The sequence below is a fragment of the Schistocerca gregaria genome, chromosome 6, assembly GCF_023897955.1.
Source record: "Schistocerca gregaria isolate iqSchGreg1 chromosome 6, iqSchGreg1.2, whole genome shotgun sequence".
In the NCBI taxonomy this organism is placed as follows: domain Eukaryota; kingdom Metazoa; phylum Arthropoda; class Insecta; order Orthoptera; family Acrididae; genus Schistocerca; species Schistocerca gregaria.
In genome coordinates, this window is record NC_064925.1 from 585822008 (window position 1) to 585894096 (window position 72089).

Below are 72089 nucleotides of genomic sequence, written 5' to 3' on the forward strand. Positions count from 1 at the left end.
TAAACGGTTGTACTTATCGTCTGCAAAACTATGTCGCGTGCTGCGGTATGCGGAGAAACTAAAAGCACCGTAGTAGAACACAGATGTAGCTTCTACGTTGACGTAATTGCCAGGAAGAAGTAGTACAATTCAAGTTTTAGGTACTGATTATTGACTTTTTAGCTGGCTTTGGTGCCTTGGACATGGGCTAGGACCTTAAGATTCTGCATGAAAGGAGGACTAGCAGCCGAGTTGCAAGGGAGAATGTGAAAAGTGTTCATATGTAGTAAAAACCTGAGAAATCCGTCCGTTTTCGTCACTTGTTATCGAATCGACTTAAAGCCAGATCGTCTTATTGCCCGCTGTGCTCTCGGAAACGGTTGTACTTATCGTCTGCAAAGCTATGTCGCGTGTTGCCGTAGGCGGAAACAGGAAAAGCACCGTAGTAGAACACAGATGAAGCTTCTAAGTTGATGTAATAGCCAGTAAGAAGTAGTCCAATTCAAGTTTTAGGTATCGATTATTGACTTTTTAGCTGGCTTTGGTGCCTTGGACATGAGCTAGGACCTTATGATTCTGCATGAAAAGAGGACTAGCTGCCGAGTTGCAAGGGAGAATGTGAAAAGTGTTAATATGTAGTAAAAACCTGAGAAATCGGTCCGTTTTCGTCATTTGTTATCGAATCGACTTAAAGCCAGATCGTCACATTGGCCGCATCTCTCTGAAACACTTGTACTTATCGTCTGCAAAGCTATGTCGCGTGCTGCGGTATGCGGAAACACTAAAATCACCATAGTAGAACACAGATGAACCTTCTAAGTTGCTGTAATAGCCAGTAAGAAGTAATACCATTCAAGTTTTAGGCATGGATTATTAACTTTTTAGCTGGCTTTGGTGCCTTGGACATGAGCTAGGACTTTAAGATTCTGCATGAAAGGAGGACTAGCAGCCCAGTTGCACGGGAGAATGTGAAAAGTGTTCATATGTATTAAAAACCTGAGACATCCGTCCATTTTCGTCATTTGTTATCGAATCGACTTAAAGCCAGATCGTCACATTGGCCGCTCTTCTCTCCGAAACGGTTGTACTTATCGTCTGCAAAGCTATGTCACGTGCTGCGGTATGCGGAGACACTAAAAGCACCATACTAGAACACAGATGAAGCTTCTAAGTTGATGTAATAGCCAGTAAGAAGTAGTACAATTAAAGTTTTAGGTATCGGTTATTGACTTTTTACCCTTCTTTGGTGCCTTGGACACGAGCTAGGAACTTAAGATTCTGCATGAAAGGAGGACTAGCAGCCTAGTTGCAAGGGAGAATGTGAAAAGTGTTCATATGTAGTAAAAACCTGAGAAATCGGTCCGTTTTCGTCATTTGTTGTCGAATCGACTTAAAGCCAGATCGTCACATTGGCCGCTCTTCTCTCTGAAACGGTTGTACTTATCGTCTACAAAGCTATGTCGCGTGCTGCGATATGCTAAGACACTAAAAGCACCATAGTAGAACACAAATGATGCTTCTAAGTTGATGTAATAGCCAGTAAGAAGTAGTCCAATTCAAGATTTAGGTATCGATTATTGACTTTTTAGCTGGCTTTGGTGCCTTGGACATGAGCTGGGACCTTATGATTCTGCATGAAACGAGGACTAGCGGCCGCGTTGCACGGGAGTATGTGAAAAGTGTTCATATGTAGTAAAAACCTGAGAAATCCGTCCATTTTCGTCATTTGTTATCGAATCGACTTAAAGCCAGATCGTCACATTGGCCGCTCTTCTCTCTGAAACGGTTGTACTTATCGTCTGCAAAACTATGTCGCGTGCTGCGGTATGCGGACACACTAAAAGCACCATAGTAGAACCCAGATGAAGCTTCTAATTTGATGTAATAGCCAGTAAGAAGTAGTACAATTAAAGTTTTAGGTATCAGTTAATGACTTTTTACCCTTCTTTGGTGCCTTGGACACGTTCTAGGAAATTAAGATTTTGCATGAAGGAGGACTATCAGCCGAGTTGCACGGGAGAATGTGAAAAGTGTTCATATGTAGTAAAAACCTGAGACATCCGTCCGTTTTCGTCATTTGTTATCGAATCGACTTAAAGCCAGATCGTCAAATTGGCCGCTCTTCTCTCTGAAACGCTTGTACTTATCGTCTGCAATGCTATGTCGCGTGCTGCGGTATGCGGAGGCACTAAAAGGACCATAGTAGAACACAGATGAAGCTTCTAAGTTGATGTAATGGCCAGTAAGAAGTAGTACAATTCAAGTTTTAGGTATTGATTATTGACTTTTTAGCTGGCTTTGGTGCCTTGGACATGAGCTAGGACCTTATGATTCTGCATGAAAGGAGGACTAGCAATCGCGTTGCACGGGAGTATGTGAAAAGTGTTCATATGTAGTAAAAACCCGAGAAATCCGTCCGTTTTCGTCATTTGTTATCGAATTGTCTTAAAGAAAGATCGTCACATTAGCCGCTCTTCACTCTGAAACGGTTGTTCTTATCGATTGCAAAGCTATGTCGTGTGCTGCGGTATGCGGAGACACTAAAAGCACCATAGTAGAACACAGATCAAGCTTCTAAGTTGATGTAATAGCCAGTAAGAAGTAGTACAATTCAAGTTTTAGGTATCGATTATTGACGTTTAGCTAGCTTTGGTGCCTTGGACATGAGCTAGGACCTTATTATTCTGCATGAAAGGAGGATTAGCAGCCGAGTTGCATGGGAGAATGTGAAAAGTGTTCATATGTAGTAAAAACCTGAGAAATCCGTCCGTTTTCGTCATTTGTTATCGAATCGACTTAAAGCCAGATCGTCACATTGGCCGCTCTTCTCTCTGAAACACATGTACTTATCGTCTGCAAAGCTATGTCGCGTGCTGCGGTATGCGGAGACACTAAAAGCACCATAGTAGATCACAGATGAACCTTCTAAGTTGATGTAATAGCCAGTAAGAAGTAGTACAATTCAAGTTTTAGGTATCGATTATTGACTTTTTAGCTGGCTTTGGTGCCTTCGACATGAGCTAGGACCTTAAGATTCTGCATGAAGGGAGGACTAGCAGCCGAGTTGCACGGGAGAATGTAAAAAGTGTTCATATGAAGTAAAAACCTGAGAAATCCGTCCGTTTTCGTCATTTGTTATCGAATCGACTTAAAGCCAGATCGTCACATTGGCCGCTCTGCTCTCGGAAACGGTTGTACTTATCGTCTGCAAAGCTATGTCGCGTGCTGCGGTATGCGGAGGCTCTAAAAGCACCATAGTAGAACACAGATGAAACTTCTAAGTTGCTGTAATAGCCAGTAAGAAGTAATACCATTCAAGTTTTAGGTATCGATTATTGACTTTTTAGCTGGCTTTGGTGCCTTGCACATGAGCTAGGACTTTAAGATTCTGCATAAAAGGAGGACTAGCAGCCGAGTTGCACGGGAGAATGTGAAAAGTGTTCATATGTATTAAAAACCTGAGACATCCGTCCGTTTTCGTCATTTGTTATCGAATCGACTTAAAGCCAGATCGTCACATTGGCCGCTCTTCTCTCCGAAACGGTTGTACTTATCGTCTGCAAAGCTATGTCGCTTGTTGCCGTAGGCGGAAACAGAAAAGCACCATAGTAGAACACAGATGAAGCTTCTAAGTTGATGTAATAGCCAGTAAGAAGTAGTACAATTCTAGTTTTAGGTATCGATTATTGACTTTTTAGCTGGCTTTGGTGCCTTGGACATGAGCTAGTACCTTAAGATTCTGCATGAAAGGAGGACTAGCAGCCGAGTTGCACGGGAGAATGTGAAAAGTGTTCATATGTAGTAAAAACCTTAGAAATCCATCCGTTTTCGTCATTTGTTATCGAATCGACTTAAAGCCAGATCGTCACATTGGCCGCTCTTCTCTCAAAAACGGTTGTACTTATCGTCTGCAAAGCTATGTCGCGTGCTGCGGTATGTGGAGACACTAAAAGCACCATAGTAGAACACAGATGAAGCATCTAAGTTGATGTAATAGGAAGTAAGAAGTAATCCAATTCAAGTTTTAGGTATCGATTATTGACTTTTTAGCTGGCTTTGGTGCCTTGGACATGAGCTAGGACTTTACGATTCTGCATGAAAGGAGGACTAGCAGCCGAGTTGCACGGGAGAATGTGAAAAGTGTTCATATGTAATAAAAACCTGAGAAATCCGTCCGTTTTCGTCATTTGTTATCGAATCGACTTAAAGTCAGATCGTCACATTGGCCGCTCTTCTCTCTGAAACGGTTGTACTTATCGTCTACAAAGCTATGTCACGTGCTGCGGTATGTGGAGACACTAAAAGCACCATATGAGATCACAGATGAAGCTTCTAAAATGACGTAATAGCCAGTAAGAAGCAGTACAATTCATGTTTTAGGTATCGATTATTGACTTTTTTGCTGGCTTTGGTACCTTGGACATGAGCTAGGACCTTAAGATTTTGCATGAAAGGAGGACTAGCAGCAGAGTTGCACGGGAGAATGTGAAAAGTCTTCATATGTAGTAAAAACCTTAGAAATTCGTCCGTTTTCGTCATTTGTTATCGAATCGACTTAAAGCAAGATCGTCACATTGGCCGCTCTTCTCTCTGAAAAAGTTGTACTTATCGTCTGCAAAGCTATGTCGCGTGCTGCGGTATGCGGACACAATAAAAGCACAATAGTAGAACACAGATGAAGCTTCTAAGTTGATGTAATAGCCAGTAAGAAGTAGTACAATTCAAGTTTTAGGTATCGGTTAATAACTTTTACCCTCATTGGTGCCTTGGACACGAGCTAGGAAATTAAGATTTTGCATGAAGGAGGACTATCAGCCGAGTTGCACGGGAGAATGTGAAAAGTGTTCATATGTAGTAAAAACCTGAGAACTCCGTCCGTTTTCGTCATTTGTTATCGAATCGACTTAAAGCCAGATCGTCACATTGGCCGCTCTTTTCTCTGAAACGGTTGTACTTATCGTCTGTAAAACTATGTCGCGTGCTGCGGTATGCGGAGAAACTAAAAGCACCGTAGTAGAACACAGATGAAGCTTCTAAGTTGATGTAATAGCCAGGAAGAAGTAGTACAATTCAAGTTTTAGGTATCGATTATTGACTTTTTAGCTGGCTTAGGTGCCTTGGACATGAGCTAGGACCTTAAGATTCTGCATGAAAGGAGGACTAGCAGCCGAGTTGCACGGGAGAATGTGAAAAGTGTTCATATGTAGTAAAAACCTTAGAAATCCGTCCGTTTTCGTCATTTGTTATCGAATCGACTTAAAGCCAGATCGTCACATTGGCCGCTCTTCTCTCTGAAACGGTTGTACTTATCGTCTGCAAACCTATGTCGCGTGCTGCGGTATGTGGAGACACTAAAAGCACCATAGTAGAACACAGATGAAGCTTCTAAGTTGATGTAATAGCCAGTACGAAGTAGTAGAATTCAAGTTTTAGGTATCGATTATTGACTTTTTAGCTGGCTTTGGTGCCTTGGACATGAGCTAGGACCTTAAGATTCTGCATGAAAGGAGGACTAGCAGCCGAGTTGCACGGGAGAATGTGAAAAGTGTTCATATGTAGTAAAAACCTGAGAATTCCGTCCGTTTTCGTCATTTGTTATCGAATCGACTTAAAGCCAGATCGTCACATTGGCCGCTCTTTTCTCTGAAACGGTTGTACTTATCGTCTACAAAGCTATGTCGCGTGCTGCGGTATGCGGAGACACTAAAATCACCATAGTAGAACACAGATGGAGCTTCTAAGTTGATGTAATAGCCAGTAAGAAGTAGTACAATTCAAGTTTTAGGTATCGATTATTGACTTTTAAGCTAGCTTTGGTGCCTTGGACATGAGCTAGGACCTTAAGATTCTGCATGAAAGGAGGACTAGCAGCCGAGTAGCACGGGAAAATGTGAAAAGTGTTCATATGTAGTAAAAACCTGAGAAATTCGTCCGTTTTCGTCATTTGTTATCGAATCGACTTAAAGCCAGATCGTCACATTGGCCGCTCTTCTCTCTGAAACGCTTGTACTTATCGTCTGCAAAGCTATGTCGCATGCTGCGGTATGCTGAGACACTACAAGCAGCATAGTAGAACACAGATGAAGCTTCTAAGTTGATGTAATAGCCAGTAAGAAGTAGTACAATTAAAGTTTTAGGTATCGATTATTGACTTTTTAGCTGGCTTTGATGCCTTGGACATGAGCTAGGACCTTAAGATTCTGCATGAAAGGAGGACTAGAAGCCGAGTTGCACGGGAGAATGTGAAAAGTGTTCATATGTAATAAAAACCTGAGAAATCAGTCCGTTTTCGTCATTTGTTATCGAATCGACTTAAAGTCAGATCGTCACATTGGCCGCTCTTCTCTCTGAAACGGTTGTACTTATCGTCTACAAAGCTATGTCACGTGCTGCGGTATGTGGAGACACTAAAAGCACCATAGTAGAACACAGATGAAGCTTCTAAGTTGATGTAATAGCCAGTAAGAAGTAGTACAATTCTAGTTTTAGGTATCGATTATTGACTTTTTAGCTGGCTTTGGTGCCTTGGACATGAGCTAGTACCTTAAGATTCTGCATGAAAGGAGGACTAGCAGCCGAGTTGCATGGGAGAATGTGAAAAGTGTTCATATGTAGTAAAAACCTTAGAAATCCATCAGTTTTCGTCATTTGTTATCGAATCGACTTAAAGCCAGATCGTCACATTGGCCGCTCTTCTCTCTGAAACGATTGTACTTATCGTCTGCAAAGCTATGTCGCGTGCTGCGGTATGTGGAGACACTAAAAGCACCATAGTAGAACACAGATGAAGCATCTAAGTTGATGTAATAGGAAGTAAGAAGTAATCCAATTCAAGTTTTAGGTATCGATTATTGACTTTTTAGCTGGCTTTGGTGCCTTGGACATGAGCTAGGACCTTAACATTCTGCATGAAAGGAGGACTAGCAGCCGAGTTGCAAGGGAGAATGTGAAAAGTGTTCATATGTAGTAAAAACCTGAGAAATCGGTCCGTTTTCGTCATTTGTTATCGAATCGACTTAAAGCCAGATCGTCACATTGGCCGCTCTTCTCTCTGAAACACTTGTACTTATCGTCTGCAAAGCTATGTCGCGTGCTGCGGTATGTGGAGACACTAAAAGAACCATAGTAGAACACAGATGAAGCATCTAAGTTGATGTAATAGGAAGTAAGAAGTAATCCAATTCAAGTTTTAGGTATCGATTATTGACTTATTAGCTGGCTTTGGTGCCTTGGACATGAGCTAGGACCTTAAGATTCTGCATGAAAGGAGGACTAGCAGCCGAGTTGCACGGGAGAATGTGAAAAGTGTTCATATGTAATAAAAACCTGAGAAATCCGTCCGTTTTCGTCATTTGTTATCGAATCGACTTAAAGTCAGATCGTCACATTGGCCGCTCTTCTCTCTGAAACGGTTGTACTTATCGTCTACAAAGCTATGTCACGTGCTGCGGTATGTGGAGACACTAAAAGCACCATATGAGATCACAGATGAAGCTTCTAAGTTGACGTAATAGCCAGTAAGAAGCAGTACAATTCATGTTTTAGGTATCGATTATTGACTTTTTAGCTGGCTTTGGTGCCTTGGACATGAGCTAGGACCTTAAGATTCTGCATGAAAGGAGGACTAGCAGCCGAGTTGCACGGGAGAATGTGAAAAGTGTTCATATGTAGTAAAAACCTGAGAAATCCGTCCGTTTTCGTCATTTGTTATCGAATCGACATAGAGCCAGATCTTCACATTGGCCACTCTTCTCTCTGAAACGGTTGTACTTATCGTCTGCAAAGCTATGTCGCGTGCTGCGGTCTGCGGAGACACTAAAAGCACCATAGTAGAACACAGATGAAGCTTCTAAGTTGATGTCATAGCCAGCAAGAAGTAGTAGAATTCAAGTTTTTGTATCGATTATTGACTTTTTTGCTGGCTTTGGTACCTTGGACATGAGCTAGGACCTTAAGGTTTTGCATGAAAGGAGGACTAGCAGCAGAGTTGCACGGGAGAATGTGAAAAGTCTTCATATGTAGTAAAAACCTGAGAAATCCGTCCGTTTTCGTCATTTGTTATCGAATCGACTTAAAGCAAGATCGTCACATTGGCCGCTCTTCTCTCTGAAAAAGTTGTACTTATCGTCTGCAAAGCTATGTCGCGTGCTGCGGTATGCGGACATAATAAAAGCACAATAGTAGAACACAGATGAAGCTTCTAAGTTGATGTAATAGCCAGTAAGAAGTAGTACAATTCAAGTTTTAGGTATCGGTTAATAACTTTTACCCTCATTGGTGCCTTGGACACGAGCTAGGAAATTAAGATTTTGCATGAAGGAGGACTATCAGCCGAGTTGCACGGGAGAATGTGAAAAGTGTTCATATGTGGTAAAAACCTGAGAACTCCGTCCGTTTTCGTCATTTGTTATCGAATCGACTTAAAGCCAGATCGTCACATTGGCCGCTCTTTTCTCTGAAACGGTTGTACTTATCGTCTGTAAAACTATGTCGCGTGCTGCGGTATACGGAGAAACTAAAAGCACCGTAGTAGAACACAGATGAAGCTTTTAAGTTGATGTAATAGCCAGGAAGAAGTAGTACAATTCAAGTTTTAGGTATCGATTATTGACTTTTTAGCTGGCTTAGGTGCCTTGGACATGAGCTAGGACCTTAAGATTCTGCATGAAAGGAGGACTAGCAGCCGAGTTGCACGGGAGAATGTGAAAAGTGTTCATATGTAGTAAAAACCTTAGAAATCCGTCCGTTTTCGTCATTTGTTATCGAATCGACTTAAAGCCAGATCGTCACATTGGCCGCTCTTCTCTCTGAAACGGTTGTACTTATCGTCTGCAAACCTATGTTGCGTGCTGCGGTATGTGGAGACACTAAAAGCACCATAGTAGAACACAGATGAAGCTTCTAAGTTGATGTAATAGCCAGTACGAAGTAGTAGAATTCAAGTTTTAGGTATCGATTATTGACTTTTTAGCTGGCTTTGGTGCCTTGGACATGAGCTAGGACCTTAAGATTCTTCATGAAAGGAGGACTAGCAGCCGAGTTGCACGGGAGAATGTGAAAAGTGTTCATATGTAGTAAAAACCTGAGAATTCCGTCCGTTTTAGTCATTTGTTATCGAATCGACTTAAAGCCAGATCGTCACATTGGCCGCTCTTTTCTCTGAAACGGTTGTACTTATCGTCTACAAAGCTATGTCGCGTGCTGCGGTATGCGGAGACACTAAAATCACCATAGTAGAACACAGATGGAGCTTCTAAGTTGATGTAATAGCCAGTAAGAAGTAGTACAATTCAAGTTTTAGGTATCGATTATTGACTTTTAAGCTAGCTTTGGTGCCTTGGACATGAGCTAGGACCTTAAGATTCTGCATGAAAGGAGGACTAGCAGCCGAGTTGCACGGGAGAATGTGAAAAGTGTTCATATGTAATAAAAACCTGAGAAATCAGTCCGTTTTCGTCATTTGTTATCGAATCGACTTAAAGTCAGATCGTCACATTGGCCGCTCTTCTCTCTGAAACGGTTGTACTTATCGTCTACAAAGCTATGTCACGTGCTGCGGTATGTGGAGACACTAAAAGCACCATAGTAGAACACAGATGAAGCTTCTAAGTTGATGTAATAGCCAGTAAGAAGTAGTACAATTCAAGTTTTAGGTATCGATTATTGACTTTTTAGCTGGCTTTGGTGCCTTGGACATGAGCTAGGACCTTAAGATTCTGCATGTAAGGAGGACTAGCAGCCGAGTTGCACGGGAGAATGTGAAAAGTGTTCATATGTAAAAAAATACCTGAGAAATCCGTCCGTTTTCGTCATTTGTTATCGAATCGACTTAAAGTCAGATCGTCACATTGGTCGCTGTTCTCTCTGAAACGGTTGTACTTATCGTCTGCAAAGGTATGTCGCATGCTGCGGTATGCTGAGACACTACAAGCAGCATAGTAGAACACAGATGAAGCTTCTAAGTTGATGTAATAGCCAGTAAGAAGTAGTACAAATCAAGTTATAGGTATCGATTATTGACTTTTTAGCTAGCTTTGGTGCCTTGGACATGAGCTAGGACCTTAAGATTCAGCATGAAAGGAGGACTAGCAGCCGAATAGCACGGGAGAATGTGAAAAGTGTTCATATGTAGTAAAAACCTGAGAAATTCGTCCGTTTTCGTCATTTGTTATCGAATCGACTTAAAGCCAGATCGTCACATCGGCCGCTCTGCTCTCGGAGACGGTTGTACTTATCGTCTGCAAAGCTATGTCGCGTGTTACCGTAGGCGGAAACAGGAAAAGCACCATAGTAGAACACAGATGAAGCTTCTAAGTTGATGTAATAGCCAGTAAGAAGTAGTCCAATTCAAGTTTTAGGTATCGATTATTGATTTTTTAGCTGGCTTTGGTGCCTTGGACATGAGCTAGGGCCTTAAGATTCTGCATGAAAGGAGGACTAGCAGCCGAGTTGCAGGGGAAAATGTGAAAAGTGTACATATGTAGTAAAAACCTGAGAAATCCGTCCGTTTTCGTCATTTGTTATCGAATCGACTTAAAGCCAGATCGTCACATTGGCCGCTCTGCTCTCGGAAACGGTTGTACTTATCGTCTGGAAAGCTATGTCGCGTGTTGCCGTAGGCGGAAACAGGAAAAGCACCATAGTAGAACACAGATGAAGCTTCTAAGTTGATGTAATAGCCAGTAAGAAGTAGTCCAATTCAAGTTTTAGGTATCGATTATTTACCTTTTAGCTGGCTTTGGTGCCTTGGACATGAGCTACGACCTTAAGATTCTGCATGAAAGGAGGACTAGCAGCCGAGTTGCACGGGAGAATGTGAAAAGTGTTCATATGTAGTAAAAACCTGAGAAATCCGTCCGTTTTCGTCATTTGTTATCGAATCGACTTAAAGCCAGATCGTCACATTGGCCGCTCTTCTCTCTGAAACGGTTGTACTTATCGTCTGCAAAGCTATGTCGCGTGCTGCGGAATGCGGAGACACTAAAAGCACCATAGTAGAACACAGATGAAGCTTCTAAGTTGATATAATAGCCAGTAAGAAGTAGTAGAATTCAAGTTTTTGGTATCCATTATTGACTTTTTAGCTGGCTTTGGTGCCTTGGACATGAGCTAGGACCTTAAGATTCAGCATGAAAGGAGGACTAGCAGCCGAGTTGCACGGGAGAATGTGAAAAGTGTTCATATGTAATAAAAACCTGAGAAATCCGTCCGTTTTCGTCATTTGTTATCGAATCGACTTAAAGCCAGATCGTCACATTGGCCGCTCTGCTCTAGGAAACGGTTGTACTTATCGTCTACTAAGCTATGTCGCGTGCTGCGGTATGCGGAGACACTAAAAGCACCATAGTAGAACACAGATGAAGCTTCTAAGTTAATGTAATAGCCAGGAAGAAGTAGTACAATTCAAGTTTTAGGTATCGATTATTGACTTTTTAGCTGGCTTTGGTGCCTTGGACATGAGCTAGGACCTTATGATTCTGCATGAAAGGAGGACTAGCAGCCGATTTGCACGGGAGAATGTGAAAAGTCTTCATATGTAGTAAAAACCTGAGAAATCCGTCCGTTTTCGTCATTTGTTATCGAATCGACTTAAAGCCAGATCATCACATTGGCCGCTCTTCTCTCTGAAACGGTTGTACTTATCGTCTGCAAAGCTATGTCGCGTACTGCGGTATGTGGAGACACTAAAAGCACCATAGTAGAACACAGATGAACCTTCTATGTTGATGTAATAGCCAGTAAGAAATAGTACAATTCAAGTTTTAGGTATCGATTATTGACTTTTTAGCTGGCTTTGGTGCCTTGGACATGAGCTAGGACCTTAAGATTCAGCATGAAAGGAGGACTAGCAGCCGAGTTGCACGGGAGAATGTGAAAAGTGTTCATATGTAATAAAAACCTGAGAAATCCGTCCGTTTTCGTCATTTGTTATCGAATCGACTTAAAGCCAGATCGTCACATTGGCCGCTCTGCTCTCGGAAACTGTTGTACTTATCGTCTACTAAGCTATGTCGCGTGCTGCGGTATGCGGAGACACTAAAATCACCATAGTAGAACACAGATTAAGCTTCTAAGTTAATGTAATAGCCAGTAAGAAGTAGTACAATTCAAGTCTTAGGTATCGATTATTGACTTTTTAGCTGGCTTTGGTGCCTTGGACATGAGCTAGGACCTTAAGATTCTGCATGAAAGGAGGACTAGCAGCCGAGTTGCACGGGAGAATGTGAAAAGTCTTCATATGTAGTAAAAACCTGAGAAATCCGTCCGTTTTCGTCATTTGTTATCGAATCGACTTAAAGCCAGATCATCACATTGGCCGCTCTTCTCTCTGAAACGGTTGTACTTATCGTCTGCAAAGCTATGTCGCGTACTGCGGTATGTGGAGACACTAAAAGCACCATAGTAGAACACAGATGAACCTTCTAAGTTGATGTAATAGCCAGTAAGAAATAGTACAATTCAAGTTTTAGATATCGATTATTGACTTTTTAGCTGGCTTTAGTGCCTTGGACATGAGCTAGGACCTTAAGATTCTGCATGAAAGGAGGACTAGCAGCCGAGATGCACGTGAGAATGTGAAAAGTGTTCATATGTAGTAAAAACCTGAGAAATCCGTCCGTTTTCGTCATTTGTTATCGAATCGACTTAAAGCCAGATCGTCACATTGGCCGCTCTGCTCTAGGAAACGGTTGTACTTATCGTCTACAAAGCAATGTCGCGTGCTGCGGTATGCGGAGACACTAAAATCACCATAGTAGAACACAGATGAAGCTTCTAAGTTGATGTAATAGCCAGTAAGAAGTAGTACAATTCAAGTTTTAGGTATCGATTATTGACTTTTAGCTAGCTTTGCTGCCTTGGACATGAGCTAGGACCTTAAGATTCTGCATGAAAGGAGGACTAGCAGCCGAGTAGCACGGGAGAATGTGAAAAGTGTTCATATGTAGTAAAAACCTGAGTAATTCGTCCGTTTTCGTCATTTGTTATCGAATCGACTTAAAGCCAGATCGTCACATTGGCCGCTCTTCTCTCTGAAACGCTTGTATTTATCGTCTGCAAAGCTATGTCGCGAGCTGCGGTATGCGGAGACACTAAAATCACCATAGTAGGAAACAGATGAAGCATCTAAGTTGATGTAATAGCCAGTAAGAAGTAATCCAATTCAAGTTTTCGGTATCGATTATTGACTTTTTAGCTGGCTTTGGTGCCTTGGACATGAGCTAGGACCTTATGATTCAGCATGAAAGGAGGACTAGCAGCCGAGTTGCACAGGAGAATGTGAAAAGTGTTCATATGTAATAAAAACCAGAGAAATCCGTCCGTTTTCGTCATTTGTTATCGAATCGACTTAAAGCCAGATCGTCACATTGGCCGCTCTGCTCTCGGAAACGGTTGTACTTATCGTCTGCAAAGCTATGTCGCGTGCTTCGGCATGCTGAGACACTAAAAGCACCATAGTAGACCACAGATCAAGCTTCTAAGTTAATGTAATAGCCAGTAAGAAGTAGTACAATTCAAGTTTTAGGTATCGATTATTGACTTTTTAGCTGGCTTTGGTGCCTTGGACATGAGCTAGGACCTTAAGATTCTGCATGAAAGGAGGACTAGCAGCCGAGTTGCACGGGAGAATGTGAAAAGTCTTCATATGTAGTAAAAACCTGAGAAATCCGTCCGTTTTCGTCATTTGTTATCGAATCGACTTAAAGCCAGATCATCACATTGGCCGCTCTTCTCTCTGAAACGGTTGTACTTATCGTCTGCAAAGCTATGTCGCGTACTGCGGTATGTGGAGACACTAAAACACCATAGTAGAACACAGATGAACCTTCTAAGTTGATGTAATAGCCAGTAAGAAATAGTACAATTCAAGTTTTAGATATCGATTATTGACTTTTTAGCTGGCTCTAGTGCCTTGGACATGAGCTAGGACCTTAAGATTCTGCATGAAAGGAGGACTAGCAGCCGAGTTGCACGTGAGAATGTGAAAAGTGTTCATATGTAGTAAAAACCTGAGAAATCCGTCCGTTTTCGACATTTGTTATCGAATCGACTTAAAGCCAGATAGTCACATTGGCCCCTCTTCTCTCCGAAACGCTTGTACTTATCGTCTGCAAAGCTATGTCGCGTGCTGCGGTATGCGGAGACACTAAAATCACCATAGTAGAACACAGACCAAGCTTCTATGTTGATGTAATAGCCAGTAAGAAGTAGTACAATTCAAGTTTTAGGTATCTATTATTGACTTTTTAGCTGGCTTTGGTGCCTTGGACATGAGCTAGGACCTTAAGATTCTGCATGAAAGGAGGACTAGCAGCCGAGTTGCAGGGGAGAATGTGAAAAGTGTTCATATGTAGTAAAAAGTTGAGAAATCCGTCCGTTTTCGTAATTTGTTATCGAATCGACTTAAAGCCAGATCGTCACATTGGCCGCTCTGCTCTCGGAAACGGTTGTACTTATCGTCTACTAAGCTATGTCGCGTGCTGCGGTTATCGGAGACACTAAAAGCACCATAGTAGAACACAAATGAAGCTTCTAAGTTAATGTAATAGCCAGTAAGAAGTAGTACAATTCAAGTTTTAGGTATCGATTATTGACTTTTTAGCTGTCTTTGGTGCCTTGGACATTAGTTAGGACCTTACGATTCTGCATGAAAGGAGGATTAGCAGCCGAGTTGCACGGGAGAATATGAAAAGTCTTCATATGTAGTAAAAACCTGAGAAATCCGTCCGTTTTCGTCATTTGTTATCGAATCGACTTAAAGCCAGATCATCACATAGGCCGCTCTTCTCTCTGAAACGGTTGTACTTATCGTCTGCAAAGCTATGTCGCGTACTGCGGTATGTGGAGACACTAAAAGCACCATAGTAGAACACAGATGAACCTTCTAAGTTGATGTAATAGCCAGTAAGAAATAGTACAATTCAAGTTTTAGGTATCGATTATTGACTTTTTAGCTGGCTTTGGTGCCTTGGACATGAGCTAGGACCTTAAGATTCTGCATGAAAGGAGGACTAGCAGCCGCGTTGCACGGGAGAATGTGAAAAGTGTTCATATGTAGTAAAAACCTGAGAAATCCGTCCGTTTTCGTCATTTGTTATCGAATCGACTTAAAGCCAGATCGTCACATTGGCCGCTCTGCTCTCGGAAACGGTTGTACTTATCGTCTGCAAAGCTATGTCGCGTGCTTCGGCAAGCTGAGACACTAAAAGCACCATAGTAGAACACAGATCAAGCTTCTAAGTTAATGTAATAGCCAGTAAGAAGTAGTACAATTCAAGTTTTAGGTATCGATTATTGACTTTTTAGCTGGCTTTGGTGCCTTGGACATGAGCTAGGACCTTACGATTCTGCATGAAAGGAGGACTAGCAGCCGAGTTGCATGGGAGAATGTGAAAAGTCTTCATATGTAGTAAAAACCTGAGAAATCCGTCCGTTTTCGTCATTTGTTATCGAATCGACTTAAAGCCAGATCATCACATTGGCCGCTCTTCTCTCTGAAACGGTTGTACTTATCGTCTGCAAAGCTATGTCGCGTACTGCGGTATGTGGAGACACTAAAAGCACCATAGTAGAACACAGATGAACCTTCTAAGTTGATGTAATAGCCAGTAAGAAATAGTACAATTCAAGTTTTAGATATCGATTATTGACTTTTTAGCTGGCTTTAGTGCCTTGGACATGAGCTAGGACCTTAAGATTCTGCATGAAAGGAGGACTAGCAGCCGAGTTGCACGTGAGAATGTGAAAAGTGTTCATATGTAGTAAAAACCTGAGAAATCCGTCCGTTTTCGTCATTTGTTATCGAATCGACTTAAAGCCAGATAGTCACATTGGCCCCTCTTCTCTCCGAAACGCTAGTACTTATCGTCTGCAAAGCTATGTCGCGTGCTGCGGTATGCGGAGACACTAAAATCACCATAGTAGAACACAGACCAAGCTTCTAAGTTGATGTAATAGCCAGTAAGAAGTAGTACAATTCAAGTTTTAGGTATCTATTATTGACTTTTTAGCTGGCTTTGGTGCCTTGGACATGAGCTAGGACCTTAAGATTCTGCATGAAAGGAGGACTAGCAGCCGAGTTGCAGGGGAGAATGTGAAAAGTGTTCATATGTAGTAAAAAGTTGAGAAATCCGTCCGTTTTCGTAATTTGTTATCGAATCGACTTAAAGCCAGATCGTCACATTGGCCGCTCTGCTCTCGGAAACGGTTGTACTAATGGTCTACTAAGCTATGTCGCGTGCTGCGGTATGCGGAGACACTAAAAGCACCATAGTAGAACACAAATGAAGCTTCTAAGTTAATGTAATAGCCAGTAAGAAGTAGTACAATTCAAGTTTTAGGTATCGATTATTGACTTTTTAGCTGTCTTTGGTGCCTTGGACATTAGTTAGGACCTTACGATTCTGCATGAAAGGAGGATTAGCAGCCGAGTTGCACGGGAGAATGTGAAAAGTCTTCATATGTAGTAAAAACATGAGAAATCCGTCCGTTTTAGTCATTTGTTATCGAATCGACTAAAAGCCAGATCAACACATTGGCCGCTCTTCTCTCTGAAACGGTTGTACTTATCGTCTGCAAAGCTATGTCGCGTACTGCGGTATGTGGAGACACTAAAAGCACCATAGTAGAACACAGATGAACCTTCTAAGTTGATGTAATAGCCAGTAAGAAATAGTACAATTCAAGTTTTAGGTATCGATTATTGACTTTTTAGCTGGCTTTGGTGCCTTGGACATGAGCTACGGCCTTAAGATTCTGCATGAAAGGAGGACTAGCAGCCGAGTTGCACGGGAGAATGTGAAAAGTGTTCATATGTAGTAAAAACCTGAGAAATCCGTCCGTTTTCGTCATTTGTTATCGAATCGACCTAAAGCCAGATCGTCACATTGGTCGCTCTTCTCTCTGAAAAGGTTGTACTTATCGTCTACAAAGCTACGTCGCGTGCTGCGGTATGCGGAGACACTAAAATCACCATAGTAGAACACAGATGAGGCTTTCTAAGCTGATGTAATAGCCAGTAAGAAGTAATACAATTCAAGTTTTAGGTATCAATTATTGACTTTTTAGCTAGCTTTGGCGCCTTGGACATGAGCTAGGGCCTTAAGATTCTGCATGAAAGGAGGACTAGCAGCCGAGTAGCACGGGAGAATGTGAAAAGTGCTCTTATGTAGTAAAAACCTGAGAAATTCGTCCGTTTTCGTCATTTGTTATCGAATCGACTTAAAGCCAGATCGTCACATTGGCCGCTCTTCTCTCTGAAACGCTTGTACTTATCGTCTGCAAAGCTATGTCGCGTGCTGCGGTATGCGGAGACACTAAAATCACCATAGTAGAACACAGATGAAGCTTCTAAGTTGACGTAATAGCCAGGAAGAAGTAGTACTATTCAAGTTTTAGGTATCGATTATTGACTTTTTAGCTGGCTTTGGTGCCTTGGACATGAGCTAGGACCTTAAGATTCTGCATTAAAGGAGGACTAGCAGCCGATTTGCAAGGGAGAATGTGAAAAGTGCTCATATGTAGTAAAAACCCGAGAAATCCGTCCGTTTTCGTCATTTGTTATCGAATCGAGTTAAAGCCAGGTCGTCACATTAGCCGCTCTTCTCTCTGAAACGGTTGTACTTATCGATTGCAAAGCTATGTCGCGTGTTGCGGTATGCGGAGACACTAAACGCACCATAGTAGAACATAGATGAAGCTTCTAAGTTGACGTAATAGCCAGGAAGAAGTAGTACAATTCAAGTTTTAGGTATCGATTATTGACATTTTAGCTGGCTTTGGTGCCTTGGACATGAGCTAGGACCTTAACATTTTGCATGAAAGGAGGACTAGCAGCCGATTGGCATGGGAGAATGTGAAAAGTGTTCATATGTAGTAAAAACCCGAGAAATCCGTCCGTTTTAGTCATTTGTTATCGAATCGACTTAAAGCCAGATCGTCACATTGGCCGCTCTTCTCTCTGAAACGGTTGTACTTGTCGTTTGCAAAGCTATGTCGCGTGCTGCGGTATGCTGAGACACTATTAGCACCATAGTAGCACACAGATGAAGCATCTAAGTTGATGTAATAGCCAGTAAGAAGTAATCCAATTCAAGTTTAGGGTATCGATTATTGACTTTTTAGCTGGCTTTGGTGCCTTGGACATGAGCTAGGACCTTAAGATTCTGCATAAAAGGAGGACTAGCAGCCGAGTTGCACGGGAGAATGTGAAAAGTGTTCATATGTAAAAAAATACCTGAGAAATCCGTCCGTTTTCGTCATTTGTTATCGAATCGACTTAAAGCCAGATCGTCACATTGGTTGCTCCTCTCTCTGAAACGGTTGTACTTATCGTCTGCAAAGCTATGTCGCATTCTGCGGTATGCTGAGACACTACAAGCAGCATAGTAGAACACAGATGAAGCTTCTAAGTTGATGTAATAGCCAGTAAGAAGTAGTACAAATCAAGTTTTAGGTATCGATTATTGACTTTTTAGCTGGCTTTGGTGCCTTGGACATGAGCTACGGCCTTAAGATTCTGCATGAAAGGAGGACTAGCAGCCGAGTTGCACGGGAGAATGTGAAAAGTGTTCATATGTAGTAAAAACCTGAGAAATCCGTCCGTTTTCGTCATTTGTTATCGAATCGACCTAAAGCCAGATCGTCACATTGGTCGCTCTTCTCTCTGAAAAGGTTGTACTTATCGTCTACAAAGCTACGTCGCGTGCTGCGGTATGCGGAGACACTAAAATCACCATAGTAGAACACAGATGAGGCTTCTAAGCTGATGTAATAGCCAGTAAGAAGTAATACAATTCAAGTTTTAGGTATCGATTATTGACTTTTTAGCTAGCTTTGGTGCCTTGGACATGAGCTAGGACCTTAAGATTCTGCATGAAAGGAGGACTAGCAGCCGAGTAGCACGGGAGAATGTGAAAAGTGCTCTTATGTAGTAAAAACCTGAGAAATTCGTCCGTTTTCGTCATTTGTTATCGAATCGACTTAAAGCCAGATCGTCACATTGGCCGCTCTTCTCTCTGAAACGCTTGTACTTATCGTCTGCAAAGCTATGTCGCGTGCTGCGGTATGCGGAGACACTAAAATCACCATAGTAGAACACAGATGAAGCTTCTAAGTTGACGTAATAGCCAGGAAGAAGTAGTACAATTCAAGTTTTAGGTATTGAATATTGAATTTTTAGCTGGCTTTGGTGCCTTGGACATGAGCTAGGACCTTAATATTCTGCATGAAAGGAGGACTAGCAGCCGAGTTGCATGGGAGAATGTGAAAAGTTTTCATATGTAGTAAGAACCTGAGAAATCCGTCCGTTTTCGTAATTTGTTATCGAATCGACTTAAAGCCAGATCGTCACATTGCCCGCTCTGCTCTCGGAAACGGTTATACTTATCGTCTGCAAAGCTATGTCGCGTGCTGCGGTATGCGGAGACACTAAAAGCACCATAGTAGAACACAGATGAAGCTTCTAAGTTGATGTAATAGCCAGTAACAAGTAGTACAATTAAAGTTTTAGGTGTCGGTTAATGACTTTTTACCCTTCTTTGGTGCCTTGGACACGAGCTAGGAAATTAAGATTTTGCATGAAGGAGGACTAGCAGCCGAGTTGCACGGGAGAATGTGAAAAGTGTTCATATGTAGTAAAAACCCGAGAAATCCATCCGTTTTCGTCATTTGTTATCGAATCGACTTAAAGCCAGATCGTCACATTGGCCGCTCTTCTCTCTGAAACGGTTGTACTTATCGTCTACAGAGCTATGTCGCGTGCTGCAATATGCGGAGACACTAAAAGCACCATAGTGGAACACAGATGATGCTTCTAAGTTGATGTAATAGCCAGTAAGAAGTAGTCCAATTCAAGATGTAGGTATCGATTATTGACTTTTTAGCTGGCTTTGGTGCCTTGGACATGAGCTAGGACTTTAAGATTCTGCATAAAAGGGGGACTAGCAGCCCAGTTGCACGGGAGAATGTGAAAAGTGTTCATATGTATTAAAAACCAGAGAAATCCGTCCGTTTTCGTCATTTGTTATCGAATCGACTTAAAGCCAGATCGTCACATTGGCCGCTCTTCTCTCTGATACGCTTGTACTTATCGTCTGCAAAGCTATGTCGCGTGCTGCGGTATGTGGAGACACTAAAAGCAGCATAGTAGAACACAGATGAAGCTTCTAAGTTGATGTAATAGCCAGTAAGAAGTAGTACAATTCAAGTTTTAGGTATCGATTATTGACTTTTTAGCTGGCTTTGTTGCCTTGGACATGAGCTAGGACCTTAACATTCTGCATGAAAGGAGGACTAGCAGCCGAGTTGCACGGGAGATTGTGAAAAGTGTTCATATGTAGTAAAAACCTTAGAAATCCGTCCATTTTCGTCATTTGTTATCGAATCGACTTAAAGCCAGATCGTCACATTGGCCGCTCTTCTCTCCGAAACGCTTGTACTTATCGTCTGCAAAGCTATGTCGCGTACTGCGGTATCCGGAGACACTGCACTCACCATAGTAGAACACAGTTCAAGCTTCTAAGTTGATGTAATAGCCAGTAAGAAGTAGTACAATTCAAGTTTTAGGTATCGATTATTGACTTTTTAGCTGGCTTTGGTGCCTTGGACATGAGCTAGGACCTTAAGATTCTGCATGAATTAGGACTAGCAGCCGAGTTGCAGGGGAGAATGTGAAAAATGTTCATATGTAGTAAAAACCAGAGAAATCCGTCCGTTTTCGTCATTTGTTATCGAATCGACTTAAAGCCAGATCGTCACATTGGCCGCTCTTCTCTCTGAAACGGTTGTACTTATCGTCTGCAAAGCTATGTCGCGTGTTGCCGTAGGCGGAAACAGGAAAAGCACCATAGTAGAACACAGATGAAGCTTCTAAGTTGATGTAATAGCCAGTAAGAAGTAGTCCAATTCAAGTTTTAGGTATCGATTATTGACTTTTTAGCTGGCTTTGGTGCCTTGGACATGAGCTAGGACCTTAAGATTCTGCATGAAACGAGGACTAGCAGCCAAGTTGCACGGGAGGATGTGAAAAGTGTTCATATGTAGTAAAAACCTTAGAAATCCTTCCGTTTTCGTCATTTGTTATCGAATCGACTTAAAGCCAGATCGTCACATTGGCCGCTCTTCTCTCTGAAACGCTTGTACTTATCGTCTGCAAAGCTATGTCGCGTGCTGCGGTATGTGGAGACACTAGAAGCACCATAGTAGAACACAGATGAAGCTTCTAAGTTGATGTAATAGCCAGTAAGAAGTAGTGGAATTCAAGTTTAAGTATCGATTATTGACTTTTTAGCTGGCTTTGGTGCCTTGGACATGAGCTAGGACCCTAAGATTCTGCATGAAAGGAGGACTAGCAGCCGAGTTGCACGGGAGAATGAGAAAAGTGTTCATATGTAGTAAAAACCTGAGAAATCCGTCCGTTTTCGTCATTTGTTATCGAATCGACTTAAAGCCAGATCGTCACATTGGCCGCTCTTCTCTCTGAAACGGTTGTACTTATCGTCTGCAAAGCTATGTCGCGTGCTGCGGTATGTGGAGACACTAAAATCACCATAGTAGAACACAGATGAAGCTTCTAAGTTGATGTAATAGCCAGTAAGAAGTAGTACAATTCAAGTTTTAGGTATCGATTATTGAATTTTTAGCTGGCTTTGTTGCCTTGGACATGAGCTAGGACCTTAAGATTCTGCATGAAAGGAGGACTAGCAGCCGAGTTGCAGGGAAGAATGTGAAAAATGTTCATATGTAGTAAAAACCAAAGAAATCCGTCCATTTTCGTCATTTGTTATCGAATCGACTTAAAGCCAGATCGTCACATTGGCCGTTCTGCTCTCGGAAACGCTTGTACTTATCGTCTGCAAAGCTATGTCGCGTGTTGCCGTAGGCGGAAACAGGAAAAGCATCATAGTAGAACACAGATGAAGCTTCTAAGTTTATGTAATAGCCAGTAAGAAGTAGTCCATTTCAAGTTTTAGGTATCGATTATTGACTTTTTAGCTGGCTTTGGTGCCTTGGACATGAGCTAGGACCTTACGATTCTGCATGAAATGAGGACTGGCAGCCGAGTTGCAGGGGAGAATGTGAAAAGTGTTCATATGTAGTAAAAACCTGAGAAATCCGTCCGTTTTCGTCATTTGTTATGGAATCGACTTAAAGCCAGATCGTCACATTGCCCGCTGTGCTCTCTGAAACGGTTGTACTTATCGTCTGCAAAGCTATGTCGCGTGCTGCGGTATGTGGAGACACTCAAAGCACCATAGTAGAACACAGATGAAGCTTCTAAGTTGATGTAATTGCCAGTAAGAAGTAGTACAATTCAAGTTTTAGGTATCGATTATTGACTTTTTAGCTGGCTTTGGTGCCTTGGACATGAGCTAGGACCTTAAATTTCTGAATGAAAGGAGGACTAGCAGCCGCGTTGCACGGGAGAATGTGAAAAGTGTTCATATGTAGTAAAAACCTTAGAAATCCTTCCGTTTTCGTCATTTGTTATCGAATCGACTTACAGCCAGATCGTCACATTGGCCGCTCTTCTCTCTGACACTCTTGTACTTATCGTCTGCAAAGCTATGTCGCGTGCTGCGGTATGCGGAGACACTACAATCACCATAGTAGAACACAGATGAAGCTTTTAAGTTGATGTAATAGCCAGTAAGAAGTAGTACAATTCAAGTTTTAGGTATCGATTATTGAGTTTGTAGCTGGCTTTGGTGCCTTGGACATTAGCTAGGACCTTAACATTCTGCATGAAAGGAGGACTAGCAGCCGAGTTGCAGGGGAGAATGTGAAAAGTGTTCATATGTAGTAAAAACCTGAGAAATCCGTCCGTTTTGGTCATTTGTTATCGAATCGACTTAAAGCCAGATCGTCACATTGGCCGCCCTTCTCTCTGAAACGGTTGTACTTATCGTCTGCAAAGCTATGTCTCGTGCTGCGGTATGCGGAGACACTAAAATCACCATAGTAGAACATAGATCAAGCTTCTAAGTTGATGTAATAGCCAGTAAGAAGTAGTACAATTCTAGTTTTAAGTATCGATTATTGACTTTTTAGCTGCCTTTGGTGCCTTGGACATGAGCTAGGACCTTAAGATTCTGCATGAATTAGGACTAGCAGCCGAGTTGCAGGGGAGAATGTGAAAAATGTTCATATGTAGTAAAAACCAGAGAAATCCGTCCGTTTTCGTCATTTGTTATCGAATCGACTTAAAGCCAGATCGTCACATTGGCCGTTCTGCTCTCGGAAACACTTGTACTTATCGTCTGCAAAGCTATGTCGCGTGTTGCCGTAGACAGAAACAGGAAAAGCATCATAGTAGAACACAGATGAAGCTTCTAAGTTGATGTAATAGCCAGTAAGAATTAGTCCATTTCAAGTTTTAGGTATCTATTATTGACTTTTTAGCTGGCTTTGGTGCCTTGGACATGAGCTAGAACCTTACGATTCTGCATGAAAGGAGGACTGGCAGCCGAGTTGCAGGGGAGAATGTGAAAAGCGTTCATATGTAGTAAAAACCTGAGAAATCCGTCCGATTTCGTCATTTGTTATCGAATCGACTTAAAGCCAGATCGTCACATTGCCCGCTCTGCTCTCGGAAACGGTTGTACTTATCGTCTGCAAAGCTATGTCGCGTGTTGCCGTAGGCGGAAAAAGGAAAAGCACCGTAGTAGCACACAGATGAAGCTTCTAAGTTGATGTAATAGCCAGTAAGAAGTAGTCCAATTCAAGTTTTAGGTATCGATTATTGACTTTTTAGCTGGCTTTGGTGCCTTGGACATGAGCTAGGACCTTATCATTCTGCATGAAAGGAGGACTAGCTGCCGCGTTGCACGGGAGAATGTGAAAAGTGTTCATATGTAGTAAAAACCTTAGAAATCCGTCCATTTTCGTCATTTGTTATCGAATCGACTTAAAGCCAGATCGTCACATTGGCCGCTCTTCTCTCTGAAACGGTTGTACTTATCGTCTGCAATGCTATGTCGCGTGCTGCGGTAAGCGGAGACACTAAAATCACCATAGTAGAACACAGATGAAGCATCTAAGTTGATGTAATAGCCAGTAAGAAGTAATCCAATTCAAGTTTTAGGTATCGATTATTGATTTTTTAGCTGGCTTTGGTGCCTTGGACATGAGCTAGGACCTTATGATTCTGCATGAAAGGAGGACTAGCAGCCGAGTTGCACGGGAGAATGTGAAAAGTGTTCATATGCAGTAAAAACCTGAGACATCCGTCCGTTTTCGTCATTTGTTATCGAATCGACTTAACGCCAGATAGTCACATTGGCCGCTCTTCTCTCTGAAACGCTTGTACTTATCGTCTGCAAAGCTGTGTCGCGTGCTGCGGTATGCGGAGACACTAAAATCACCATAGTAGAACACAGATCAAGCTTCTAAGTTGATGTAATAGCAAGTAAGAAGTAGTACAATTCAAGTTTTACAATTCAAGTTTTAGGTATCGATTATTGACTTTTTAGCTGGCTTTGGTGCCTTGGACATGAGCTAGGACCTTACGATTCTGCATGAAAGGAGGACTAGCAGCCGAGTTGCAGGGGAGAATGTGAAAAGTATTCATATGTAGTAAAAACCTGAGAAATCCGTTCGTTTTTGTCATTTGTTATCGAATTGACTTAAAGCCAGATCGTCACTTTGGCCGCTCTGCTCTCGGAAACGGTTGTACTTATCGTCTGCAAAGCTATGTCGCGTGCTGCTGTATGCGGAGGCACTAAAAGCACCATAGTAGAACACATATGAAGCTTCTAAGATGATGTAATAGCCAGTAAGAAGTAGTTCAATTCAAGTTTTAGGTATCGATTATTGACTTTTTAGCTGGCTTTGGTGCCTTGGACATGAGCTAGGACCTTAACATTCTGCATGAAAGGAGGACTAGCAGCCGAGTTGCACGGGAGAATGTGAAAAGTGTTCATATGTAGTAAAAACCTTAGAAATCTGTCCGTTTTCGTCATTTGTTATCGAATCGACTTGAGCCAGATCGTCACATTGGCCGCTCTTCTCTCTGAAACGGTTGTACTTATCGTCTGCAAAGCTATGTTGCGTGCTGCGGTATGCGGAGACACTAAAAGCAACATAGTAGGAAACAGATGAAGCATCTAAGTTGATGTAATAGCCAGTAAGAAGTAATCCAATTCAAGTTTTGGGTATCGATTATTGACTTTTTAGCTGGCTTTGGTGCCTTGGACATGAGCTAGGACCTTAAGATTCTGCATGAAAGGAGGACTAGCAGCCGAGTTGCACGGGAGAATGTGAAAAGTTTTCATATGTAGTAAAAACCTGAGAGATCCGTCCGTTTTCGTCATTTGTTATCGAATCGACTTAAAGCCAGATCGACACATTGGCCGCTCTTCTCTCTGAAACACTTGTACTTATCGTCTGCAAAGCTATGTCGCGTGCTGCGGTATGCTGAGACACTACAAGCACCATAGTAGAACACAGATGAAGCTTCTAAGTTGATGTAATAGCCAGTAAGAGGTAGTACAATTCAAGTTTTAGTTACTGAATATTGACCTTTTAGCTGGCTTTGGTGCCTTGGACATGAGCTAGGACCTTAAGATTCTGCATGAAAGGAGGACTAGCAGCCGAGTTGCACGGGAGAATATGAAAATTGTTCATATGTAGTAAAAACCTGAGACATACGTCCGTTTTCGTCATTTGTTATCGAATCGACTTAAAACCAGATCGTCACATTGGCCGCTCTTCTCTCTGAAACGCTTGTACTTATCGTCTGCAAAACTATGTCGCGTGCTGCGGTATGCGGAGAAACTAAAACCACCGTAGTAGAACACACATGAAGCTTCTAAGTTGATGTAATAGCCAGTAGGAAGTAGTACAATTCTAGTTTTAGGTATCGATTATTGACTTTTTAGCTGGCTTGGTGCCTTGGACATGAGCTAGGACCTTAAGATTCTGCATGAAAGGAGGACTAGCAGCCGAGTTGCAGGGGAGAATGTGAAAAGTGTTCATATGCAGTGAAAACCAGAGAAATCCGTCCGTTTTCGTCATTTGTTATCGAATCGACTTAAAGCCAGATCGTCACATTGGCCGTTCTGCTCTCGGAAACGCTTGTACTTATCGTCTGCAAAGCTATGTCGCGTGTTGCCGTAGGCGGAAACAGGAAAAGCATCATAGTAGAACACAGATGAAGCATCTAAGTTGATGTAATAGCCAGTAAGAAGTAGCCCATTTCAAGTTTTAGGTATCGATTATTGACTTTTTAGCTGGCTTTGGTGCCTTGGACATGAGCTAGGACCTTACGATTCTGCATGAAAGGAGGACTGGCAGCCGAGTTGCAGGGGAGAATGTGAAATGTGTTCATATGTAGTAAAAACCTGAGAAATCCGTCCGTTTTCGTCATTTGTTATCGAATCGACTTAAAGCCAGATCGTCACATTGCCCGCTCTGCTCTCGGAAACGGTTGTACTTATCGTCTGCAAAGCTATGTCGCGTGCTGCGGTATGCGGAGACACTAAAAGCACCACAGTAGAACACAGATGAAGCTTCTAAGTTGATGTAATAGCCAGTAAGAAGTAGTACAATTCAAGGTTTAGGTATCGATTATTGACTTTTTAGCTGGCTTTGGTGCCTTGGACATGAGCTAGGACCTTAACATTTTGCATGAAAGGAGGACTAGCAGCCGAGTTGCACGGGAGAATGTGAAAAGTGTTCATATGTAGTAAAAACCTTAGAAATCTGTCCGTTTTCGTCATTTGTTATCGAATCGACTTAAAGCCAGATCGTCACATTGGCCGCTCTTCTCTCTGAAACGGTTGTACTTATCGTCTGCAAAACTATGTCGCGTGCTGCGGTATGCGGAGAAACTAAAACCACCTCTAGTAGAACACACACGAAGCTTCTAAGTTGATGTTATAGCCAGTAAGAAGTAGTACAATTCAAGTTTTAGGTATTGATTATTGACTTTTTAGCTGGCTTTGGTGCCTTGGACATGAGCTAGGACCTTAAGATTCTGCATGAAAGGAGGACTAGCAGCCGAGTTGCACGGGAGAATGTGAAAAGTGTTCATATGTTGTAAAAACCTGAGAAATCCGTCCGTTTTCGTCATTTGTTATCGAATCGACTTAAAGCCAGTTCGTCACATTGGCCGCTCTGCTCTCTGAAACGGTTGTACTTATCGTCTGCAAAGCTATGTCGCGTACTGCGGTATTCGGAGACACTAAAAGCACCACAGTAGAACACAGATGAAGCTTGTAAGTTGATGTAATATCCAGTAAGAAGTAGTACAATTCAAGTTTTAGGAATCGATTATTGACTTTTTGGCTGGCTTTGGTGCCTTGGACATGAGCTAGGACCTTAAGATTCTGCATGAAAGGAGGACTAGCAGCCGAGTTGCACGGGAGAATGTGAAAAGTGTTCATATGTAGTAAAAACCTGAGACATCCGTCCGTTTTCGTCATTTGTTATCGAATCGACTTAAAGCCACATCGTCACATTGGCCGCTCTTCTCTCTGAAACGGTTGTACTTATAGTTTGCAAAACTATGTCCCCTGCTGCGGTATGCGGAGAAACTAAAAGCACCGTAGTAGAACACAGATGAAGCTTCTAAGTTGATGTATTAGCCAGTAAGAAGTAGTACAATTCAAGTTTTAGGTATTGATTATTGACTTTTTAGCTGGCTTTGGTGCCTTGGACATGAGCTAGGACCTTAAGATTCTGCATGAAAGGAGGACTAGCAGCCGAGTTGCACGGGAGAATGTGAAAAGTGTTCATATGTAGTAAAAACCTGAGACATCCGTCCGTTTTCGTCATTTGTTATCGAATCGACTTAAAGCCACATCGTCACATTGGCCGCTCTTCTCTCTGAAACGGTTGTACTTATCGTCTGCAAAACCATGTCGCGGGCTGCGGTATGCGGAGAAACTAAAAGCACCGTAGTAGAACACAGATGAAGCTTCTAAGTTGATGTAATAGCCAGTAAGAAGTAGTAGAATTCAAGTTTTAGGTATCGATTATTGACTTTTTAGCTGGCTTTGGTGCCGTGGACATGAGCTAGGACCTTAAGATTCTGCATGAAAGGAGGACTAGCAGCCGAGTTGCACGGGAGGATGTGAAAAGTGTTCATATGTAGTAAAAACCTGAGAAATCCGTAGGTTTTCCTCATTTGTTATCGAATCGACTTAAAGCCAGATCGTCACATTAGCCGCTCTTCTCTCTGAAACGGTTGTACTTATCGTCTGCAAAGCTATGTCGCGAGCTGTGGTATGCGGAGACACTATAATCACCATAGTAGGAACAGATGAAGTATCTAAGTTGATGTAATAGCCAGTAAGAAGTAATCCAATTCAAGTTTTGGGTATCGATTATTGACTTTTTAGCTGACTTTGGTGCCTTGGACATGAGCTAAGAGCTTAAGATTCTGCATGAAAGGAGGACTAGCAGCCGAGTTGCACGGGAGAATGTGAAAAGTGTTCATATGTAGTAAAAACCTGAGAAATCCGTCCGTTTTCGTCATTTGTTATCGAATCGACTTAAAGCCAGATCGTCAAATTGGCCGCTCTTCTCTCTGAAACGGTTGTACTTATCGTCTGCAAAGCTATGTCGCGTGCTGCGGTATGTGGAGACACTAAAAGCACCATAGTAGAACACAGATCAAGCTTCTAAGTTGATGTAATAGCCAGTAAGAAGTAGTACAATTCAAGTTTTAGGTATTGAATATTGACCTTTTAGCTGGCTTTGGTGCCTTGGACATGAGCTAGGACCTTAAGATTCTGCATGAAAGGAGGACTAGCAGCCGAGTTGCACGGGAGAATGTGAAAAGTGTTCATATGTAGTAAAAACCTGAGACATCCGTCCGTTTTCGTCATTTGTTATCGAATCGACTTAAAGCCACATCGTCACATTGGCCGCTCTTCTCTCTGAAACGGTTGTACTTATCGTCTGCAAAACTATGTCGCGTGCTGCGGTATGCGGAGAAACTAAAAGCACCGTAGTAGAACACAGATGAAGCTTCTAAGTTGATGTATTAGCCAGTAAGAAGTAGTACAATTCAAGTTTTAGTTATTGATTATTGACTTTTTAGCTGGCTTTGGTGCCTTGGACATGAGCTAGGACCTTAAGATTCTGCATGAAAGGAGGACTAGCAGCCAAGTTGCACGGGAGAATGTGAAGTGTTCATATGTAGAAAAAACCTGAGAAATCCGTCCGTTTTCGTCATTTGTTATCGAATCGACTTAAAGCCAGATCGTCAGATTGGCCGCTCTTCTCTCTGAAACGGTTGTTCTTATCGTCTGCAAAACCATGTCGCGTGCTGCGGTATGCGGAGAACCTAAAAGCACCGTAGTAGAACACAGATGAAGCTTCTAAGTTGATGTAATAGCCAGTAAGAAGTAGTAGAATTCAAGTTTTAGGTATCGATTATTGACTTTTAAGTTGGCTTTGGTGCCTTGGACATGTGCTAATACCTTAAGATTCTGCATGAAAGGAGGACTAGCAGCCGAGTTGCACGGTAGAATGTGAAAAGTGTTCATATGTAGTAAAAACCTTAGAAATCTGTCCGTTTTCGTCATTTGTTATCGAATCGACTTAAAGCCAGATCGTCACATTGGCCGCTCTTCTCTCTGAAACTGTTGTACTTATCGTCTTCAAAGCTATGGTGCGTGCTGCGGTATGTGGAGACACTAAAAGCACCATAGTAGGAAACAGATGAAGCATCTAAGTTGATGTAATAGCCAGTAAGACGTAATCCAATTCAAGTTTTGGGTATCGATTATTGAATTTTTAGCTGGCTTTGGTGCCTTGGACATGAGCTAGGACCTTAAGATTCTGCATGAAAGGAGGACTAGCAGCCGAGTAGCACGGGAGAATGTGAAAAGTTTTCATATGTAGTAAAAACCTGAGAAATCCGTCCGTTTTCGTCATTTGTTATCGAATCGACTTAAAGCCAGATCGACACATTGGCCGCTCTTCTCTCTGAAACGGTTGTACTTATCGTCTGCAAAGCTATGTCGCGTGCTGCGGTATGCTGAGACACTACAAGCACCATAGTAGAACACAGATGAAGCTTCTAAGTTGATGTAATAGCCAGTAAGAAGTAGTACAATTCTAGTTTTAGGTATCGATTATTGACTTTTTAGCTGGCTTTGGTGCCTTGGACATGAGCTAGGACCTTAAGATTCTGCATGAAAGGAGGACTAGCAGCCGAGTTGCAGGGGAGAATGTGAAAAGTGTTCATATGTAGTAAAAACCAGAGAAATCCGTCCGTTTTCGTCATTTGTTATCGAATCGACTTAAAGCCAGATCGTCACATTGGCCGTTCTGCTCTCGGAAACGCTTGTACTTATCGTCTGCAAAGCTATGTCGCGTGTTGCCGTAGGCGGAAACAGGAAAAGCATCATAGTAGAACACAGATGAAGCTTCTAAGTTGATGTAATAGCCAGTAAGAAGTAGTCCATTTCAAGTTTTAGGTATCGATTATTCACTTTTTAGTTGACTTTGGTGCCTTGGACATGAGAGAGGACCTTACGATTCTGCATGAAAGGAGGACTGGCAGCCGAGTTGCAGGGGAGAATGTGAAAAGTGTTCATATGTAGTAAAAACCTGAGAAATCCGTCCGTTTTCGTCATTTGTTATCGAATCGACTTAAAGCCAGATCGTCACATTTGCCGCTCTTCTCTCTGAAACCGTTGTACTTATCGTCTGCAAAGCTATGTCGCATGCTGCGATATGCGGAGACACTAAAAGCACCATAGTAGAACACAGATGAAGCTTCTAAGTTGATGTAATAGCCAGTAAGAAGTAGTATAATTCAAGTTTTAGGTATCGATTATTGACTTTTTAGCTGGCTTTGGTGCCTTGGACATGAGCTAGGACCTTAAGATTCTGCATGAAAGGAGGACTAGCAGCCGAGTTGCACGGGAGAATGTGAAAAGTGTTCATATGTAGTAAAAACCTGAGAAATCCGTCCGTTTTCGTCATTTGTTATCGAATCGACTAAAAGCCAGATCGTCACATTGGCCGCTCTTCTCTCTGAAACGGTTGTACTTATCGTCTGCAAAGCTATGTCGCGAGCTGTGGTATGCGGAGACACTATAATCACCATAGTAGGAACAGATGAAGTATCTAAGTTGATGTAATAGCCAGTAAGAAGTAATCCAATTCAAGTTTTGGGTATCGATTATTGACTCATTAGCTGACTTTGGTGCCTTGGACATGAGCTAAGAGCTTAAGATTCTGCATGAAAGGAGGACTAGCAGCCGAGTTGCACGGGAGAATGTGAAAAGTGTTCATATGTAGTAAAAACCTGAGAAATCCGTCCGTTTTCGTCATTTGTTATCGAATCGACTTAAAGCCAGATCGTCAAATTGGCCGCTCTTCTCTCTGAAACGGTTGTACTTATCGTCTGCAAAGCTATGTCGCGTGCTGCGGTATGTGGAGACACTAAAAGCACCATAGTAGAACACAGATCAAGCTTCTAAGTTGATGTAATAGCCAGTAAGAAGTAGTACAATTCAAGTTTTAGGTATTGATTATTGACTTTTTAGCTGGCTTTGGTGCCTTGGACATGAGCTAGGACCTTAAGATTCTGCATGAAAGGAGGACTAGCAGCCAAGTTGCACGGGAGAATGTGAAGTGTTCATATGTAGAAAAAACCTGAGAAATCCGTCCGTTTTCGTCATTTGTTATCGAATCGACTTAAAGCCAGATCGTCAGATTGGCCGCTCTTCTCTCTGAAACGGTTGTTCTTATCGTCTGCAAAACCATGTCGCGTGCTGCGGTATGCGGAGAACCTAAAAGCACCGTAGTAGAACACAGATGAAGCTTCTAAGTTGATGTAATAGCCAGTAAGAAGTAGTAGAATTCAAGTTTTAGGTATCGATTATTGACTTTTTAGCTGGCTTTGGTGCCTTGGACATGAGCTAGGACCTTAACATTCTGCATGAAAGGAGGACTAGCAGCCGAGTTGCACGGTAGAATGTGAAAAGTGTTCATATGTAGTAAAAACCTTAGAAATCTGTCCGTTTTCGTCATTTGTTATCGAATCGACTTAAAGCCAGATCGTCACATTGGCCGCTCTTCTCTCTGAAACGGTTGTACTTATCGTCTTCAAAGCTATGGTGCGTGCTGCGGTATGTGGAGACACTAAAAGCACCATAGTAGGAAACTGATGAAGCATCTAAGTTGATGTAATAGCCAGTAAGACGTAATCCAATTCAAGTTTTGGGTATCGATTATTGACTTTTTAGCTGGCTTTGGTGCCTTGGACATGAGCTAGGACCTTAAGATTCTGCATGAAAGGAGGACTAGCAGCCGAGTAGCACGGGAAATGTGAAAAGTTTTCATATGTAGTAAAAACCTGAGAAATCCGTCCGTTTTCGTCATTTGTTATCGAATCGACTTAAAGCCAGATCGACACATTGGCCGCTCTTCTCTCTGAAACGGTTGTACTTATCGTCTGCAAAGCTATGTCGCGTGCTGCGGTATGCTGAGACACTACAAGCACCATAGTAGAACACAGATGAAGCTTCTAAGTTGATGTACTAGCCAGTAAGAGGTAGTACAATTCAAGTTTTAGGTACTGAATATTGACCTTTTAGCTGGCTTTGGTGCCTTGGACATGAGCTAGGACCTTAAGATTCTGCATGAAAGGAGGACTAGCAGCCGAGTTGCACGGGAGAATGTGAAAAGTGTTCATATGTAGTAAAAACCTGAGAAATCCGTCCGTTTTCGTCATTTGTTATCGAATCGACTTAAAGCCAGTTCGTCACATTGGCCGCTCTGCTCTCTGAAACGGTTGTACTTATCGTCTGCAAAGCTATGTCGCGTACTGCGGTATTCGGAAACACTAAAAGCACCACAGTAGAACACAGATGAAGCTTGTAAGTTGATGTAATATCCAGTAAGAAGTAGTACAATTCAAGTTTTAGGAATCGATTATTGACTTTTTAGCTGGCTTTGGTGCCTTGGACATGAGCTAGGACCTTAAGATTCTGCATGAAAGGAGGACTAGCAGCCGAGTTGCACGGGAGAATGTGAAAAGTGTTCATATGTAGTAAAAACCTGAGACATCCGTCCGTTTTCGTCATTTGTTATCGAATCGACTTAAAGCCACATCGTCACATTGGCCGCTCTTCTCTCTGAAACGGTTGTACTTATCGTCTGCAAAACTATGTCGCGTGCTGCGGTATGCGGAGAAACTAAAACCACCTCTAGTAGAACACACACGAAGCTTCTAAGTTGATGTAATAGCCAGTAAGAAGTAGTACAATTCAAGTTTTAGGTATTGATTATTGACTTTTTAGCTGGCTTTGGTGCCTTGGACATGAGCTAGGACCTTAAGATTCTGCATGAAAGGAGGACTAGCAGCCGAGTTGCACGGGAGAATGTGAAAAGTGTTCATATGTAGTAAAAACCTGAGAAATCCGTCCGTTTTCGTCATTTGTTATCGAATCGACTTAAAGCCAGTTCGTCACATTGGCCGCTCTGCTCTCTGAAACGGTTGTACTTATCGTCTGCAAAGCTATGTCGCGTACTGCGGTATTCGGAGACACTAAAAGCACCACAGTAGAACACAGATGAAGCTTTTAAGTTGATGTAATATCCAGTAAGAAGTAGTACAATTCAAGTTTTAGGAATCGATTATTGACTTTTTAGCTGGCTTTGGTGCCTTGGACATGAGCCAGGACCTTAAGATTCTGCATGAAAGGAGGACTAGCAGCCGAGTTGCACGGGAGAATGTGAAAAGTGTTCATATGTAGTAAAAACCTGAGACATCCGTCCGTTTTCGTCATTTGTTATCGAATCGACTTAAAGCCACATCGTCACATTGGCCGCTCTTCTCTCTGAAACGGTTGTACTTATAGTTTGCAAAACTATGTCCCCTGCTGCGGTATGCGGAGAAACTAAAAGCACCGTAGTAGAACACAGATGAAGCTTCTAAGTTGATGTATTAGCCAGTAAGAAGTAGTACAATTCAAGTTTTAGGTATTGATTATTGACTTTTTAGCTGGCTTTGGTGCCTTGGACATGAGCTAGGACCTTAAGATTCTGCATGAAAGGAGGACTAGCAGCCAAGTTGCACGGGAGAATGTGAAAAGTGTTCATATGTAGTAAAAACCTGAGAAATCCGTCCGTTTTCGTCATTTGTTATCGAATCGACTTAAAGCCAGATCGTCAGGCTGGCCGCTCTTCTCTCTGAAACGGTTGTACTTATCGTCTGCAAAACCATGTCGCGGGCTGCGGTATGCGGAGAAACTAAAAGCACCGTAGTAGAACACAGATGAAGCTTCTAAGTTGATGTAATAGCCAGTAAGAAGTAGTAGAATTCAAGTTTTAGGTATCGATTATTGACTTTTTAGCTGGCTTTGGTGCCGTGGACATGAGCTAGGACCTTAAGATTCTGCATGAAAGGAGGACTAGCAGCCGAGTTGCACGGGAGGATGTGAAAAGTGTTCATATGTAGTAAAAACCTGAGAAATCCGTAGGTTTTCCTCATTTGTTATCGAATCGACTTAAAGCCAGATCGTCACATTAGCCGCTCTTCTCTCTGAAACGGTTGTACTTATCGTCTGCAAAGCTATGTCGCGAGCTGTGGTATGCGGAGACACTATAATCACCATAGTAGGAACAGATGAAGTATCTAAGTTGATGTAATAGCCAGTAAGAAGTAATCCAATTCAAGTTTTGGGTATCGATTATTGACTCATTAGCTGACTTTGGTGCCTTGGACATGAGCTAAGAGCTTAAGATTCTGCATGAAAGGAGGACTAGCAGCCGAGTTGCACGGGAGAATGTGAAAAGTGTTCATATGTAGTAAAAACCTGAGAAATCCGTCCGTTTTCGTCATTTGTTATCGAATCGACTTAAAGCCAGATCGTCAAATTGGCCGCTCTTCTCTCTGAAACGGTTGTACTTATCGTCTGCAAAGCTATGTCGCGTGCTGCGGTATGTGGAGACACTAAAAGCACCATAGTAGAACACAGATCAAGCTTCTAAGTTGATGTAATAGCCAGTAAGAAGTAGTACAATTCAAGTTTTAGGTATAGAATATTGACCTTTTAGCTGGCTTTGGTGCCTTGGACATGAGCTAGGACCTTAAGATTCTGCATGAAAGGAGGACTAGCAGCCGAGTTGCACGGGAGAATGTGAAAAGTGTTCATATGTAGTAAAAACCTGAGACATCCGTCCGTTTTCGTCATTTGTTATCGAATCGACTTAAAGCCACATCGTCACATTGGCCGCTCTTCTCTCTGAAACGGTTGTACTTATCGTCTGCAAAACTATGTCGCGTGCTGCGGTATGCGGAGAAACTAAAAGCACCGTAGTAGAACACAGATGAAGCTTCTAAGTTGATTTATTAGCCAGTAAGAAGTAGTACAATTCAAGTTTTAGGTATTGATTATTGACTTTTTAGCTGGCTTTGGTGCCTTGGACATGAGCTAGGACCTTAAGATTCTGCATGAAAGGAGGACTAGCAGCCAAGTTGCACGGGAGAATGTGAAGTGTTCATATGTAGAAAAAACCTGAGAAATCCGTCCGTTTTCGTCATTTGTTATCGAATCGACTTAAAGCCAGATCGTCAGATTGGCCGCTCTTCTCTCTGAAACGGTTGTTCTTATCGTCTGCAAAACCATGTCGCGTGCTGCGGTATGCGGAGAACCTAAAAGCACCGTAGTAGAACACAGATGAAGCTTCTAAGTTGATGTAATAGCCAGTAAGAAGTAGTAGAATTCAAGTTTTAGGTATCGATTATTGACTTTTAAGTTGGCTTTGGTGCCTTGGACATGAGCTAGGACCTTAACATTCTGCATGAAAGGAGGACTAGCAGCCGAGTTGCACGGTAGAATGTGAAAAGTGTTCATATGTAGTAAAAACCTTAGAAATCTGTCCGTTTTCGTCATTTGTTATCGAATCGACTTAAAGCCAGATCGACACATTGGCCGCTCTTCTCTCTGAAACGGTTGTACTTATCGTCTGCAAAGCTATGTCGCGTGCTGCGGTATGCTGAGACACTACAAGCACCATAGTAGAACACAGATGAAGCTTCTAAGTTGATGTACTAGCCAGTAAGAGGTAGTACAATTCAAGTTTTAGGTACTGAATATTGACCTTTTAGCTGGCTTTGGTGCATTGGACATGAGCTAGGACCTTAAGATTCTGCATGAAAGGAGGACTAGCAGCCGAGTTGCACGGGAGAATGTGAAAAGTGTTCATATGTAGTAAAAACCTGAGAAATCCGTCCGTTTTCGTCATTTGTTATCGAATCGACTTAAAGCCAGTTCGTCACATTGGCCGCTCTGCTCTCTGAAACGGTTGTACTTATCGTCTGCAAAGCTATGTCGCGTACTGCGGTATTCGGAAACACTAAAAGCACCACAGTAGAACACAGATGAAGCTTGTAAGTTGATGTAATATCCAGTAAGAAGTAGTACAATTCAAGTTTTAGGAATCGATTATTGACTTTTTAGCTGGCTTTGGTGCCTTGGACATGAGCTAGGACCTTAAGATTCTGCATGAAAGGAGGACTAGCAGCCGAGTTGCACGGGAGAATGTGAAAAGTGTTCATATGTAGTAAAAACCTGAGACATCCGTCCGTTTTCGTCACATGTTATCGAATCGACTTAAAGCCACATCGTCACATTGGCCGCTCTAATCTCTGAAACGGTTGTACTTATAGTTTGCAAAACTATGTTGCGTGCTGCGGTATGTGGAGACACTAAAAGCACCATAGCAGAACACAGATGAAGCTTCTAAGTTGATGTAATAGCCAGTAAGATGTAGTACAATTCAAGTTTTAGGTATCGATTATTGACTTCTTAGATGGATTTGGTGCCTTGGACATGAGCTAGGACCTTAAGATTTTGCATGAAAAGAGGACTAGCAGCCGAGTTGCACGGGAGAATGTGAAAAGTGTTCATATGTAGTAAAAACCTGAGACATCCATCCGTTTTCGTCATTTGTTATCGAATCGACTTAAAGCCAGATCGTCACATTGGCCGCTCTTCTCTCTGAAACGGTTGTACTTATCGTCTGCAAAACTATGTCGCGTGCTGCGGTATGCGGAGAAACTAAAACCACCTCTAGTAGAACACACACGAAGCTTCTAAGTTGATGTAATAGCCAGTAAGAAGTAGTACAATTCAAGTTTTAGGTATTGATTATTGACTTTTTAGCTGGCTTTGGTGCCTTGGACATGAGCTAGGACCTTAAGATTCTGCATGAAAGGAGGACTAGCAGCCGAGTTGCACGGGAGAATGTGAAAAGTGTTCATATGTAGTAAAAACCTGAGAAATCCGTCCGTTTTCGTCATTTGTTATCGAATCGACTTAAAGCCAGATCGTCAAATTGGCCGCTCTTCTCTCTGAAACGGTTGTACTTATCGTCTGCAAAGCTATGTCGCGTGCTGCGGTATGTGGAGACACTAAAAGCACCATAGTAGAACACAGATCAAGCTTCTAAGTTGATGTAATAGCCAGTAAGAAGTAGTACAATTCAAGTTTTAGGTATTGAATATTGACCTTTTAGCTGGCTTTGGTGCCTTGGACATGAGCTAGGACCTTAAGATTCTGCATGAAAGGAGGACTAGCAGCCGAGTTGCACGGGAGAATGTGAAAAGTGTTCATATGTAGTAAAAACCTGAGACATCCGTCCGTTTTCGTCATTTGTTATCGAATCGACTTAAAGCCACATCGTCACATTGGCCGCTCTTCTCTCTGAAACGGTTGTACTTATCGTCTGCAAAACTATGTCGCGTGCTGCGGTATGCGGAGAAACTAAAAGCACCGTAGTAGAACACAGATGAAGCTTCTAAGTTGATGTATTAGCCAGTAAGAAGTAGTACAATTCAAGTTTTAGGTATTGATTATTGACTTTTTAGCTGGCTTTGGTGCCTTGGACATGAGCTAGGACCTTAAGATTCTGCATGAAAGGAGGACTAGCAGCCAAGTTGCACGGGAGAATGTGAAGTGTTCATATGTAGAAAAAACCTGAGAAATCCGTCCGTTTTCGTCATTTGTTATCGAATCGACTTAAAGCCAGATCGTCAGATTGGCCGCTCTTCTCTCTGAAACGGTTGTTCTTATCGTCTGCAAAACCATGTCGCGTGCTGCGGTATGCGGAGAACCTAAAAGCACCGTAGTAGAACACAGATGAAGCTTCTAAGTTGATGTAATAGCCAGTAAGAAGTAGTAGAATTCAAGTTTTAGGTATCGATTATTGACTTTTAAGTTGGCTTTGGTGCCTTGGACATGAGCTAGGACCTTAACATTCTGCATGAAAGGAGGACTAGCAGCCGAGTTGCACGGTAGAATGTGAAAAGTGTTCATATGTAGTAAAAACCTGAGAAATCCGTCCGTTTTCGTCATTTGTTATCGAATCGACTTAAAGCCAGTTCGTCACATTGGCCGCTCTGCTCTCTGAAACGGTTGTACTTATCGTCTGCAAAGCTATGTCGCGTACTGCGGTATTCGGAAACACTAAAAGCACCACAGTAGAACACAGATGAAGCTTGTAAGTTGATGTAATATCCAGTAAGAAGTAGTACAATTCAAGTTTTAGGAATCGATTATTGACTTTTTAGCTGGCTTTGGTGCCTTGGACATGAGCTAGGACCTTAAGATTCTGCATGAAAGGAGGACTAGCAGCCGAGTTGCACGGGAGAATGTGAAAAGTGTTCATATGTAGTAAAAACCTGAGACATCCGTCCGTTTTCGTCATTTGTTATCGAATCGACTTAAAGCCACATCGTCACATTGGCCGCTCTTCTCTCTGAAACGGTTGTACTTATCGTCTGCAAAACTATGTCGCGTGCTGCGGTATGCGGAGAAACTAAAACCACCTCTAGTAGAACACACACGAAGCTTCTAAGTTGATGTAATAGCCAGTAAGAAGTAGTACAATTCAAGTTTTAGGTATTGATTATTGACTTTTTAGCTGGCTTTGGTGCCTTGGACATGAGCTAGGACCTTAAGATTCTGCATGAAAGGAGGACTAGCAGCCGAGTTGCACGGGAGAATGTGAAAAGTGTTCATATGTAGTAAAAACCTGAGAAATCCGTCCGTTTTCGTCATTTGTTATCGAATCGACTTAAAGCCAGTTCGTCACATTGGCCGCTCTGCTCTCTGAAACAGTTGTACTTATCGTCTGCAAAGCTATGTCGCGTACTGCGGTATTCGGAGACACTAAAAGCACCACAGTAGAACACAGATCAAGCTTCTAAGTTGATGTAATAGCCAGTAAGAAGTAGTACAATTCAAGTTTTAGGAATCGATTATTGACTTTTTAGCTGGCTTTGGTGCCTTGGACATGAGCTAGGACCTTAAGATTCTGCATGAAAGGAGGACTAGCAGCCGAGTTGCACGGGAGAATGTGAAAAGTGTTCATATGTAGTAAAAACCTGAGACATCCGTCCGTTTTCGTCATTTGTTATCGAATCGACTTAAAGCCACATCGTCACATTGGCCGCTCTTCTCTCTGAAACGGTTGTACTTATAGTTTGCAAAACTATGTCCCCTGCTGCGGTATGCGGAGAAACTAAAAGCACCGTAGTAGAACACAGATGAAGCTTCTAAGTTGATGTATTAGCCAGTAAGAAGTAGTACAATTCAAGTTTTAGGTATTGATTATTGACTTTTTAGCTGGCTTTGGTGCCTTGGACATGAGCTAGGACCTTAAGATTCTGCATGAAAGGAGGACTAGCAGCCAAGTTGCACGGGAGAATGTGAAAAGTGTTCATATGTAGTAAAAACCTGAGAAATCCGTCCGTTTTCGTCATTTGTTATCGAATCGACTTAAAGCCAGATCGTCAGACTGGCCGCTCTTCTCTCTGAAACGGTTGTACTTATCGTCTGCAAAACCATGTCGCGGGCTGCGGTATGCGGAGAAACTAAAAGCACCGTAGTAGAACACAGATGAAGCTTCTAAGTTGATGTAATAGCCAGTAAGAAGTAGTAGAATTCAAGTTTTAGGTATCGATTATTGACTTTTTAGCTGGCTTTGGTGCCGTGGACATGAGCTAGGACCTTAAGATTCTGCATGAAAGGAGGACTAGCAGCCGAGTTGCACGGGAGGATGTGAAAAGTGTTCATATGTAGTAAAAACCTGAGAAATCCGTAGGTTTTCCTCATTTGTTATCGAATCGACTTAAAGCCAGATCGTCACATTAGCCGCTCTTCTCTCTGAAACGGTTGTACTTATCGTCTGCAAAGCTATGTCGCGAGCTGTGGTATGCGGAGACACTATAATCACCATAGTAGGAACAGATGAAGTATCTAAGTTGATGTAATAGCCAGTAAGAAGTAATCCAATTCAAGTTTTGGGTATCGATTATTGACTCATTAGCTGACTTTGGTGCCTTGGACATGAGCTAAGAGCTTAAGATTCTGCATGAAAGGAGGACTAGCAGCCGAGTTGCACGGGAGAATGTGAAAAGTGTTCATATGTAGTAAAAACCTGAGAAATCCGTCCGTTTTCGTCATTTGTTATCGAATCGACTTAAAGCCACATCGTCACATTGGCCGCTCTTCTCTCTGAAACGGTTGTACTTATCGTCTGCAAAACTATGTCGCGTGCTGCGGTATGCGGAGAAACTAAAACCACCTCTAGTAGAACACACACGAAGCTTCTAAGTTGATGTAATAGCCAGTAAGAAGTAGTACAATTCAAGTTTTAGGTATTGATTATTGACTTTTTAGCTGGCTTTGGTGCCTTGGACATGAGCTAGGACCTTAAGATTCTGCATGAAAGGAGGACTAGCAGCCGAGTTGCACGGGAGAATGTGAAAAGTGTTCATATGTAGTAAAAACCTGAGAAATCCGTCCGTTTTCGTCATTTGTTATCGAATCGACTTAAAGCCAGTTCGTCACATTGGCCGCTCTGCTCTCTGAAACAGTTGTACTTATCGTCTGCAAAGCTATGTCGCGTACTGCGGTATTCGGAGACACTAAAAGCACCACAGTAGAACACAGATCAAGCTTCTAAGTTGATGTAATAGCCAGTAAGAAGTAGTACAATTCAAGTTTTAGGAATCGATTATTGACTTTTTAGCTGGCTTTGGTGCCTTGGACATGAGCTAGGACCTTAAGATTCTGCATGAAAGGAGGACTAGCAGCCGAGTTGCACGGGAGAATGTGAAAAGTGTTCATATGTAGTAAAAACCTGAGACATCCGTCCGTTTTCGTCATTTGTTATCGAATCGACTTAAAGCCACATCGTCACATTGGCCGCTCTTCTCTCTGAAACGGTTGTACTTATAGTTTGCAAAACTATGTCCCCTGCTGCGGTATGCGGAGAAACTAAAAGCACCGTAGTAGAACACAGATGAAGCTTCTAAGTTGATGTATTAGCCAGTAAGAAGTAGTACAATTCAAGTTTTAGGTATTGATTATTGACTTTTTAGCTGGCTTTGGTGCCTTGGACATGAGCTAGGACCTTAAGATTCTGCATGAAAGGAGGACTAGCAGCCAAGTTGCACGGGAGAATGTGAAAAGTGTTCATATGTAGTAAAAACCTGAGAAATCCGTCCGTTTTCGTCATTTGTTATCGAATCGACTTAAAGCCAGATCGTCAGACTGGCCGCTCTTCTCTCTGAAACGGTTGTACTTATCGTCTGCAAAACCATGTCGCGGGCTGCGGTATGCGGAGACACTAAAAGCGCCGTAGTAGAACACAGATGAAGCTTCTAAGTTGATGTAATAGCCAGTAAGAAGTAGTAGAATTCAAGTTTTAGGTATCGATTATTGACTTTTTAGCTGGCTTTGGTGCCGTGGACATGAGCTAGGACCTTAAGATTCTGCATGAAAGGAGGACTAGCAGCCGAGTTGCACGGGAGGATGTGAAAAGTGTTCATATGTAGTAAAAACCTGAGAAATCCGTAGGTTTTCCTCATTTGTTATCGAATCGACTTAAAGCCAGATCGTCACATTAGCCGCTCTTCTCTCTGAAACGGTTGTACTTATCGTCTGCAAAGCTATGTCGCGAGCTGTGGTATGCGGAGACACTATAATCACCATAGTAGGAACAGATGAAGTATCTAAGTTGATGTAATAGCCAGTAAGAAGTAATCCAATTCAAGTTTTGGGTATCGATTATTGACTCATTAGCTGACTTTGGTGCCTTGGACATGAGCTAAGAGCTTAAGATTCTGCATGAAAGGAGGACTAGCAGCCGAGTTGCACGGGAGAATGTGAAAAGTGTTCATATGTAGTAAAAACCTGAGAAATCCGTCCGTTTTCGTCATTTGTTATCGAATCGACTTAAAGCCAGATCGTCAAATTGGCCGCTCTTCTCTCTGAAACGGTTGTACTTATCGTCTGCAAAGCTATGTCGCGTGCTGCGGTATGTGGAGACACTAAAAGCACCATAGTAGAACACAGATCAAGCTTCTAAGTTGATGTAATAGCCAGTAAGAAGTAGTACAATTCAAGTTTTAGGTATTGAATATTGACCTTTTAGCTGGCTTTGGTGCCTTGGACATGAGCTAGGACCTTAAGATTCTGCATGAAAGGAGGACTAGCAGCCGAGTTGCACGGGAGAATGTGAAAAGTGTTCATATGTAGTAAAAACCTGAGACATCCGTCCGTTTTCGTCATTTGTTATCGAATCGACTTAAAGCCACATCGTCACATTGGCCGCTCTTCTCTCTGAAACGGTTGTACTTATCGTCTGCAAAACTATGTCGCGTGCTGCGGTATGCGGAGAAACTAAAAGCACCGTAGTAGAACACAGATGAAGCTTCTAAGTTGATGTATTAGCCAGTAAGAAGTAGTACAATTCAAGTTTTAGGTATTGATTATTGACTTTTTAGCTGGCTTTGGTGCCTTGGACATGAGCTAGGACCTTAAGATTCTGCATGAAAGGAGGACTAGCAGCCAAGTTGCACGGGAGAATGTGAAGTGTTCATATGTAGAAAAAACCTGAGAAATCCGTCCGTTTTCGTCATTTGTTATCGAATCGACTTAAAGCCAGATCGTCAGATTGGCCGCTCTTCTCTCTGAAACGGTTGTTCTTATCGTCTGCAAAACCATGTCGCGTGCTGCGGTATGCGGAGAACCTAAAAGCACCGTAGTAGAACACAGATGAAGCTTCTAAGTTGATGTAATAGCCAGTAAGAAGTAGTAGAATTCAAGTTTTAGGTATCGATTATTGACTTTTAAGTTGGCTTTGGTGCCTTGGACATGAGCTAGGACCTTAACATTCTGCATGAAAGGAGGACTAGCAGCCGAGTTGCACGGTAGAATGTGAAAAGTGTTCATATGTAGTGAAAACCTGAGAAATTCGTCCGTTTTCGTCATTTGTTATCGAATCGACTTAAAGCCAGTTCGTCACATTGGCCGCTCTGCTCTCTGAAACGGTTGTACTTATCGTCTGCAAAGCTATGTCGCGTACTGCGGTATTCGGAAACACTAAAAGCACCACAGTAGAACACAGATGAAGCTTGTAAGTTGATGTAATATCCAGTAAGAAGTAGTACAATTCAAGTTTTAGGAATCGATTATTGACTTTTTAGCTGGCTTTGGTGCCTTGGACATGAGCTAGGACCTTAAGATTCTGCATGAAAGGAGGACTAGCAGCCGAGTTGCACGGGAGAATGTGAAAAGTGTTCATATGTAGTAAAAACCTGAGACATCCGTCCGTTTTCGTCATTTGTTATCGAATCGACTTAAAGCCACATCGTCACATTGGCCGCTCTTCTCTCTGAAACGGTTGTACTTATCGTCTGCAAAACTATGTCGCGTGCTGCGGTATGCGGAGAAACTAAAACCACCTCTAGTAGAACACACACGAAGCTTCTAAGTTGATGTAATAGCCAGTAAGAAGTAGTACAATTCAAGTTTTAGGTATTGATTATTGACTTTTTAGCTGGCTTTGGTGCCTTGGACATGAGCTAGGACCTTAAGATTCTGCATGAAAGGAGGACTAGCAGCCGAGTTGCACGGGAGAATGTGAAAAGTGTTCATATGTAGTAAAAACCTGAGAAATCCGTCCGTTTTCGTCATTTGTTATCGAATCGACTTAAAGCCAGTTCGTCACATTGGCCGCTCTGCTCTCTGAAACGGTTGTACTTATCGTCTGCAAAGCTATGTCGCGTACTGCGGTATTCGGAGACACTAAAAGCACCACAGTAGAACACAGATGAAGCTTGTAAGTTGATGTAATATCCAGTAAGAAGTAGTACAATTCAAGTTTTAGGAATCGATTATTGACTTTTTAGCTGGCTTTGGTGCCTTGGACATGAGCTAGGACCTTAAGATTCTGCATGAAAGGAGGACTAGCAGCCGAGTTGCACGGGAGAATGTGAAAAGTGTTCATATGTAGTAAAAACCTGAGACATCCGTCCGTTTTCGTCATTTGTTATCGAATCGACTTAAAGCCACATCGTCACATTGGCCGCTCTTCTCTCTGAAACGGTTGTACTTATAGTTTGCAAAACTATGTCCCCTGCTGCGGTATGCGGAGAAACTAAAAGCACCGTAGTAGAACACAGATGAAGCTTCTAAGTTGATGTATTAGCCAGTAAGAAGTAGTACAATTCAAGTTTTAGGTATTGATTATTGACTTTTTAGCTGGCTTTGGTGCCTTGGACATGAGCTAGGACCTTAAGATTCTGCATGAAAGGAGGACTAGCAGCCAAGTTGCACGGGAGAATGTGAAAAGTGTTCATATGTAGTAAAAACCTGAGAAATCCGTCCGTTTTCGTCATTTGTTATCGAATCGACTTAAAGCCAGATCGTCAGACTGGCCGCTCTTCTCTCTGAAACGGTTGTACTTATCGTCTGCAAAACCATGTCGCGGGCTGCGGTATGCGGAGAAACTAAAAGCACCGTAGTAGAACACAGATGAAGCTTCTAAGTTGATGTAATAGCCAGTAAGAAGTAGTAGAATTCAAGTTTTAGGTATCGATTATTGACTTTTTAGCTGGCTTTGGTGCCGTGGACATGAGCTAGGACCTTAAGATTCTGCATGAAAGGAGGACTAGCAGCCGAGTTGCACGGGAGGATGTGAAAAGTGTTCATATGTAGTAAAAACCTGAGAAATCCGTAGGTTTTCCTCATTTGTTATCGAATCGACTTAAAGCCAGATCGTCACATTAGCCGCTCTTCTCTCTGAAACGGTTGTACTTATCGTCTGCAAAGCTATGTCGCGAGCTGTGGTATGCGGAGACACTATAATCACCATAGTAGGAACAGATGAAGTATCTAAGTTGATGTAATAGCCAGTAAGAAGTAATCCAATTCAAGTTTTGGGTATCGATTATTGACTCATTAGCTGACTTTGGTGCCTTGGACATGAGCTAAGAGCTTAAGATTCTGCATGAAAGGAGGACTAGCAGCCGAGTTGCACGGGAGAATGTGAAAAGTGTTCATATGTAGTAAAAACCTGAGAAATCCGTCCGTTTTCGTCATTTGTTATCGAATCGACTTAAAGCCAGATCGTCAAATTGGCCGCTCTTCTCTCTGAAACGGTTGTACTTATCGTCTGCAAAGCTATGTCGCGTGCTGCGGTATGTGGAGACACTAAAAGCACCATAGTAGAACACAGATCAAGCTTCTAAGTTGATGTAATAGCCAGTAAGAAGTAGTACAATTCAAGTTTTAGGTATAGAATATTGACCTTTTAGCTGGCTTTGGTGCCTTGGACATGAGCTAGGACCTTAAGATTCTGCATGAAAGGAGGACTAGCAGCCGAGTTGCACGGGAGAATGTGAAAAGTGTTCATATGTAGTAAAAACCTGAGACATCCGTCCGTTTTCGTCATTTGTTATCGAATCGACTTAAAGCCACATCGTCACATTGGCCGCTCTTCTCTCTGAAACGGTTGTACTTATCGTCTGCAAAACTATGTCGCGTGCTGCGGTATGCGGAGAAACTAAAAGCACCGTAGTAGAACACAGATGAAGCTTCTAAGTTGATGTATTAGCCAGTAAGAAGTAGTACAATTCAAGTTTTAGGTATTGATTATTGACTTTTTAGCTGGCTTTGGTGCCTTGGACATGAGCTAGGACCTTAAGATTCTGCATGAAAGGAGGACTAGCAGCCAAGTTGCACGGGAGAATGTGAAGTGTTCATATGTAGAAAAAACCTGAGAAATCCGTCCGTTTTCGTCATTTGTTATCGAATCGACTTAAAGCCAGATCGTCAGATTGGCCGCTCTTCTCTCTGAAACGGTTGTTCTTATCGTCTGCAAAACCATGTCGCGTGCTGCGGTATGCGGAGAACCTAAAAGCACCGTAGTAGAACACAGATGAAGCTTCTAAGTTGATGTAATAGCCAGTAAGAAGTAGTAGAATTCAAGTTTTAGGTATCGATTATTGACTTTTAAGTTGGCTTTGGTGCCTTGGACATGAGCTAGGACCTTAACATTCTGCATGAAAGGAGGACTAGCAGCCGAGTTGCACGGTAGAATGTGAAAAGTGTTCATATGTAGTAAAAACCTTAGAAATCTGTCCGTTTTCGTCATTTGTTATCGAATCGACTTAAAGCCAGATCGACACATTGGCCGCTCTTCTCTCTGAAACGGTTGTACTTATCGTCTGCAAAGCTATGTCGCGTGCTGCGGTATGCTGAGACACTACAAGCACCATAGTAGAACACAGATGAAGCTTCTAAGTTGATGTACTAGCCAGTAAGAGGTAGTACAATTCAAGTTTTAGGTACTGAATATTGACCTTTTAGCTGGCTTTGGTGCATTGGACATGAGCTAGGACCTTAAGATTCTGCATGAAAGGAGGACTAGCAGCCGAGTTGCACGGGAGAATGTGAAAAGTGTTCATATGTAGTAAAAACCTGAGAAATCCGTCCGTTTTCGTCATTTGTTATCGAATCGACTTAAAGCCAGTTCGTCACATTGGCCGCTCTGCTCTCTGAAACGGTTGTACTTATCGTCTGCAAAGCTATGTCGCGTACTGCGGTATTCGGAAACACTAAAAGCACCACAGTAGAACACAGATGAAGCTTGTAAGTTGATGTAATATCCAGTAAGAAGTAGTACAATTCAAGTTTTAGGAATCGATTATTGACTTTTTAGCTGGCTTTGGTGCCTTGGACATGAGCTAGGACCTTAAGATTCTGCATGAAAGGAGGACTAGCAGCCGAGTTGCACGGGAGAATGTGAAAAGTGTTCATATGTAGTAAAAACCTGAGACATCCGTCCGTTTTCGTCACTTGTTATCGAATCGACTTAAAGCCACATCGTCACATTGGCCGCTCTTCTCTCTGAAACGGTTGTACTTATAGTTTGCAAAACTATGTTGCGTGCTGCGGTATGTGGAGACACTAAAAGCACCATAGCAGAACACAGATGAAGCTTCTAAGTTGATGTAATAGCCAGTAAGATGTAGTACAATTCAAGTTTTAGGTATCGATTATTGACTTCTTAGATGGATTTGGTGCCTTGGACATGAGCTAGGACCTTAAGATTTTGCATGAAAAGAGGACTAGCAGCCGAGTTGCACGGGAGAATGTGAAAAGTGTTCATATGTAGTAAAAACCTGAGACATCCATCCGTTTTCGTCATTTGTTATCGAATCGACTTAAAGCCAGATCGTCACATTGGCCGCTCTTCTCTCTGAAACGGTTGTACTTATCGTCTGCAAAACTATGTCGCGTGCTGCGGTATGCGGAGAAACTAAAACCACCTCTAGTAGAACACACACGAAGCTTCTAAGTTGATGTAATAGCCAGTAAGAAGTAGTACAATTCAAGTTTTAGGTATTGATTATTGACTTTTTAGCTGGCTTTGGTGCCTTGGACATGAGCTAGGACCTTAAGATTCTGCATGAAAGGAGGACTAGCAGCCGAGTTGCCCGGGAGAATGTGAAAAGTGTTCATATGTAGTAAAAACCTGAGAAATCCGTCCGTTTTCGTCATTTGTTATCGAATCGACTTAAAGCCAGATCGTCAGACTGGCCGCTCTTCTCTCTGAAACGGTTGTACTTATCGTCTGCAAAACCATGTCGCGGGCTGCGGTATGCGGAGAAACTAAAAGCACCGTAGTAGAACACAGATGAAGCTTCTAAGTTGATGTAATAGCCAGTAAGAAGTAGTAGAATTCAAGTTTTAGGTATCGATTATTGACTTTTTAGCTGGCTTTGGTGCCGTGGACATGAGCTAGGACCTTAAGATTCTGCATGAAAGGAGGACTAGCAGCCGAGTTGCACGGGAGGATGTGAAAAGTGTTCATATGTAGTAAAAACCTGAGAAATCCGTAGGTTTTCCTCATTTGTTATCGAATCGACTTAAAGCCAGATCGTCACATTAGCCGCTCTTCTCTCTGAAACGGTTGTACTTATCGTCTGCAAAGCTATGTCGCGAGCTGTGGTATGCGGAGACACTATAATCACCATAGTAGGAACAGATGAAGTATCTAAGTTGATGTAATAGCCAGTAAGAAGTAATCCAATTCAAGTTTTGGGTATCGATTATTGACTTTTTAGCTGACTTTGGTGCCTTGGACATGAGCTAAGAGCTTAAGATTCTTCATGAAAGGAGGACTAGCAGCCGTGTTGCACGGGAGAATGTGAAAAGTGTTCATATGTAGTAAAAACCTGAGAAATCCGTCCGTTTTCGTCATTTGTTATCGAATCGACTTAAAGCCAGATCGTCAAATTGTCCGCTCTTCTCTCTGAAACGGTTGTACTTATCGTCTGCAAAGCTATGTCGCGTGCTGCGGTATGTGGAGACACTAAAAGCACCATAGTAGAACACAGATCAAGCTTCTAAGTTGATGTAATAGCCAGTAAGAAGTAGTACAATTCAAGTTTTAGGTATTGAATATTGACCTTTTAGCTGGCTTTGGTGTCTTGGACATGAGCTAGGACCTTAAGATTCTGCATGAAAGGAGGACTAGCAGCCGAGTTGCACGGGAGAATGTGAAAAGTGTTCATATGTAGTAAAAACCTGAGACATCCGTCCGTTTTCGTCATTTGTTATCGAATCGACTTAAAGCCACATCGTCACATTGGCCGCTCTTCTCTCTGAAACGGTTGTACTTATCGTCTGCAAAACTATGTCGCGTGCTGCGGTATGCGGAGAAACTAAAAGCACCGTAGTAGAACACAGATGAAGCTTCTAAGTTGATGTATTAGCCAGTAAGGAGTAGTACAATTCAAGTTTTAGGTATTGATTATTGACTTTTTAGCTGGCTTTGGTGCCTTGGACATGAGCTAGGACCTTAAGATTCTGCATGAAAGGAGGACTAGCAGCCAAGTTGCACGGGAGAATGTGAAGTGTTCATATGTAGAAAAAACCTGAGAAATCCGTCCGTTTTCGTCATTTGTTATCGAATCGACTTAAAGCCAGATCGTCAGATTGGCCGCTCTTCTCTCTGAAACGGTTGTTCTTATCGTCTGCAAAACCATGTCGCGTGCTGCGGTATGCGGAGAACCTAAAAGCACCGTAGTAGAACACAGATGAAGCTTCTAAGTTGATGTAATAGCCAGTAAGAAGTAGTAGAATTCAAGTTTTAGGTATCGATTATTGACTTTTAAGTTGGCTTTGGTGCCTTGGACATGAGCTAGGACCTTAACATTCTGCATGAAAGGAGGACTAGCAGCCGAGTTGCACGGTAGAATGTGAAAAGTGTTCATATGTAGTAAAAACCTTAGAAATCTGTCCGTTTTCGTCATTTGTTATCGAATCGACTTAAAGCCAGATCGTCACATTGGCCGCTCTTCTCTCTGAAACTGTTGTACTTATCGTCTTCAAAGCTATGGTGCGTGCTGCGGTATGTGGAGACACTAAAAGCACCATAGTAGGAAACAGATGAAGCATCTAAGTTGATGTAATAGCCAGTAAGACGTAATCCAATTCAAGTTTTGGGTATCGATTATTGACTTTTTAGCTGGCTTTGGTGCCTTGGACATGAGCTAGGACCTTAAGATTCTGCATGAAAGGAGGACTAGCAGCCGAGTAGCACGGGAGAATGTGAAAAGTTTTCATATGTAGTAAAAACCTGAGAAATCCGTCCGTTTTCGTCGTTTGTTATCGAATCGACTTAAAGCCAGATCGACACATTGGCCGCTCTTCTCTCTGAAACGGTTGTACTTATCGTCTGCAAAGCTATGTCGCGTGCTGCGGTATGCTGAGACACTACAAGCACCATAGTAGAACACAGATGAAGCTTCTAAGTTGATGTAATAGCCAGTAAGAAGTAGTACAATTCTAGTTTTAGGTATCGATTATTGACTTTTTAGCTGGCTTTGGTGCCTTGGACATGAGCTAGGACCTTAAGATTCTGCATGAAAGGAGGACTAGCAGCCGAGTTGCAGGGGAGAATGTGAAAAGTGTTCATATGTAGTAAAAACCTGAGAAATCCGTCCGTTTTCGTCATTTGTTATCGAATCGACTTAAAGCCAGATCGTCACATTGGCCGTTCTGCTCTCGGAAACGCTTGTACTTATCGTCTGCAAAGCTATGTCGCGTGTTGCCGTAGGCGGAAACAGGAAAAGCATCATAGTAGAACACGGATGAAGCTTCTAAGTTGATGTAATAGCCAGTAAGAAGTAGTCCATTTCAAGTTTTAGGTATCGATTATTCACTTTTTAGCTGACTTTGGTGCCTTGGACATGAGCTAGGACCTTACGATTCTGCATGAAAGGAGGACTGGCAGCCGAGTTGCACGGGAGAATGTGAAAAGTGTTCATATGTAGTAAAAACCTGAGAAATCCGTCCGTTTTCGTCATTTGTTATCGAATCGACTTAAAGCCAGATCGTCACATTGCCCGCTCTGCTCTCGGAAACGGTTGTACTTATCGTCTGCAAAGCTATGTCGCGTGCTGCGGTATATGGAGACACTAAAAGCACCATAGTAGAACACAGATGGAGCTTCTAAGTTGATGTAATAGCCAGTAAGAAGTAGTAGCATTCAAGTTTTAGGTATCGATTATTGACTTTTTAGCTGGCTTTGGTGCCTTGGACATGAGCTAGGACCTTAATATTCTGCATGAAAGGAGGTCTAGCAATCGAGTTGCACGGGAGAATGTGAAAAGTGTTCATATGTAGTAAAAACCTGAGAAATCCGTAGGTTTTCCTCATTTGTTATCGAATCGACTTAAAGCCAGATCGTCACATTAGCCGCTCTTCTCTCTGAAACGGTTGTACTTATCGTCTGCAAAGCTATGTCGCGAGCTGTGGTATGCGGAGACACTATAATCACCATAGTAGGAACAGATGAAGTATCTAAGTTGATGTAATAGCCAGTAAGAAGTAATCCAATTCAAGTTTTGGGTATCGATTATTGACTCATTAGCTGACTTTGGTGCCTTGGACATGAGCTAAGAGCTTAAGATTCTGCATGAAAGGAGGACTAGCAGCCGAGTTGCACGGGAGAATGTGAAAAGTGTTCATATGTAGTAAAAACCTGAGAAATCCGTCCGTTTTCGTCATTTGTTATCGAATCGACTTAAAGCCAGATCGTCAAATTGTCCGCTCTTCTCTCTGAAACGGTTGTACTTATCGTCTGCAAAGCTATGTCGCGTGCTGCGGTATGTGGAGACACTAAAAGCACCATAGTAGAACACAGATCAAGCTTCTAAGTTGATGTAATAGCCAGTAAGAAGTAGTACAATTCAAGTTTTAGGTATAGAATATTGACCTTTTAGCTGGCTTTGGTGCCTTGGACATGAGCTAGGACCTTAAGATTCTGCATGAAAGGAGGACTAGCAGCCGAGTTGCACGGGAGAATGTGAAAAGTGTTCATATGTAGTAAAAACCTGAGACATCCGTCCGTTTTCGTCATTTGTTATCGAATCGACTTAAAGCCACATCGTCACATTGGCCGCTCTTCTCTCTGAAACGGTTGTACTTATCGTCTGCAAAACTATGTCGCGTGCTGCGGTATGCGGAGAAACTAAAAGCACCGTAGTAGAACACAGATGAAGCTTCTAAGTTGATGTATTAGCCAGTAAGAAGTAGTACAATTCAAGTTTTAGGTATTGATTATTGACTTTTTAGCTAGCTTTGGTGCCTTGGACATGAGCTAGGACCTTAAGATTCTGCATGAAAGGAGGACTAGCAGCCAAGTTGCACGGGAGAATGTGAAGTGTTCATATGTAGAAAAAACCTGAGAAATCCGTCCGTTTTCGTCATTTGTTATCGAATCGACTTAAAGCCAGATCGTCACATTGTCCGCTCTTCTCTCTGAAACGGTTGTACTTATCGTCTGCAAAACTATGTCGCGTGCTGCGGTATGCGGAGAAACTAAAACCACCTCTAGTAGAACACACACGAAGCTTCTAAGTTGATGTAATAGCCAGTAAGAAGTAGTACAATTCAAGTTTTAGGTATTGATTATTGACTTTTTAGCTGGCTTTGGTGCCTTGGACATGAGCTAGGACCTTAAGATTCTGCATGAAAGGAGGACTAGCAGCCGAGTTGCACGGGAGAATGTGAAAAGTGTTCATATGTAGTAAAAACCTGAGAAATCCGTCCGTTTTCGTCATTTGTTATCGAATCGACTTAAAGCCAGTTCGTCACATTGGCCGCTCTGCTCTCTGAAACGGTTGTACTTATCGTCTGCAAAGCTATGTCGCGTACTGCGGTATTCGGAGACACTAAAAGCACCACAGTAGAACACAGATGAAGCTTGTAAGTTGATGTAATATCCAGTAAGAAGTAGTACAATTCAAGTTTTAGGAATCGATTATTGACTTTTTAGCTGGCTTTGGTGCCTTGGACATGAGCTAGGACCTTAAGATTCTGCATGAAAGGAGGACTAGCAGCCGAGTTGCACGGGAGAATGTGAAAAGTGTTCATATGTAGTAAAAACCTGAGACATCCGTCCGTTTTCGTCATTTGTTATCGAATCGACTTAAAGCCACATCGTCACATTGGCCGCTCTTCTCTCTGAAACGGTTGTACTTATAGTTTGCAAAACTATGTCCCGTGCTGCGGTATGCGGAGAAACTAAAAGCACCGTAGTAGAACACAGATGAAGCTTCTAAGTTGATGTATTAGCCAGTAAGAAGTAGTACAATTCAAGTTTTAGGTATTGATTATTGACTTTTTAGCTGGCTTTGGTGCCTTGGACATGAGCTAGGACCTTAAGATTCTGCATGAAAGGAGGACTAGCAGCCAAGTAGCACGGGAGAATGTGAAAAGTGTTCATATGTAGTAAAAACCTGAGAAATCCGTCCGTTTTCGTCATTTGTTATCTAATCGACTTAAAGCCAGATCGTCACATTGCCCGCTCTGCTCTCGGAAACGGTTGTACTTATCGTCTGCAAAGCTATGTCGCGTGCTGCGGTATATGGAGACACTAAAAGCACCATAGTAGAACACAGATGGAGCTTCTAAGTTGATGTAATAGCCAGTAAGAAGTAGTAGCATTCAAGTTTTAGGTATCGATTATTGACTTTTTAGCTGGCTTTGGTGCCTTGGACATGAGCTAGGACCTTAATATTCTGCATGAAAGGAGGTCTAGCAATCGAGTTGCACGGGAGAATGTGAAAAGTGTTCATATGTAGTAAAAACCTGAGAAATCCGTAGGTTTTCCTCATTTGTTATCGAATCGACTTAAAGCCAGATCGTCACATTAGCCGCTCTTCTCTCTGAAACGGTTGTACTTATCGTCTGCAAAGCTATGTCGCGAGCTGTGGTATGCGGAGACACTATAATCACCATAGTAGGAACAGATGAAGTATCTAAGTTGATGTAATAGCCAGTAAGAAGTAATCCAATTCAAGTTTTGGGTATCGATTATTGACTCATTAGCTGACTTTGGTGCCTTGGACATGAGCTAAGAGCTTAAGATTCTGCATGAAAGGAGGACTAGCAGCCGAGTTGCACGGGAGAATGTGAAAAGTGTTCATATGTAGTAAAAACCTGAGAAATCCGTCCGTTTTCGTCATTTGTTATCGAATCGACTTAAAGCCAGATCGTCAAATTGTCCGCTCTTCTCTCTGAAACGGTTGTACTTATCGTCTGCAAAGCTATGTCGCGTGCTGCGGTATGTGGAGACACTAAAAGCACCATAGTAGAACACAGATCAAGCTTCTAAGTTGATGTAATAGCCAGTAAGAAGTAGTACAATTCAAGTTTTAGGTATTGAATATTGACCTTTTAGCTGGCTTTGGTGCCTTGGACATGAGCTAGGACCTTAAGATTCTGCATGAAAGGAGGACTAGCAGCCGAGTTGCACGGGAGAATGTGAAAAGTGTTCATATGTAGTAAAAACCTGAGACATCCGTCCGTTTTCGTCATTTGTTATCGAATCGACTTAAAGCCACATCGTCACATTGGCCGCTCTTCTCTCTGAAACGGTTGTACTTATCGTCTGCAAAACTATGTCGCGTGCTGCGGTATGCGGAGAAACTAAAAGCACCGTAGTAGAACACAGATGAAGCTTCTAAGTTGATGTATTAGCCAGTAAGAAGTAGTACAATTCAAGTTTTAGGTATTGATTATTGACTTTTAAGCTGGCTTTGGTGCCTTGGACATGAGCTAGGACCTTAAGATTCTGCATGAAAGGAGGACTAGCAGCCAAGTTGCACGGGAGAATGTGAAGTGTTCATATGTAGAAAAAACCTGAGAAATCCGTCCGTTTTCGTCATTTGTTATCGAATCGACTTAAAGCCACATCGTCACATTGGCCGCTCTTCTCTCTGAAACGGTTGTACTTATCGTCTGCAAAACTATGTCGCGTGCTGCGGTATGCGGAGAAACTAAAACCACCTCTAGTAGAACACACACGAAGCTTCTAAGTTGATGTAATAGCCAGTAAGAAGTAGTACAATTCAAGTTTTAGGTATTGATTATTGACTTTTTAGCTGGCTTTGGTGCCTTGGACATGAGCTAGGACCTTAAGATTCTGCATGAAAGGAGGACTAGCAGCCGAGTTGCACGGGAGAATGTGAAAAGTGTTCATATGTAGTAAAAACCTGAGAAATCCGTCCGTTTTCGTCATTTGTTATCGAATCGACTTAAAGCCAGTTCGTCACATTGGCCGCTCTGCTCTCTGAAACGGTTGTACTTATCGTCTGCAAAGCTATGTCGCGTACTGCGGTATTCGGAGACACTAAAAGCACCACAGTAGAACACAGATGAAGCTTGTAAGTTGATGTAATATCCAGTAAGAAGTAGTACAATTCAAGTTTTAGGAATCGATTATTGACTTTTTAGCTGGCTTTGGTGCCTTGGACATGAGCTAGGACCTTAAGATTCTGCATGAAAGGAGGACTAGCAGCCGAGTTGCACGGGAGAATGTGAAAAGTGTTCATATGTAGTAAAAACCTGAGACATCCGTCCGTTTTCGTCATTTGTTATCGAATCGACTTAAAGCCACATCGTCACATTGGCCGCTCTTCTCTCTGAAACGGTTGTACTTATAGTTTGCAAAACTATGTCGCGTGCTGCGTTATGCGGAGACACTAAAAGCACCATAGTAGAACACAGATGAAACTTCTAAGTTGATGTAATAGCCAGTAAGAGGTAGTACAATTCAAGTTTTAGGTATCGATTATTGACTTTTTAGCTGGCTTTGGTGCCTTGGACATGAGCTAGGGCCTTAAGATTCTACATGAAAGGAGGACTAGCAGCCGAGTTGCACGGGAGGATGTGAAAAGTGTTCATATGTAGTAAAAACCTGAGAAATCCGTCCGTTTTCGTCATTTGTTATCGAATCGACTTAAAGCCAGATCGTCAGACTGGCCGCTCTTCTCTCTGAAACGGTTGTACTTATCGTCTGCAAAACCATGTCGCGGGCTGCGGTATGCGGAGAAACTAAAAGCACCGTAGTAGAACACAGATGAAGCTTCTAAGTTGATGTAATAGCCAGTAAGAAGTAGTAGAATTCAAGTTTTAGGTATCGATTATTGACTTTTTAGCTGGCTTTGGTGCCGTGGACATGAGCTAGGACCTTAAGATTCTGCATGAAAGGAGGACTAGCAGCCGAGTTGCACGGGAGGATGTGAAAAGTGTTCATATGTAGTAAAAACCTGAGAAATCCGTAGGTTTTCCTCATTTGTTATCGAATCGACTTAAAGCCAGATCGTCACATTAGCCGCTCTTCTCTCTGAAACGGTTGTACTTATCGTCTGCAAAGCTATGTCGCGAGCTGTGGTATGCGGAGACACTATAATCACCATAGTAGGAACAGATGAAGTATCTAAGTTGATGTAATAGCCAGTAAGAAGTAATCCAATTCAAGTTTTGGGTATCGATTATTGACTTTTTAGCTGACTTTGGTGCCTTGGACATGAGCTAAGAGCTTAAGATTCTTCATGAAAGGAGGACTAGCAGCCGAGTTACACGGGAGAATGTGAAAAGTGTTCATATGTAGTAAAAACCTGAGAAATCCGTCCGTTTTCCTCATTTGTTATCGAATCGACTTAAAGCCAGATCGTCACATTGGCCGCTCTTCTCTCTGAAACGGTTGTACTTATCGTCTGCAAAGCTATGTCGCGTGCTGCGGTATGTGGAGACACTAAAAGCACCATAGTAGAACACAGATCAAGCTTCTAAGTTGATGTAATAGCCAGTAAGAAGTAGTACAATTCAAGTTTTAGGTATTGAATATTGACCTTTTAGCTGGCTTTGGTGCCTTGGACATGAGCTAGGACCTTAAGATTCTGCATGAAAGGAGGACTAGCAGCCGAGTTGCACGGGAGAATGTGAAAAGTGTTCATATGTAGTAAAAACCTGAGACATCCGTCCGTCTTCGTCATTTGTTATCGAATCGACTTAAAGCCACATCGTCACATTGGCCGCTCTTCTCTCTGAAACGGTTGTACTTATCGTCTGCAAAACTATGTCGCGTGCTGCGGTATGCGGAGAAACTAAAAGCACCGTAGTAGAACACAGATGAAGCTTCTAAGTTGATGTCTTAGCCAGTAAGGAGTAGTACAATTCAAGTTTTAGGTATTGATTATTGACTTTTTAGCTGGCTTTGGTGCCTTGGACATGAGCTAGGACCTTAAGATTCTGCATGAAAGGAGGACTAGCAGCCAAGTTGCACGGGAGAATGTGAAGTGTTCATATGTAGAAAAAACCTGAGAAATCCGTCCGTTTTCGTCATTTGTTATCGAATCGACTTAAAGCCAGATCGTCAGATTGGCCGCTCTTCTCTCTGAAACGGTTGTTCTTATCGTCTGCAAAACCATGTCGCGTGCTGCGGTATGCGGAGAACCTAAAAGCACCGTAGTAGAACACAGATGAAGCTTCTAAGTTGATGTAATAGCCAGTAAGAAGTAGTAGAATTCAAGTTTTAGGTATCGATTATTGACTTTTAAGTTGGCTTTGGTGCCTTGGACATGAGCTAGGACCTTAACATTCTGCATGAAAGGAGGAATAGCAGCCGAGTTGCACGGTAGAATGTGAAAAGTGTTCATATGTAGTAAAAACCTTAGAAATCTGTCCGTTTTCGTCATTTGTTATCGAATCGACTTAAAGCCAGATCGTCACATTGGCCGCTCTTCTCTCTGAAACTGTTGTACTTATCGTCTTCAAAGCTATGGTGCGTGCTGCGGTATGTGGAGACACTAAAAGCACCATAGTAGGAAACAGATGAAGCATCTAAGTTGATGTAATAGCCAGTAAGACGTAATCCAATTCAAGTTTTGGGTATCGATTATTGACTTTTTAGCTGGCTTTGGTGCCTTGGACATGAGCTAGGACCTTAAGATTCTGCATGAAAGGAGGACTAGCAGCCGAGTAGCACGGGAGAATGTGAAAAGTTTTCATATGTAGTAAAAACCTGAGAAATCCTTCCGTTTTCGTCGTTTGTTATCGAATCGACTTAAAGCCAGATCGACACATTGGCCGCTCTTCTCTCTGAAACGGTTGTACTTATCGTCTGCAAAGCTATGTCGCGTGCTGCGGTATGCTGAGACACTACAAGCACCATAGTAGAACACAGATGAAGCTTCTAAGTTGATGTAATAGCCAGTAAGAAGTAGTACAATTCTAGTTTTAGGTATCGATTATTGACTTTTTAGCTGGCTTTGGTGCCTTGGACATGAGCTAGGACCTTAAGATTCTGCATGAAAGGAGGACTAGCAGCCGAGTTGCAGGGGAGAATGTGAAAAGTGTTCATATGTAGTAAAAACCTGAGAAATCCGTCCGTTTTCGTCATTTGTTATCGAATCGACTTAAAGCCAGATCGTCACATTGGCCGTTCTGCTCTCGGAAACGCTTGTACTTATCGTCTGCAAAGCTATGTCGCGTGTTGCCGTAGGCGGAAACAGGAAAAGCATCATAGTAGAACACAGATGAAGCTTCTAAGTTGATGTAATAGCCAGTAAGAAGTAGTCCATTTCAAGTTTTAGGTATCGATTATTCACTTTTTAGCTGACTTTGGTGCCTTGGACATGAGCTAGGACCTTACGATTCTGCATGAAAGGAGGACTGGCAGCCGAGTTGCACGGGAGAATGTGAAAAGTGTTCATATGTAGTAAAAACCTGAGAAATCCGTCCGTTTTCGTCATTTGTTATCGAATCGACTTAAAGCCAGATCGTCACATTGCCCGCTCTGCTCTCGGAAACGGTTGTACTTATCGTCTGCAAAGCTATGTCGCGTGCTGCGGTATATGGAGACACTAAAAGCACCATAGTAGAACACAGATGGAGCTTCTAAGTTGATGTAATAGCCAGTAAGAAGTAGTAGCATTCAAGTTTTAGGTATCGATTATTGACTTTTTAGCTGGCTTTGGTGCCTTGGACATGAGCTAGGGCCTTAAGATTCTACATGAAAGGAGGACTAGCAGCCGAGTTGCACGGGAGGATGTGAAAAGTGTTCATATGTAGTAAAAACCTGAGAAATCCGTCCGTTTTCGTCATTTGTTATCGAATCGACTTAAAGCCAGATCGTCAGACTGGCCGCTCTTCTCTCTGAAACGGTTGTACTTATCGTCTGCAAAACCATGTCGCGGGCTGCGGTATGCGGAGAAACTAAAAGCACCGTAGTAGAACACAGATGAAGCTTCTAAGTTGATGTAATAGCCAGTAAGAAGTAGTAGAATTCAAGTTTTAGGTATCGATTATTGACTTTTTAGCTGGCTTTGGTGCCGTGGACATGAGCTAGGACCTTAAGATTCTGCATGAAAGGAGGACTAGCAGCCGAGTTGCACGGGAGGATGTGAAAAGTGTTCATATGTAGTAAAAACCTGAGAAATCCGTAGGTTTTCCTCATTTGTTATCGAATCGACTTAAAGCCAGATCGTCACATTAGCCGCTCTTCTCTCTGAAACGGTTGTACTTATCGTCTGCAAAGCTATGTCGCGAGCTGTGGTATGCGGAGACACTATAATCACCATAGTAGGAACAGATGAAGTATCTAAGTTGATGTAATAGCCAGTAAGAAGTAATCCAATTCAAGTTTTGGGTATCGATTATTGACTTTTTAGCTGACTTTGGTGCCTTGGACATGAGCTAAGAGCTTAAGATTCTTCATGAAAGGAGGACTAGCAGCCGAGTTGCACGGGAGAATGTGAAAAGTGTTCATATGTAGTAAAAACCTGAGAAATCCGTCCGTTTTCGTCATTTGTTATCGAATCGACTTAAAGCCAGATCGTCAAATTGTCCGCTCTTCTCTCTGAAACGGTTGTACTTATCGTCTGCAAAGCTATGTCGCGTGCTGCGGTATGTGGAGACACTAAAAGCACCATAGTAGAACACAGATCAAGCTTCTAAGTTGATGTAATAGCCAGTAAGAAGTAGTACAATTCAAGTTTTAGGTATTGAATATTGACCTTTTAGCTGGCTTTGGTGCCTTGGACATGAGCTAGGACCTTAAGATTCTGCATGAAAGGAGGACTAGCAGCCGAGTTGCACGGGAGAATGTGAAAAGTGTTCATATGTAGTAAAAACCTGAGACATCCGTCCGTTTTCGTCATTTGTTATCGAATCGACTTAAAGCCACATCGTCACATTGGCCGCTCTTCTCTCTGAAACGGTTGTACTTATCGTCTGCAAAACTATGTCGCGTGCTGCGGTATGCGGAGAAACTAAAAGCACCGTAGTAGAACACAGATGAAGCTTCTAAGTTGATGTATTAGCCAGTAAGGAGTAGTACAATTCAAGTTTTAGGTATTGATTATTGACTTTTTAGCTGGCTTTGGTGCCTTGGACATGAGCTAGGACCTTAAGATTCTGCATGAAAGGAGGACTAGCAGCCAAGTTGCACGGGAGAATGTGAAGTGTTCATATGTAGAAAAAACCTGAGAAATCCGTCCGTTTTCGTCATTTGTTATCGAATCGACTTAAAGCCAGATCGTCAGATTGGCCGCTCTTCTCTCTGAAACGGTTGTTCTTATCGTCTGCAAAACCATGTCGCGTGCTGCGGTATGCGGAGAACCTAAAAGCACCGTAGTAGAACACAGATGAAGCTTCTAAGTTGATGTAATAGCCAGTAAGAAGTAGTAGAATTCAAGTTTTAGGTATCGATTATTGACTTTTAAGTTGGCTTTGGTGCCTTGGACATGAGCTAGGACCTTAACATTCTGCATGAAAGGAGGAATAGCAGCCGAGTTGCACGGTAGAATGTGAAAAGTGTTCATATGTAGTAAAAACCTTAGAAATCTGTCCGTTTTCGTCATTTGTTATCGAATCGACTTAAAGCCAGATCGTCACATTGGCCGCTCTTCTCTCTGAAACTGTTGTACTTATCGTCTTCAAAGCTATGGTGCGTGCTGCGGTATGTGGAGACACTAAAAGCACCATAGTAGGAAACAGATGAAGCATCTAAGTTGATGTAATAGCCAGTAAGACGTAATCCAATTCAAGTTTTGGGTATCGATTATTGACTTTTTAGCTGGCTTTGGTGCCTTGGACATGAGCTAGGACCTTAAGATTCTGCATGAAAGGAGGACTAGCAGCCGAGTAGCACGGGAGAATGTGAAAAGTTTTCATATGTAGTAAAAACCTGAGAAATCCGTCCGTTTTCGTCGTTTGTTATCGAATCGACTTAAAGCCAGATCGACACATTGGCCGCTCTTCTCTCTGAAACGGTTGTACTTATCGTCTGCAAAGCTATGTCGCGTGCTGCGGTATGCTGAGACACTACAAGCACCATAGTAGAACACAGATGAAGCTTCTAAGTTGATGTAATAGCCAGTAAGAAGTAGTACAATTCTAGTTTTAGGTATCGATTATTGACTTTTTAGCTGGCTTTGGTGCCTTGGACATGAGCTAGGACCTTAAGATTCTGCATGAAAGGAGGACTAGCAGCCGAGTTGCAGGGGAGAATGTGAAAAGTGTTCATATGTAGTAAAAACCTGAGAAATCCGTCCGTTTTCGTCATTTGTTATCGAATCGACTTAAAGCCAGATCGTCACATTGGCCGTTCTGCTCTCGGAAACGCTTGTACTTATCGTCTGCAAAGCTATGTCGCGTGTTGCCGTAGGCGGAAACAGGAAAAGCATCATAGTAGAACACAGATGAAGCTTCTAAGTTGATGTAATAGCCAGTAAGAAGTAGTCCATTTCAAGTTTTAGGTATCGATTATTCACTTTTTAGCTGACTTTGGTGCCTTGGACATGAGCTAGGACCTTACGATTCTGCATGAAAGGAGGACTGGCAGCCGAGTTGCACGGGAGAATGTGAAAAGTGTTCATATGTAGTAAAAACCTGAGAAATCCGTCCGTTTTCGTCATTTGTTATCGAATCGACTTAAAGCCAGATCGTCACATTGCCCGCTCTGCTCTCGGAAACGGTTGTACTTATCGTCTGCAAAGCTATGTCGCGTGCTGCGGTATATGGAGACACTAAAAGCACCATAGTAGAACACAGATGGAGCTTCTAAGTTGATGTAATAGCCAGTAAGAAGTAGTAGCATTCAAGTTTTAGGTATCGATTATTGACTTTTTAGCTGGCTTTGGTGCCTTGGACATGAGCTAGGACCTTAATATTCTGCATGAAAGGAGGTCTAGCAATCGAGTTGCACGGGAGAATGTGAAAAGTGTTCATATGTAGTAAAAACCTGAGAAATCCGTAGGTTTTCCTCATTTGTTATCGAATCGACTTAAAGCCAGATCGTCACATTAGCCGCTCTTCTCTCTGAAACGGTTGTACTTATCGTCTGCAAAGCTATGTCGCGAGCTGTGGTATGCGGAGACACTATAATCACCATAGTAGGAACAGATGAAGTATCTAAGTTGATGTAATAGCCAGTAAGAAGTAATCCAATTCAAGTTTTGGGTATCGATTATTGACTCATTAGCTGACTTTGGTGCCTTGGACATGAGCTAAGAGCTTAAGATTCTGCATGAAAGGAGGACTAGCAGCCGAGTTGCACGGGAGAATGTGAAAAGTGTTCATATGTAGTAAAAACCTGAGAAATCCGTCCGTTTTCGTCATTTGTTATCGAATCGACTTAAAGCCAGATCGTCAAATTGTCCGCTCTTCTCTCTGAAACGGTTGTACTTATCGTCTGCAAAGCTATGTCGCGTGCTGCGGTATGTGGAGACACTAAAAGCACCATAGTAGAACACAGATCAAGCTTCTAAGTTGATGTAATAGCCAGTAAGAAGTAGTACAATTCAAGTTTTAGGTATTGAATATTGACCTTTTAGCTGGCTTTGGTGCCTTGGACATGAGCTAGGACCTTAAGATTCTGCATGAAAGGAGGACTAGCAGCCGAGTTGCACGGGAGAATGTGAAAAGTGTTCATATGTAGTAAAAACCTGAGACATCCGTCCGTTTTCGTCATTTGTTATCGAATCGACTTAAAGCCACATCGTCACATTGGCCGCTCTTCTCTCTGAAACGGTTGTACTTATCGTCTGCAAAACTATGTCGCGTGCTGCGGTATGCGGAGAAACTAAAAGCACCGTAGTAGAACACAGATGAAGCTTCTAAGTTGATGTATTAGCCAGTAAGAAGTAGTACAATTCAAGTTTTAGGTATTGATTATTGACTTTTTAGCTGGCTTTGGTGCCTTGGACATGAGCTAGGACCTTAAGATTCTGCATGAAAGGAGGACTAGCAGCCAAGTTGCACGGGAGAATGTGAAGTGTTCATATGTAGAAAAAACCTGAGAAATCCGTCCGTTTTCGTCATTTGTTATCGAATCGACTTAAAGCCAGATCGTCAGATTGGCCGCTCTTCTCTCTGAAACGGTTGTTCTTATCGTCTGCAAAACCATGTCGCGTGCTGCGGTATGCGGAGAACCTAAAAGCACCGTAGTAGAACACAGATGAAGCTTCTAAGTTGATGTAATAGCCAGTAAGAAGTAGTAGAATTCAAGTTTTAGATATCGATTATTGACTTTTTAGCTGGCTTTGGTGCCTTGGACATGAGCTAGGACCTTAACATTCTGCATGAAAGGAGGACTAGCAGCCGAGTTGCACGGTAGAATGTGAAAAGTGTTCATATGTAGTAAAAACCTTAGAAATCTGTCCGTTTTCGTCATTTGTTATCGAATCGACTTAAAGCCAGATCGTCACATTGGCCGCTCTTCTCTCTGAAACGGTTGTACTTATCGTCTTCAAAGCTATGTCGCGTGCTGCGGTATGCTGAGACACTACAAGCACCATAGTAGAACACAGATGAAGCTTCTAAGTTGATGTACTAGCCAGTAAGAGGTAGTACAATTCAAGTTTTAGGTTCTGAATATTGACCTTTTAGCTGGCTTTGGTGCCTTGGACATGAGCTAGGACCTTAAGATTCTGCATGAAAGGAGGACTAGCAGCCGAGTTGCACGGGAGAATATGAAAAGTGTTCATATGTAGTAAAAACATGAGACATACGTCCGTTTTCGTCATTTGTTATCGAATCGACTTAAAGCCAGATCGTCACATTGGCCGCTCTTCTCTCTGAAACGGTTGTACTTATCGTCTGCAAAACTATGTCGCGTGCTGCGGTATGCGGAGAAACTAAAACCACCGTAGTAGAACACACATGAAGCTTCTAAGTTGATGTAATAGCCAGTAAGAAGTAGTACAATTCAAGTTTTAGGTATTGATTATTGACTTTTTAGCTGGCTTTGGTGCCTTGGACATGAGCTATGACCTTAAGTTTCTGCATGAAAGGAGGACTAGCAGCCGAGTTGCACGGGAGAATGTGAAAAGTGTTCATATGTAGTAAAAACCTGAGAAATCCGTCCGTTTTCGTCATTTGTTATCGAATCGACTTAAAGCCAGATCGTCAAATTGGCCGCTCTTCACTCTGAAACGGTTCTACTTATCGTCTGCAAAGCTATGTCGCGTGCTGCGGTATGCGGAGACACTAAAATCACCATAGTAGAACACAGATCAAGCTTCTAAGTTGATGTAATAGCCAGTAAGAAGTAGTACAATTCAAGTTTTAGGTATTGAATATTTACCTTTTAGCTGGCTTTGGTTCCTTGGACATGAGCTAGGACCTTAAGGTTCTGCATGAAAGGAGGACTAGCAGCCGAGTTGCACGGGAGAATGTGAAAAGTGTTCATATGTAGTAAAAACCTAAAACCTCCGTCCGTTTCCGTCATTTGTTATCGAATCGACTTAAAGCCACATCGTCACATTGGCCGCTCTTCTCTCTGAAACGGTTGTACTTATCGTCTGCAAAACTATGTCGAGTGCTGCGGTATGCGGAGAAACTAAAAGCACCGTAGTAGAACACAGATGAAGCTTCTAAGTTGATGTATTAGCCAGTAAGAAGTAGTACAATTCAAGTTTTAGGTATTGATTATTGACTTTTTAGCTGGCATTGGTGCCTTGGACATGAGCTAGGACCTTAAGATTCTGCATGAAAGGAGGACTAGCAGCCAAGTTGCACGGGAGAATGTGAAAAGTGTTCATATGTAGTAAAAACCTGAGAAATCCGTCCGTTTTCGTCATTTGTTATCGAATCGACTTAAAGCCAGATCGTCAGATTGGCCGCTCTTCTCTCTGAAACGGTTGTACTTATCGTCTGCAAAACCATGTCGCGTGCTGCGGTATGCGGAGAAACTAAAAGCACCGTAGTAGAACACAGATGAAGCTTCTAAGTTGATGTAATAGCAAGTAAGAAGTAGTAGAATTCAAGTTTTAGGTATCGATTATTGACTTTTTAGCTGGCTTTGGTGCCGTGGACATGAGCTAGGACCTTAAGATTCTGCATGAGAGAAGGAATAGTAGCCGAGTTGCACGGGAGGATGTGAAAAGTGTTCATATGTAGTAAAAACCTGAGAAATCCGTCCATTTTCCTCATTTGTTATCGAATCGACTTAAAGCCAGATCGTCACATTAGCCGCTCTTCTCTCTGAAACGGTTGTACTTATCGTCTGCAAAGCTATGTCGCGAGCTGTGGTATGCGGAGACACTAAAATCACCATAGTAGGAACAGATGAAGCATCTAAGTTGATGTATTAGCCAGTAAGAAGTAGTACAATTCAAGTTTTAGGTATTGATTATTGACTTTTTAGCTGGCTTTGGTGCCTTGGACATGAGCTAGGACCTTAAGATTCTGCATGAAAGGAGGACTAGCAGCCAAGTTGCACGGGAGAATGTGAAGTGTTCATATGTAGAAAAAACCTGAGAAATCCGTCCGTTTTCGTCATTTGTTATCGAATCGACTTAAAGCCAGATCGTCAGATTGGCCGCTCTTCTCTCTGAAACGGTTGTTCTTATCGTCTGCAAAACCATGTCGCGTGCTGCGGTATGCGGAGAACCTAAAAGCACCGTAGTAGAACACAGATGAAGCTTCTAAGTTGATGTAATAGCCAGTAAGAAGTAGTAGAATTCAAGTTTTAGGTATCGATTATTGACTTTTTAGCTGGCTTTGGTGCCTTGGACATGAGCTAGGACCTTAACATTCTGCATGAAAGGAGGACTAGCAGCCGAGTTGCACGGTAGAATGTGAAAAGTGTTCATATGTAGTAAAAACCTTAGAAATCTGTCCGTTTTCGTCATTTGTTATCGAATCGACTTAAAGCCAGATCGTCACATTGGCCGCTCTTCTCTCTGAAACGGTTGTACTTATCGTCTTCAAAGCTATGTCGCGTGCTGCGGTATGCTGAGACACTACAAGCACCATAGTAGAACACAGATGAAGCTTCTAAGTTGATGTACTAGCCAGTAAGAGGTAGTACAATTCAAGTTTTAGGTACTGAATATTGACCTTTTAGCTGGCTTTGGTGCCTTGGACATGAGCTAGGACCTTAAGATTCTGCATGAAAGGAGGACTAGCAGCCGAGTTGCACGGGAGAATATGAAAAGTGTTCATATGTAGTAAAAACATGAGACATACGTCCGTTTTCGTCATTTGTTATCGAATCGACTTAAAGCCAGATCGTCACATTGGCCGCTCTTCTCTCTGAAACGGTTGTACTTATCGTCTGCAAAACTATGTCGCGTGCTGCGGTATGCGGAGAAACTAAAACCACCGTAGTAGAACACACATGAAGCTTCTAAGTTGATGTAATAGCCAGTAAGAAGTAGTACAATTCAAGTTTTAGGTATTGATTATTGACTTTTTAGCTGGCTTTGGTGCCTTGGACAAGAGCTAGGACCTTAAGATTCAGCATGAAAGGAGGACTAGCAGCCGAGTTGCACGGGAGAATGTGAAAAGTGTTCATATGTAGTAAAAACCTGAGAAATCCGTCCGTTTTCGTCATTTGTTATCGAATCGACTTAAAGCCAGATCGCCACATTGGCCGCTCTGCTCTCTGAAACGGTTGTACTTATCGTCTGCAAAGCTATGTCGCCTGCTGCGGTATGCTGAGACACTACAAGCACCATAGTAGAACACAGATGAAGCTTCTAAGTTGATGTAATAGCCAGTAAGAAGTAGTACAATTCAAGTTTTAGGTATTGAATATTGAATTTTTAGCTGGCTTTGGTGCCTAGGACATGAGCTAGGATCTTAATATTCTGCATGAAAGGAGGACTAGCAGCCGAGTTGCATGAGAGAATGTGAAAAGTGTTCAAATGTAGTAAAAACCTGAGAAATACGTCTGTTTTCGTCATTTGTTATCGAATCGACTTAAAGCCAGATCGTCACATTGGCCGCTCTTCTCTCTGAAACGGTTGTACTTATCGTCTGCAAAGCTATGTCGCGTGCTGCGGTATGCGGAGACACTAAAAGCACCATAGTAGAACACAGATGAAGCTTCTAAGTTGATGTAATACACAGTAAGAATTAGTACAATTCAAGTTTTAGGTATTGATTATTGACTTTTTAGCTGGCTTTGGTGCCTTGGACATGAGCTATGACCTTAAGATTCTGCATGAAAGGAGGACTAGCAGCCGAGTTGCACGGGAGAATGTGAAAAGTGTTCATATGTAGTAAAAACCTGAGAAATCCGTCCGTTTTCGTCATTTGTTATCGAATCGACTTAGAGCCAGATCGACACATTGGCCACTCTTCTCTCTGAAACGGTTGTACTTATCGTCTACAAAGCTATGTCGCGTGCTGCGTTATGCGGAGACACTAAAAGCACCATAGTAGAACACAGATGAAACTTCTAAGTTGATGTAATAGCCAGTAAGAGGTAGTACAATTCAAGTTTTAGGTATCGATTATTGACTTTTTAGCTGGCTTTGGTGCCTTGGACATGAGCTAGGGCCTTAAGATTTTGCATGAAAGGAGGACTAGCAGCCGAGTTGCACGGGAGAATGTGAAATGTGTTCATATGTAGTAAGAACCTGAGACATCCATCCGTTTTCGTCATTTGTTATCGAATCGACTTAAAGCCAGATCGTCACATTGGCCGCTCTTCTCTCTGAAACGGTTGTACTTATCGTCTGTAAAACTATGTCGCGTGCTGCGGTATGCGGAGAAACTAAAACCACCATAGTAGAACACACATGAAGCTTCTAAGTTGATGTAATAGCCAGTAAGAATTAGTACAATTCAAGTTTTAGGTATTGATTATTGACTTTTTAGCTGGCTTTGGTGCCTTGGACATGAGCTAGGACCTTAAGATTCTGCATGAAAGGAGGACTAGCAGCCGAGTTGCAAGGGAGAATGTGAAAAGTGTTCATATGTAGTAAAAACCTGATAAATCCGTCCGTTTTCGTCATTTGTTATCGAATCGACTTAAAGCCAGATCGTCACATTGGCCGCTCTGCTCTCTGAAACGGTTGTACTTATCGTCTGCAAAGCTATGTCGCGTACTGCGGTATTCGGAGACACTAAAAGCACCACAGTAGAACACAGATGAAGCTTCTAAGTTGATGTAATATCCAGTAAGAAGTAGTACAATTCAAGTTTTAGGAATCGATTATTGACTTTTTAGCTGGCTTTGGTGCCTTGGACATGAGCTATGACCTTAAGTTTCTGCATGAAAGGAGGACTAGCAGCCGAGTTGCACGGGAGAATGTGAAAAGTGTTCATATGTAGTAAAAACCTGAGAAATCCGTCCGTTTTCGTCATTTGTTATCGAATCGACTTAAAGCCAGATCGTCAAATTGGCCGCTCTTCACTCTGAAACGGTTCTACTTATCGTCTGCAAAGCTATGTCGCGTGCTGCGGTATGCGGAGACACTAAAATCACCATAGTAGAACACAGATCAAGCTTCTAAGTTGATGTAATAGCCAGTAAGAAGTAGTACAATTCAAGTTTTAGGTATTGAATATTTACCTTTTAGCTGGCTTTGGTGCCTTGGACATGAGCTAGGACCTTAAGGTTCTGCATGAAAGGAGGACTAGCAGCCGAGTTGCACGGGAGAATGTGAAAAGTGTTCATATGTAGTAAAAACCTAAAACCTCCGTCCGTTTCCGTCATTTGTTATCGAATCGACTTAAAGCCACATCGTCACATTGGCCGCTCTTCTCTCTGAAACGGTTGTACTTATCGTCTGCAAAACTATGTCGAGTGCTGCGGTATGCGGAGAAACTAAAAGCACCGTAGTAGAACACAGATGAAGCTTCTAAGTTGATGTATTAGCCAGTAAGATGTAGTACAATTCAAGTTTTAGGTATTGATTATTGACTTTTTAGCTGGCATTGGTGCCTTGGACATGAGCTAGGACCTTAAGATTCTGCATGAAAGGAGGACTAGCAGCCAAGTTGCACGGGAGAATGTGAAAAGTGTTCATATGTAGTAAAAACCTGAGAAATCCGTCCGTTTTCGTCATTTGTTATCGAATCGACTTAAAGCCAGATCGTCAGATTGGCCGCTCTTCTCTCTGAAACGGTTGTACTTATCGTCTGCAAAACCATGTCGCGTGCTGCGGTATGCGGAGAAACTAAAAGCACCGTAGTAGAACACAGATGAAGCTTCTAAGTTGATGTAATAGCAAGTAAGAAGTAGTAGAATTCAAGTTTTAGGTATCGATTATTGACTTTTTAGCTGGCTTTGGTGCCGTGGACATGAGCTAGGACCTTAAGATTCTGCATGAGAGGAGGAGTAGCAGCCGAGTTGCACGGGAGGATGTGAAAAGTGTTTATATGTAGTAAAAACCTAAGAAATCCGTCCATTTTCCTCATTTGTTATCGAATCGACTTAAAGCCAGATCGTCACATTAGCCGCTCTTCTCTCTGAAACGGTTGTACTTATCGTCTGCAAAGCTATGTCGCGAGCTGTGGTATGCGGAGACACTAAAATCACCATAGTAGGAACAGATGAAGCATCTAAGTTGATGTAATAGCCAGTAAGAAGTAATCCAATTCAAGTTTTGGGTATCGATTATTGACTTTTTAGCTGGCTTTGGTGCCTTGGACATGAGCTAAGAGCTTAAGATTCTGCATGAAAGGAGGACTAGCAGCCGAGTTGCACGGGAGAATGTGAAAAGTGTTCATATGTAGTAAAAACCTGAGAAATCCGTCCGTTTTCGTTATTTGTTATCGAATCGACTTAAAGCCAGATCGTCACATTGGCTGCTCTTCTCTCTGAAACGGTTGTACTTATCGTCTGCAAAACTATGTCGCGTGCTGCGGTAAGCGGAGAAACTAAAAGCACCGTAGCAGAACACAGATGAAGCTTCTAAGTTGATGTAATAGCCAGTAAGATGCAGTACAATTCAAGTTTTAGGTAGTGATTATTGACTTTTTAGCTGGCTTTGGTGCCTTGGACATGAGCTAGGACCTTAAGATTCTGCATGAAAGGAGGACTAGCAGCCGAGTTGCACGGGAGAATGTGAAAAGTGTTCATATGTAGTAAAAACCTGAGAAATCCGTCCGTTTTCGTCATTTGTTATCGATCGACTTAAAGCCAGATCGTCACATTGGCCGCTCTTCTCTCTGAAACGGTTGTACTTATCGTCTGCAAAGCTATGTCGCGTGCTGCGTTATGCGGAGACACTAAAAGCACCATAGTAGAACACAGATGAAACTTCTAAGTTGATGTAATAGCCAGTAAGAGGTAGTACAATTCAAGTTTTAGGTATCGATTATTGACTTTTTAGCTGGCTTTGGTGCCTTGGACATGAGCTAGGGCCTTAAGATTTTGCATGAAAGGAGGACTAGCAGCCGAGTTGCACGGGAGAATGTGAAAAGTGTTCATATGTAGTAAAAACCTGAGACATCCATCCGTTTTCGTCATTTGTTATCGAATCGACTTAAAGCCAGATCGTCACATTGGCCGCTCTTCTCTCTGAAACGGTTGTACTTATCGTCTGCAAAACTCTGTCGCGTGCTGCGGTATGCGGAGAAACTAAAACCACCGTAGTAGAACATACATGAAGCTTCTAAGTTGATGTAATAGCCAGTAAGAAGTAGTACAATTCAAGTTTTAGGTATCGATTATTGACTTTTTAGCTGGCTTTGGTGCCTTGGACATGAGCTATGACCTTACGTTTCTGCATGAAAGGAGGACTAGCAGCCGAGTTGCACGGGAGAATGTGAAAAGTGTTCATATGTAGTAAAAACCTGAGACATCCGTCCGTTTTCGTCATTTGTTATCGAATCGACTGAATGCCACATCGTCACATTGGCCGCTCTTCTCTCTGAAACTGTTGTACTTATCGTCTGCAAAACTATGTCGCGTGCTGCGGTATGCGGAGAAACTAAAAGCACCGTAGTAGAACACAGATGAAGCTTCTAAGTTGATGTATTAGCCAGTAAGAAGTAGTACAATTCAAGTTTTAGGTATTGATTATTGACTTTCTAGCTTGCTTTGGTGCCTTGGACATGAGCTAGGACCTTAAGATTCTGCATGAAAGGAGGACTAGCAGCCAAGTTGCACGGGAGAATGTGAAAAGTGTTCATATGTAGTAAAAACCTGAGAAATCCGTCCGTTTTCGTCATTTGATATCGAAACGACTTAAAGCCAGATCGTCAGATTGGCCGCTCTTCTCTCTGAAACGGTTGTACTTATCGTCTGCAAAGCTATGTCGCGTGTTGCCGTAGGCGGAAACAGGAAAAGCGCCATAATAGAACACAGATGAAGCTTCTAAGTTGATGTAATAGCCAGTAAGAAGTAGTCATATTCAAGTTTTATGTATCGGTAATTGACTTTTTAGCTGGCTTTGGTGCCTTGGACATGAGCTAGAACCTTAAGATTCTGCATGAAAGGAGGACTAGCAGCCGAGTTGCACGGGAGAATGTGAAAAGTGTTCATATGTAGTAAAAACCATAGAAATCAGTCCGTTTTCGTCATTTGTTATCGAATCGACTTAAAGCCAGATCGTCACATTGGCCGATCTTCTCTCTGAAATGGTTGTACTTATCGTCTGCAAAGCTATGTCGCGTGTTGCCGTAGGCGGAAACAGGAAAAGCACCATAATAGAACACAGATGAAGCTTCTAAGTTGATGTAATAGCCAGTAAGAAGTAGTCCAATTCAAGTTTTAGGTATCGGTTATTGACTTTTTAGCTGGCTTTGTTGCCTTGGACATGAGCTAGGACCTTAAGATTCTGCATGAAAGGAGGACTAGCAGCCGAGTTGCACGGGAGAATGTGAAAAGTGTTCATATGTAGTAAAAACCTGAGAAATCCGTCCGTTTTCGTCATTTGTTATCGCATCGACTTAAAGCCAGATCGTCACATTGGCCGCTCTTCTCTCTGAAACGGTTGTACTTGTCGTCTGCAAAGCTATGTCTCGTGCTGCGGTATGCGGAGACACTAAAATCACCACAGTAGAACACAGATGAAGCTTCTAAGTTGATGTAATAGCCAGTAAGAAGTAGTACAATTCAAGTTTTACGTATTGAATGTTGACCTTTTTGCTGGCTTTGGTGCCTTGGACATGTGCTAATACCTTAAGATTCTGCATGAAAGGAGGACTAGCAGCCGAGTTGCCCGGGAGAATGTGAAAAGTGTTCATATGTAGTAAAAACCTGAGAAATCCGTCCGTTTTCGTCATTTGTTTTCGAATCGACTT